Genomic DNA, 65,654 nt, shown 5'->3' on the forward strand with positions numbered 1-65,654 from the left:
CATGTATGATATTCAGTCTTGATTGTACTTTCCAATTGTTCGGGATTTTAAATTCTTACAATGTCATTTTTGTACGCCATAATCCGCCGTGGTACAGTGCATTATACGTCATGGTTGACCATGGTGCAAAGACCAACATATGATAAGCACTTACAATCTTAACAACACGGCCTCAATCGTACCATATCTCGGACATGGATGTATTGTATAAGTTGCCGCGAGTTGTGAAACGGGACTTGTCCTGATGGGTCAAGAAAGCATGAGAAATGATCATCCTGCCGCGGTCATATTCGCTTTGCGGACATGGCTGTGACGAATGTTTGCATTTCTCTTTATCACGAGTTAAAAGCAACAGACGACGAATGGCTTAGGAATATCTCGATAGTCGCCCACTTCGCAAACAGTTTATTGGGAAAGCATCTCGATATCGTCGCAGGTCTCAGCATTTGGTCGCGCTATTTTACGAATACTATCTGATTACTAGAGCTTTCATTGAGGATATAAACAAAGATAAAGATGGGAGCATGTACGAAATTTTCGAAATTCATGTTGTTTCTCTTCAATATTATATTCTGGGTAAGTGAATTATTTAAGAAGTTTTTACATGTGCTTCAAATCTGCCTCCTGTCTATAGGCTGCCGGAGGAGCGATGCTGGGGCTCGGTATCTATTTTGTAGTGCAGGACAATGCGGAAGCAGTGGTTGAAGTAGCAGGTGTTACCTTTTATTATGCAGGTATACTTTTTGAATTGGTTTATCGGATGATATTATGTAGACCAGGGGTCACCAACCTTTTTGCAACCGAGGACTACTTTTGCGTAATGATTGAAGCGGCGGGCTACTATTTACTCCCGCCGTTTACCCATACCACACTGAATTTCCGCTTTGATATTCATAGCACTGGGCAGGACTGGACATCATGTCATCTGTTTCTATAGCAGTCAGTGGGAAGCCTGACATTGTATGATATCAACTAGTGCGCTGTACTCTGGTATTTAACTTGACACTGCAATTCTGAGTGAGTGTTCCAGATGTGCAATAATTAAGCGTGTTTTGCGTTTGTTTTTGATGAAGTTCATGTCCGAAAAGGCTGATTCACAACGATAAGTTGAACCATAGACGCTTGCAACCTTCATAGCTGCTGCGCATACACCACTGTACTTTTCCGTATCAACAATGCACCAAACGTTTGCTGCAGAGTGAGGTGGGGGTCATTTTGCAGTGTTACAATTTCAACCTTCTACTGTTCAGCATCCAGAAATGACAAGATTTCATGATACCGGACAGCAGCAACGATTACAGAAAGTTAGAAACATGGTATAATAAACTGCGTTGAGTGTAACAGAAACAAGCTGTGCCAAAAGATGCAATACGTAATGGCTATACAGATATTGAAAATCTGCTAGTACTTCACGGCTATCTGACTCCGAATAGTAATATTGTCACTACTTTGGCATTGTCCTGGTCGTAGAGCTATCGTAACGGAACCCCCCACCATTTCAAGAAGACCGTAGACGGCATTCCGTCATGTCACCTGAATAGGCAAGCGCCGTATCTTGAATTTCTGGTGATTCTATCACATACATCTATATATTACTAATTGTAATTGAAGATATTTTCAAGTGTTTATATATGTAAGCTACATGATAGCGTGTTTTAAACAAGAATAGCTGAATCAATCAATCAATATATTTCAAAGCTCACTGGTAATAGTCTGACGAAGATTGGTAAATGCTGCTATTTCACCTATTTTTAGAATGGGCTCGCGCGGGCTACTCATCTAGTCTTCGCGGGCTACCTGGTGCCCGCGGGCACCGGGTTGGTGACCCCTGATGTAGACAATGAAGTTATATTCAATTATATTAACAAGGTTGTTACCTCATGATATCAATCGGGTCTGTCATGTTTCTGATGGGATTCCTTGGGTGCTGCGGCGCGATTAAAGAAAACAGGTGTCTTCTGGGTTCGGTGAGTTACGAGTAATTTACCACTAGCTTTGATGGTTTCACAATTTGGTATTATTGTTCGAAGTTTCGTTATAAATACGTCCTATCCAACGGGAAGTGGACCGCAGTGACAGAGTAACACTATACCGGTACACTTCCGAAGTAACCTACTCAATGTGCTATAGTTGTTCAGTGCTTTCGGCACATGGAATTGAAATCAATTTCATAAGTGAAATAATAATGATCAATTTTCACTTTATCTCTTATCATGATCAGGGAATGCTATCTCGAAATTGCACCTATTGGCTGCAGTCAGCATTACTCTATGACTCTTTGTTATTCACAGAGATGCATTATTGTCATCTAGAGAATTATCACCGACTGGAAACAGAAATCTCTGGCACGCTGTTCCCAAATAACTTTTTGTAGCTTTTTACCATGGAGTAGACTACAATTTCTACCTTACTTGAAGTCGTTTCTCTTGACTTCGAAATCGCTACCCCCACTGTACTTCAGTAGAATAATACAGTATAACATTTGCTTAGCCTAGTATCGGTGATTGCATTGACTCGCCTATGAGTAAATCGTCTACCTGCCCAGACTACAGTATAGGCTTACAGTGTAAAATATATAGTTGGCCATAACATTCATATTTCTCAACAAAAAGTCATTCAGATTTGATTGTAATTTATAATTACATATGGGGTTTACCACACGTCCTCCTTTAGGAGGATTGGTCCTCCTCTTTCAAGAAATCGGAAAGATCCTCCGAGGACGCCCAGATGTCCTCCTTTTTGGCAATTCGTCTTCCTTTACAGCTTCGAGGGCCAGGCGCTTGTACAGTACTCGAACAACTAAAAAATGCCATAAATAACGCGAAATCTGGATTTCGACGGCAGTGACGGCAAGGTTGACTAAAAAAAAGAGTAACGCCAACTGATTTTACGTGGGAACGGGTCTTTCGGGAGTCGAGTTTTTTTAGTCAACCCAATAAGATTTCGCGCAAATTTTTTTAAATTACTAGTTTTCTCGTCCGCTATTATATCATTGGAACTTATAAAAATTGTCTTTTTAGGATCCCAAAATATGTTAACCCTAGATTAGGGTTACCATATTTTAGTGGCCCAAATTCCGGGTGCTCTCTAGCGCCCACCGGCGGATTTCAAAATGAGGTATGAGCACATTGTCGATCAGTATGACGTCACACCAGCAAAGCTTTGTCTATTGACTAGAGGTGGTCACGATCCAGTTCAGGAGTATGTGGTTGTGTGTTATAAGTTGTAACCAGCCCCGAAGCCACACTTTTTCAGCCCCCTCCCGCCCAAATCAACACTGACCTTGGGCCCACCGTAGGGTAATCGTTGTAACTTCCGAGAGCTTACTATATGCATCTGGTCGTTGAATGATTTGATTGAATCATGTCAATAATGTTGGTTCTTCCATATATTACCATATAATTGTGATCCTCTCTCCGCCCACATGATCAGGGCTAGCGGTAAAGCAGTTGGAGGATGGTGACTTCGGAAATGCAAGGAGCGTAATTGTACATCGCTGAGTCATGTTCATGTCACATCAATAGGATTATTTATCAGCATAGTGCCGATGCGCACAGCACCACCAAGCTATATAAACACCGCACATTCGATGGTTTCCGACTCCGTTTCCAATTTGAAAATGTTCCGTGGCTCAGCTCAACATTTGATGGGCTGATTACTAATTAAAGATCGGCACATTTGTCCATACTTACTCACGGCCTATTTTGGAAGCTGATTACGTTCAACATCTTCACGAACTCCAGAATAAAGGCAAACTACCCCCAGCAGGTTTAGAACCACTATCCTTGAATAAAGCATCCAAACGGCGTCAACCGAATCTATGAATACCGTTATCTTGTAATTTCGATTACAATTAGACTTATTTTGTAAATGAATTTTATTTTCATTTATTTTTCATCGCAGTTTTTGCCAGGGTGGTAGTCCCCACATTAAAAACAATACATATGATACTAAATCGCGCGCAGCGTTCTTTAGGCCTTCAAAATTCCGAACATTTAGGTATATTTTAAAAATTCCTCCCGGACGCAGTTTTAACTGTGAAATCCTGGACATGTCCGGGAAATTCTGGACGTATGGCAACCCGACCCTAGATATCGTTTGATTACTGAAATTATCATTTCATTCAGTACGTATTGTTGCTGCTCGTCATTCTCATTCTTCAACTGGTTGTCGGCATATGGGGATTTGTAAACAGAGATTCGGTGAGTGAAATAGTCCTTGACATAGAATTATGCTTATATTAGGAGCCCAGTGGTATTGGCGAAGAAGTTTTGACTATTAACTAAGCTGAGGCTCTTTCATTGTTCGTGAAAATCCTCGGTTAAGTCAATATAAAGCTTGTCCGCATGCGACTTGCGTAGATAGCAGGATTATTATTATTAATATTATTATATGGCCAATACTTTAGAGCAGGGGTGGGCAAACTACGGCCCGCGGGCCGCATGCGGCCCGCCACATCGTTCTGTGCGGCCCGCGAGAGTCTAAAGAAACTTTTTCAAAATATTGATAAAATCCGTACTAAAAATCGAATAAATGCAGGGACTTCAATAAACTTTTTCTTAGTTTATTTCACCATGATAATTTGAAGACAGTGGTTCTAAACCTCGGGTGCGCCCCCTCCACTGAAAAAATTTTTCGCGCTTCGCGTGATTCTCGTTCACGTCATGGTTGTTGCTGTGTATTTAGTCTAAATTTCATATTGAAAAATTCCTGATCCACATTCGTAACCTTCCGTGCCATCTAACTATCTGTTAGGTTTGCTAGCACCCTATAGTTGCGTTTTGTGATATGACGATAAGGGTGGCGCGAAATTTTTCACCATCATAAGGGGGGCGTGTCTCAAAAAGTTTGAGAGCCACTATTTTAAGGTAAATACTTCCTTACTTTATGTTTAATTTCTGGCGCGACAGCCCGATCTCAAGGCCCACGCGGTTTGAAAGGTTTCAACTATATACGAAACATCACAGAAATCCTTAACGAGATTGATGTAACTCGGATAACTTCAGTTTTAATTATTTCAGTGATGTGCTTATACAAACGATTTACGCGTGTCTTAGGTAGATTCGTTCTCTGTATGTGTAGAATTGGGGTATTTATATTTTATCCACACATCGTAGATGGGTGTTTGATGCTAACATGGTTATGATGCTGTGAGTATTGTGTGTCCTGGAACTGAACCAAAAGTGGAATTAGTAAATCTATGAACAGATCGCTGCTCATAGATTTAAATTCCAATCCTGTTCTAAGAATCGGGACAACCGATTTTCATCTATATAGTTTTGACAAATTGGTTATTGAAGTCGACCAGCCAATGAAATCTCGCCATGTTTCTGACGTGTGTACGATATCATCAAAGCAATGTTTGTTTTGTTTTAAATAGGAACACATATAATCTCCATGTCCTCACTCTATAATCTCAATTTTATATAATGCGGCCCGCGAATGAATTTAGATGTTGAATGCGGCCCGCGAGCTCAAAAGTTTGCCCACCCCTGCTTTAGAGTGATATTGATGCATTCATGCAGGCTTGCATCGCTATGATCCGGAAGGATTTGCGGCGTCGACCGAAGAGCTAACTGAATTAAATATTTGATAGCATTCGGTGCTAAGAAGGTTTTCTGACCGTGTCCGCCAATCCAGGAATATTGACATCTTGTCAACAAATCAGACTGTAAATACTATATAAATAGATCTCAAACCAACTAACGTCGCAAATCGAATAATAATAACAAATGCATCAGAACACCATGTAACAAAAATTTAGTTGAGCCAATATTTTGATATTTCCCATACCATATTCCTTAGTAAAACATGTTTCTGGCAGTTATTTGCCTCAAGTGCCGTATAAAAATGTCATTTTAAGCTGCCGCACCATGTTTTTCAAGCTTTATTGAAATTCCTATTAACTGTGACGTCACATCGATCCATCATTCAATGCATAATAGCTGGTTGTTAGCAACAATCATCTTATCAGTCTCAGTTAGTCAGTATTGGCTGCAGCAAACAAGCTCAAATTCCTTTTCGTTTTGTTCTGACTGTGGATCTAGTGAGTGTAATCTCCTCATTAATGTCAACATCACAAATGTAATCTGCCTGCTGAACGATTTTGATATATCTGTGGTCTGTACATCAGTCTGAAACAAGTTAAGCATAAAATATAGATAGAAGTAAAGTTTATAAGCTTATTGACTTTACTTTGGCATGAAGATTGGGGACAATGATAAAAACAGGGCATTTCATGTAATCTGCGAAACATACGGATGAAATATGGACGGATGTCTAATGGGAGATCGACATTCAATGACATTTGTTATTAAAGAAGTTGAAGGGAAATTAGAAACCTTATAGAAGACTGTTATTTCTGTGTGGGTGACATTCCAAGGTTCAGAATAACTAAAAAATGACTTGACATTGCATATCCTTCTATGCCATCTACTCTTAAGCACCTGTTCCGTATTGCAGTAAGTTTTCACTGCCAAAACTATCAGGCAAAAAAAGATAAAGATGCAGTAAATGACTCCGATGACGACTTCAACATCTCCCATATATATATAAATCTAAAACGACACATTCGTAACCAACACGAACTTAATGATTTAGTCGGGAATCACTAAATTAAATGCGAAAATTCTGACTCCAAGGTCGAATCTATAGGGAACGATGTCCTTCGTCGAGAAAAGGGCATGAACGATTTTCACGGTATTCCGTAATACCAGCAGATTTCTCAGTTTATAGACCCAAATCATGCAAACAAAACCACTTCGGATAATTTTTGAAGTGTTTCCATCCTTTTATAATCTATGGTGGCCACTATTTGTGCATATTCCTTCGTTTTGTTAGTGGATTTGTACGTCCAATTAGGAATTATGCGTACTATTACAGGGCAATTTTGAGTGAAACGAGCAATCACAAAAAGTGACATTTCTCAAAGGCTAGGGACACTTCAAAAGAAATTTTTGTATTTTAGTGATTGGTTTGGAATAGCAAAACACAATACATAAAAAATTTTACTCAAATAAAATTTTGCAAAATTTTGGAACATGGTGTTATTTTTGGTCCATAATAAGAGAGGATTTCTCAGTTCACAGACGCAAGTCACGCAAACAAAACCACTTCTAACGAGTTTTAAAGCGTTGATTTGTTACTTGATGCATGAATAAGCTATATTTGTTCATATTAACCTTTTCATTAGCGTTTTCTTACCTCCAAGGCGCCGAACCTGGGTATGCAAGGTATGCCGGGCATACCTAGACATTTTTTAGGTATGCGGCATACCTAGAATTCCGTTTGGCATGTATCGGCATAATCGTCCATTGTGCTTCTTAGAACAAATCGCAATGAATTTCCGTTTACGACATTACCTGCTGTCGCTTATGTGATCGAGGTAACCCGTTGCGCGCGGCCAATTAACGAGAAGCGTGTTGGCAATTAGCGAGATTCGTCTGTGCAACGCGACGCGATCACCCGCTGAGATGGTCGCGAAATTAGGTCATTCATTGCCGTGCGCTCGGCAATCTTCACTGGTCTGATTGATCGCGTCTCCAGCAAGCGTAATTATTCTGGCTTGAAAAATCGCGTCTATAATAGGCCCGGTGCGCACTATACCATCGCTGGCCTGCTCAATCGCATCTGCATTGACTTGGTGCGTACGATATCATCGCCGGCCTACACAATCGCATCTGCAATAGGCCGGGTACGAAAGATATTATCGCTGGCCAGCTATCGCGTCTAGGGTAGGCTTACCATACGTCCTCTTTTAAGAGGATTTGTCCTCTTTTTTGACTTTTTTGAAAGTGTCCTCGGAGGACGCCCTTTTGTCCTCTTTTTTGAGATTTTGTCCTCTTTTTTGAAAATTTAGGTCAGATTTAGAGGAAATTGCGAGTGATATGCCGCAAATTAGCGCAGAAGTGAAGCTCCGGTGGGTATTTCGGACGGAAAAGCGGTGATTTTAGGTCTGAGCGAAAAGAAGACCTTTTTTTTAGTCATCCACCTGGCAATGTGGAGAGAAAAACGTTATTTTGAGCTCTGAGCGGAAGTGATGACCTTTTTTTTTTTTTAGTCAACCGATCACGAAGTGGGAAAAATTTACCGGTTTTTGAGAATTCTTCTCCAGTTTTGCATGTCTGAAATTTCTGAAAAAGTGTCCTCTTTTTACATTTCCAAAATATGGTAAGCCTAGTCTAGGGCCTAGCAATGCTAGCATGCTTCTCTCGATGGCTTGGAGACAATGCCGTTAAGTGTATGCTTTGATTAGCGATTGTGATTAAAGAGTGACATCGCGACACTGAATGACATCGAATGTCCGCAGACATATGCGATTGTGCAGGCACGCATGCGTAATTGAATCCCGCTAGCACTTAACATAACCATCAGAACGCTTGAGTTATAAAAGACGAGAAAGGTTTGAACCACCTGAAATCGGTGCCATGGTAGAACAGATTCCATAACAATTCGTTACTCGGACATTTATACTTGCGAAAATCGTCGCCAAGGTTACGTAATGCGCGTCTATTTTGGCGTATTTAATTAATCGCGAGATTTAATGAACTCGCTAATTGACAGCGCTTCCGGACTCGTTGACAAGCTTATCATACGAGTTAGCGGGGGAGATAGCGTAGTGGTAACGATAAGTGCCTACTAAGCCGGTGGGCCGGGTTCGATTCCCATCGGAGGTCCATCTGGGCTCCTCGTCCCCCGCTGTCGCCGTTCATACGGAGACAAAAAAAGCCCAGAAAAAAAAAGACCCGAAGAAAGAAAGCACTCATAAGGAATGGAAAGAACTAGTAGAAAGGACCGCGGCTTCAAAAAAGATCAACATCGAAAGGAACTGTGACATCGGGCACTCTAGGCCGAGGTGGATGTCTGAGTAAATGATCGCTACTGATGCGTGTCGTTCGGCATCGTCCTATCTGTTCATTACATCGCATTGTGTCTTATCGCATTGTACATTGTGTGTAACTTGTTCAGATGAAAATTATAACCCAATGACTGTTAAGTTCGTCAACACGTGGAGATTGTATAATCGGCATTTACGCTTGCATTTTACCTCAATGAATCGATGATATATTAACCCTAATTATCAATTCTGTCACATTATGACGTCATTCCTTTGTGACGTCATGCAACCCTCATACCTAAGGAAAATTAGCGCCCGGCGCCTATGTCCAAATAATTATTGTGATTAATATGGAGCAATTATGAGTAAAATTCATCGTCATCTAGATTATTATACATCATAATAGATACTTGCCGGAAATAATTACAGTTTATGATTATTTTTCGACTGACCGTAGCATTATTTGCATACAGATTGAACAAGACATCAGAAACACGCTGAACAAATCGGTACCACTGGAATATGAGAATGATGCGAAGATTCAAAGCGTAATATCGCTGCAAACTTCGGTAATTGTTACGAATCTCAGGTCTAATTTACCCGTATACTCTCAAATCACATATCTATCCTATTTGAAAGAGAACACAGACTGATTCCGAACTACTTTTGTTTCATTCAGTTCAAATGCTGCGGCTTAGTGGACGGATGCTCGGACTGGGAAGATGGTAAGACGCGCGGGTGTGGCTGTGGCGCAGATACGAGCGATACTTGCGTGTCGCCAGTAACCCCTGAAGGATGCTCGAATGCCGATGATCCGGGGCAGAAGATTTACTCCCAGGTTTGCTAATGGACTTGAGACTCTGAGTCATGTTCCTGAAAACGTGAATTTTACTCTTCGAAGGACTGCTACGATGCGATCCATAACGCCGTTTTGAGCAACGTAGGCTTGGTCGCAGGAATAGCCATTGGGATTGCGGTATTGGAGGTTAGTGTTCACGGTTCAGTCAACATATTATAATGTTCCCACAACGAAGTTCACCCAAAACTCGCATGTTCGTAAAGTATGATTGCAAGATTGAAGATGAACTAGACTTCAGTTAATCAGAGCCTCATATGCGCTTGTCTGCGACTGTCGATTCTACCCTGAAGTGTTATTGACCCGCGAACAGGCCCCGTGAAAGTCCCCGGATGAGAGGCCAACCACGGCGACGACTATAGCTACATTGCCTGAGTAATTAGATTGAATTTGAATCATCGAATCTCACGGGAAGCACAATATAATTCAGTGTATGGGATATGACTACGTCCGACTCGTTGTTTTTTTGTGGTAGGCTATTCATGGTGTTTGTCGACTACTAGTCATTTACACCAAGCCAATTATCTTCATTTTTATTCCGTAGCTGCCACTGGTAGCACTGCCCACCTCTAGGCATTTTATAAGACACCGCTTACGCGGATGAGATGGCGAGGAGGAGCCTACATAAACCTCACACACTGAGGTAGGAATTCTGGAGTCGACCTCAGCCGGACTCGAACCCGCAATCCATTGGTGTTACAGCTGTGGATTATACCACTAGGCCAGTGGTTCTCAACCTTTTTGTCTTCGCGGACCCAGGGTTGTAATGACTCGAGTCATGACTCGACTCGAGTCCGAGTCGAAACACGATTTTCTGATGACTCGACTTGACTCGAGTCATTTTCTCAAAATACGGAAATGACTCGATTCGACTCGAGTCAATCCGTGTATTGACTCGACTTGGACTCGAGTCATTGCGCATGACTCGAACCAAGTCATATGACTCGAGAATCAGACGGCCAAGACCGACATTTCATTGTAATTTCGAAGAGGAGTAAAGTAACCACGCACTTGGGATTTCGTCTATTGGTACTAATACTTGAAAATGCGACCAGAAACTGCTTAAATTGAGGAAAATTAGCATATTATAAATGCGAAGTATTCGATATCACCAAACAGGGTTATAAAAAGTAGGTTTAACAAGACTTTTACTGGAAACTGAGCAGTCAACACAATGACTTGTACTCGAGTCATAATACCATGACTCAGACTCGAACCTCTGCTCGATGACTTGGACTCGGACTTGACTCGGTGGTGAAGTGAAAATGACTCGAATTGACTCGAGTCAAAACTATATAAGTGAAATTGACTTGTGACTCGGAGCCTTGTGACTTGGTTACAACCCTGCGCGGACCCCTTTTTGACCGTCACGGACCCCCGCGGAACCCCCACGAAAATTTTGATCCAATTTAGCTCATTATCGTGCAATCGTCATCTGTCTTGTGCAAGTGATAACTGTAGGCTTGGTGATAAACAACAATAAAATAACTTTTTCTGAAAATATGATCATACTATTCATGTTGAAATTGGGTTGACTTCCATTATTTCAAAGCGAATTCTGCAACTGCATTTCTTGAAATACGTGGTCGTGTCTTGAAAATCTGTGCCTTCGATTTGATATGAACGAATACCGAGAATCAATCTCCACAAATATTGATGGTGGCGAATGTAATGATAACGAGTAACGCTTCCAAACACACATTTGGGTATGATCGCAACAAATATGGCAGCCAGATTATTGACAAACAATTTCTTTATTAAACATATATCGTCAAGCCAGGTCATTTCTGGCTAGCAGCAGTTAATATGGAAAATGGTTGTGGATATCACTGGAGAAAATGGATTCTGTAAACATTGCGAAGTCACCGTGATTGATCTTACTCATCTATTTCTTTCCACAATTCCCAACAAAACATCTATCTATATACAGCAAAATGTTTGTATCAGTAGGCTATATTGGCAATTACAACGAGTCTGCACAGTAGGATATTTCATCTCAGACGACCATTCTGCTGATGTAAGCTCTGGAGTTTTACTAGTAATGAAGCGAAATTGATTTTCCGAATGCAAAAAATACAAATTAGGTTATCAACTATTTGAGGCTTCGTGGACCCCCGGTTGAGAACCACTGCACTAGGCTATCTCGCCACTTAGACTCGTCCCTATGTACTACCTAACCCAGTTCAGCATCAACACTTGTCGATTGCTCACTCCCATAAGGCAGCCGATGAGCTCAAAACAACTTTGTTTTTCCAGATCTTCGGCATCATTTTCGCAATCACAATATGCAGGGACAGAAAGAAGCAATACGAATCCTATTAGATATAACAAAGGATGAATAGTTGTGAACGTAGTTTCGATGATTTAATTTCACAGACGTGTCCGTCGTAACGTAGCAAACGCACCGAAATATACAACACTGCATTGGTCATATTTTCAAAACGAGTCATCATTCCTTGTGTGCTAACGTCAGTGATAGACTTGTTGATCAGACGCTGTATTGACACAAAACGATGATATGAACTAATTTCGCGACAAACAGTTCAGCCGCCGTATCACGGGAGTCCGCACCTCGTCTTCGATTCCGTATCACACGAAAAAATGACAACACAGCGCAGCCAACTACATACCTTAATCCCGTGTTCGGGGCCCGGATAAATCACATCACAATGGTGTGCATTTCAACAACGATCTGACCTGTAGCGGTCAGAAAGGTATAGTTAAGAGTCGATAGATTCGTACGCATTGAAGAGGTAATCTAACAAATGAATTCACACTGTTCAAAATTTCTTTCGCCGACCAAATCGGATGTCGGGGCGCAACATATCGACATAAACCAAATCCTCATCACAGTGATAGCAGCATCACGTCCAATCCACGCCTGATTACAATCGATTTCAAGTTCATTTGGTCGCGATCCTTCTCTGGACAGTGGACCCTTCTCCGGGCCATGTGATTCTACCGATACAAGTATGCGCCGTACGCGGAAAACGCGTGAGCAAAATTATACCAGATTTGCCGATTTTCGCGCCGTAGCATCAACAAAAGAAGGAGTAGCACTTCCTCTCTTGCACGAAAGCGTAAATCATGAACGCTGCGTACATTACCAGGAAGACTACAGCGACACTCTTTCTGAGTCTGGAAAAGAAGCAAACCAATTGTGACTATCGACACGGGATTTTGACAAGCTACAGGTCTCGTATGTGATCAGGAAATGACATGAACGATCTGTATTGCCCAGACGTGGACAACAAGGAAATGTTCATATTTTCCAAACTAGATTAGAATCGGAATTACAGAGAGAGAGAGAGAGAATCTTTATGCGTATACATTACAGCTACAACTTTTTTCCGGATTAGAGCACAATTACAACTATAGCTACACGCTTATTTCCAAATTAGATTAGAATGAGAATTACTGAATTCCCTCAAGCTTGGACATCGAATCAAGTTCCGTTAATACCAAGTCACAGTTCATTCTTTATTATGAGCATGTGAATAGCAAATTTCCGTAAAGCTAGATTGACTCGTTTCGCACTACCAGTTCACCTGTAAGATTTACAGGAAAACCGGAAATTGGAGCATAGAAACATTTCACAAATTAGATTAGAATTATAATTAGAGCAAAGAAAGATTTCACAAATTGGACTAGAATTAGATTGCCGGCATTTCGCTCCTATGAGTCTGGTATTGCCTTCACGATCTAATTCAAATTTTTAACTTAAAAATGGCTTCCGTTCGCAGTCCGGTTACTTTTTCTTGTCTCGTAGTGATATATCTAAGTTTTTCGAGGCGATATATATATAATATATGACCAGCAAGGAAACTTGATGAAGATCCTGTTTGAGTTGTGAAAACATTAATTTCGTGTATAAAACACAACATCGCACCGAAATTACCTGTGAAACCCAACATTCGCGTTAATTATTAAAATTTAATCAGCTATACCCTCGTCACGCAGGCCAGTCGATCACACCCTTCTATAAGAAACACATTCAATCAATGTTTAGTAAAGACGGCTGGATATCGCATGCTCACAGCTGTACACAGCGTGCGAGAGCGGCGGATAATCCCGTAAACATATGGCGGCGATCGTTGCGTGAGGCTTGGGCTGAACAAAAATACCTGAGGGATTCGATTCTGAACCGAATATTAAAAGTCGAATCGGGTGTTCGAGTATCACTTATTACGAATATGATACCAGTTCTCTATCACAATGAAGATAATTTGTATTTTTTCGACCATGCCTATCTCTTCGCACTTTGTGATAATTAGAGCGATTTTTTTGACATGTCAAAAAAAGTCAAAATTTTGTCAAAATTGTAGCGGTAGGTCAAAAAATTATCAAAATTGATTACAAAGTGAACATTTTTTTGCAACCTGCATTTCGTTTGCATCGTAGATTTTACACTGTCGGTGAACCTATCATTTCACATTGTACAGCTTGTAGCCTACTTTCTAGGCCAAGGGTTGTAGACGGCCTATTGACTGCTCATTGTGAATCATAAACGGTCAAATCGAACAAATAGGTTGACATGGTGGTATGCTCAACGTACCGCAATATCATAACTGAAGCAAGACTGCGCGGGCATTGGTTCTTGTATCAAGAAGCGCGTGATGAAAAATTGTGATGTAGACAACATTGTCAGAATGAAGCGACACGGTGTGTCACCAGCACTTTACGCACAACTCAAGTGTTGCCAGCGAATAACTGCTGCTGTTGAACGTTCTTTCTCCATTCTCGGCAATCTAATTAGCAAGGACTGACACTTTCTAATACCCGAGAATGTAGGAAAGTACCTTTCGTTGCACTACAACAAATTTGAATTATTTCTACCATAATGCTGCGTGATGTGTAACTACCGGAATTCTTCATTGGTCCAGATTTCGTTAAAATAAAGTTTTTCTCATGTAAAAATATGTCAGTTTGTAAGTCGAAAAAGTTAGTTCAAGCCAAACTGCTTCGTAAGGACAGACAGCGCCAAACAGAAATGAAGATAAGCAGTACAATTTCAACATTATGTGCGAAAACACCTAATTTACATACACGAGGGCAAAAGTTTGTAAAAATTAAGTTTTTTACTGTCAAAATTTTGAGGTCAAAATCTTCCGTTTTTTAGGTCAAAAATCGCCCTAGTCATAATGCTGTGTTGATCATGACTTCACGGTTATGTCACGCGTAGCTCTGTATACGACGTGCTTCATATGCTGCGATACCACCAGCCGAGTTCTGAAGGCTTCCATAGTGTAAAATACTATCGAAACCAAAATTTTCGTTGATAAATCAACTGTTAGTGACAAGACCGTATTATTTCAACACTGTCAAAACTCATCTACCACTCTAAGACTCGAATCAATAAAATTAACACTCTACTAAGATCCGAGTGCTCAAATCAATGTGCTCGGTCAGCCCTACTCACGGCGGATAACGTTATTCACAAACCTGAACTTCACAGCTGTGAATATCAACATCGCGACAAGAAGCACGATCAGAAGAATAACGTCAAACTTGACGTGGGGCACGAGCCTGACCGTCAGCGGCAGTATTTCCAACAAACACTGCAAAGGAAACAAGTATAACACGCGCAGCAGCAAGGTATCAACCGAGACTTACCGTTTGCATAGGCGTCATAAGCTTGATCGGACTTGAGGTGATTATGCTGCCGAGAAAGAAAGGCAAACCCAGGCCCAAATTGATGTCGAAAACGTTGGAACCGAGGGCGTTCGACACGGCCATGTCGCCGAAACCGTCTTGAGCGACCATCACCGAGCTCATCGCGTCCTGCGCAATACGCGGATAGAATATAAGCTTGGGGATTCGACGCCAAGCGAATGTGAATAGTATTGACATCGAATTCGCGGTTCGTAGTTACTACCGTTCATGTGAACACAAATATAACGCCAATCCTACGTCACATTTAAAGTAAAGTCTCTTGTGTAGTTAGCGATGTACGGTATTTGATTGTACTAACATTTTTTGAGATATCAGGCCGACTTTTTGGTTGCAGTGCAGAATGTGCAGTATATACAGTTATACACATTGAATATTTTGCACTGCACACGCATATACAGCCTTGAGATACCACTGGGCCTTCTTAGAAGAGTCAACTCAAGGTTATCGTCAATCACTTCCACATGGTGAAGTCAGTCGGGTCATAGCGACTATAACGACAGGATGCTAAGCGAGCAATCGCTAAAGAAATACCGTTATTCAGTAATATTTTGACGACATTTTTTCAGTCTAAAAACTGACATAAACGAACTTAATTTTGTCTCAATTTTGTCCTATAAAAACTCACGTAGTTAAATTGCACATTATTGCGCACGTAGTTAAAATTGTAGCAAGCCTACTTTTCTACATGGAAGGTACAACCCAAGAACCTCCTCTGTCGATCGGGCAATACACTCAAACTATATAGTCACCGGCACACTGGTCCCCATAGCAACAACCACCAGACCCATCGTATAAGAGTCGATTCGGAACAGGCATCCCAGTTTTTCCACCAACAATATCATTATCCAACTGAGAAACGCGATCCAGGCAATGCAGAGGAAAAACGACACGAGATACCATTTTCTGTAAAACAAACGGCTCCCGGTCGGTTCAAGCGACACTGGTTGGTTACCCGAAGACGCGAAGCCTACCTTCTCTGTGGCGTGTCGCATTTCGGCACCGTCCACGTGAAAATGCACGCCCATGGAAAAGACAGCATATATATAATGTACTTGAGGACGTACTTCAGTCCTGGCAAGCATTCGCTGGAAACCGGCCTGTGGCAAGAGGTATTTTTATGAAGCACGCCGCATGAATATGCATGTTGTGTATGCATGTTGTATATGCATTATACGTGTGTTGACGCGCGAGGTGTCCAATTAATCAACCAACCCTTCCACTTGAAAAGCCAACCGCGCAAAAATGCCTGGTAAGTAGTTAATATTTTATAGTTAGGCCGAGGGTATTGAGCAATGGTGGTCAAAGAGCCAACGCTTCCACTCAAGTAGAAGTAGAACTGACGTTGTGAATTTCTACTCTGATTACAAGTATAAAAGCAACAATTTCGAATACATGTCAAAACTACTCCATTTCGTAGTAGAACATTGAAGGTTTGAAAACTACTCAAAATAGTTTTTAAAACCAGCACAGTTCTTTACTTTTAGCAGTTCAACGGCTGCGGCTACTTTCGAGTTTGCTGTGCAACTAACCCTTGCCAGACTACTCCCCTGCTTACGTATATGGCAAATTCTGAACGTGAAGTCGGAAAGAGTCCGACGCACGCAAGTTTTCTGCTGCGATTGCGGGTGTTCACAAGCTCGCGTTTCACTTTGTCATTTCCTATAGCTTATAGGACGAGGCAATAAACCCGCCAGCGCGACTCACCTCGCCGGTTGCTCGCTTTTCACCGCAGGAAGACATTTGAAGACGATCACGACGGACTCTCCATTGTCGGCTGATTGCTGGCGGGGTAGCAAGGCATAGAATTATTATATATGAACGGCTAGCAAATACGGAATTCCCACATACCAGCATATAGCCAGCGTATGGACAGTGGACACTGCACATACATAAGCGTGCAACTACAACTTTGAAACTTTCAAGTAGGATAAATTTGGAAAAGTGATTGAAAAAAATCAAAGGAACAAAAGTAAACGTTTAACTTCATGTTCACAATAACTGGTCTGTGGTTCACGTCAAAACGCGCCAGCGGCACACCGGTCAAGAACCATTGATCCATAACGTATGATGATATTTCTTGGGAAGGGAGAGGCGAATACGTTAATCGATAACATGACGCCACCACAATAGCCAAGTCCAATATTGTGGGGGAGGCAGCTTTCACCTCCCCCTCCCGTCAAATTATAGATTACTAACCTACGGATAGATACGCAAGTCCCGTCGTTACGCTCCGGCAAGCAGTAACACTTATTGCTGCGCAATCTAAATGCAGCATAATTGGTGGTGTTATAACTTGCGACCCGAGGGGTGAAATTTAATGAAACTGGTCTTAATCGAGAGCTACTGTCGCACTGATTCTGAGAATACAAATTAAAATCTTGTCAGGGAAATGGAAACACGTCAAAACATCCCTCAAAGTCTGAAAATTGGCATTGTTCTGAACAATCGCTGGACGAAATTGGCATTGTTACGTTCATCGTGTTGCGGCGGTGCCATTGTTGGAACAATGCCGATTTTCAGATTTTGAGGGCTGTTTTGAGGTGGTTTCATATCCCCGACAAGATTTTAATTTGTATTTTCGGAATCAGTGCGGCAGTAGCTCTCGATTAAGACCAGTTTCATAACATTTAAGCCCTCGGGTCGCAAGCTTTAACTCCACCAATTATGCTGCTTTTAGATTGCTCAGCAACAAGGGTAACTGCTTGCCGGAGCGTAACGACGGTACTTGCGTATATCTATCCGTAGGTTAGTAATCTATAGTCAAATTTGCTTCTGTATCCATGTCATATTCCCCAGAATACCTATAGAAGGCACTCTGAATGTGGTTTCCATGAACGCTACGAGGGTTAAAGGGGCACAATGTTGAAACTACAATTATAAAACCTTTTTTATATAATTTTTCCTCATGTTCGACTGATATCCTTGTTTTCAGTCCTCACCACATGTCACGATAAAAAACGGACGATAAGATAATAATATGTTTTTGTTCATGAGCAGACTCTTGGAGTTACATAGCTTCAATATGGAGTTGGATAGTGTATGCACTATGCATATTGAAATAATCCGAAAATTTTCGGCCGACACTTGTCAAGGGGAATCGTCAGCGACTATATAAAATTATTATTAAGAAAACATAGTGCGTGAACTAAACAACAAACGGATGTTAGCCGACAATATTCGAGTCCATTTCGATATGAATAGACCTTTGCATACTCATCCCAAACCTTAACGCAACCACCCATACAAACTTAGGGTTACGGGCCAATAAAACGCCACAGACCTACACCATTAGCTCACACCTGCAATTGGACTTCCGCACCTTCGCGAAACGTAACATCCATCTTTCTTTTCTCATCACCGGCCTCGAACAGCGCCGACCGCCTTTTATTCTCCTCATTGCACAGACACCGAGCCACAGACGACGACCCGCCGTTCTCAACTCCGGACCCGTTATTCGGAGAATTCGCCCGCCCTGTTACCACCAGGTTACCTTCCAACACGGATGAACAAGACGAGCACCGGACGATCGGGGCTGGCAGCCTGAGGTCGCTACCGTGGGTGCAATATCTACACGGTTGGTTGGAGATGTGTATGACGCAACAAGTGCAATTGGACGGAGCGTTTCTGGCGTCGTGCGAAACGCAAGTACAAGGCGTCGGTGGATTTGGTCTGAAAGATTCAGGTAAAACGCACCGGTGGAATCTTTGAAATATTTGGCTGTTACTGCGATGGATATTTCGCTTGGTTCTTATGACAATTTAACCTACAAAAGTTTTGCAAACTCATCCAAACTTCTTTCTACTTTTTAAGCCAAAAGTGTAAAAAGTAAATGAATAGTTTCAAGTGGAAGTGGAAGTAGTTCTAAAACATAGTAGTGCAAGTACGCAAACCTTACTTGCGTCCTTCGAAAAAGCACGAGTAATTCGTTACTATGGGCGCGGCGGTGATAAACGGATACTCAACAACACTGCTAACTTACGACTCGGCGCTTTTGCGAGGTGACGGCGATGACACGGGTTCGGACTTCTTCGAACCCTCGCCTTTCGGTTCCGACCTTTGCGGACTCGGGACTATCGGTTCGGCTTTATGCGAACTCTGCGCTGCCGGTTCGACGTTTTTCGGTATCTGTATCGCGGGTTCGGCCTTTGTTGGGCCCACTGCTATCGGTTCGGATTTTTGCGGCGCCTGGCCATTCGGTTCTGCCTTTTTCGGACTCTAAATGAAGCATGCAAGGACACTTGGACAGTCGTCGAGCATGTCCACATTCAAATCGAAAGACAAGCAATTTCTACTGAATCAATACTAGTCAGCCCTCAAGATTACCGGTCCACAATCTGACATATCGACCTCGCCTATGTACCGACACATCCAGCTTTCATTTTTGTCGCTTCTTTTTATGTTATCCTTTCTTAAACACAGTGTGCATGCCTTTCATTTACATGCTGAATGGAGTGCAGGCCATGGTGGGTGTCTGATTACAAGACTACTCCAAGTCGTTTCGGCACCGACATATCTTTCATTATATCGCAATCTTGTGGTGTATTGATTTGATAAAAAATTCATTAAAACGATGATGATGATATTGTATTCTGATCTGTTGATAGCCTAATCGTTTATGTCCGATCACGCGACGTAATGGATGAACGATTACCTAAGTGTGAAAGATTCGCACTTTTCACTTCCATTTCACTCCCAGCTTCAAGTTATCCACAACTACGCAATTATTGACTCAGCCGACGGAGATTTCGTCAACTCCTACTTTCAAATATCCAAAACAACCAATTCGCGCACATCTCCCAAGTTACAAAGCTTAATACATAATTATTCAGGATGCTACCTCGCCCGGTACAATGCGTGTTGGATTACTGCGTCGCGTATGCTGCAATCAGGGCTGTGGAGTAGAATTTCGTGATATTTTCTCTTGGAGCCAGAGTCGCAGGAAATATTTCAACAGAATTTGGAGTCAGAGTTTGGGAAGCATATACTGACTGGAGTTTATGAAAATTCTCCCGCTCCGACTACAACTATACTGTAAGATCGAACTAATGTTCTCACGCGTTACTAAAAATGTGTCGTTGCATATGTTATAAAGTTTTTCACGCAGGAGGATCTTCACAAAATTAATTTCATTCTGCGAATATAATTGTTTTATTTGTGAGAAACATACCTGTCTAGATCTAATTTCTATGAACATGCTTTTAATAGAATACTGCAAAGGCAAAATCATTACCATTACAAATCGTTAATTCAAATGAAGTAGGTTGACTTCGTAATATTAATATCGATAAAATGTAATAAAGGCATGATTTTCAGAGTAGATTTACATGAATGTTGAAGTCAGAGTTGTCAGAAGAAGATATTAGGAGTCGATAGGGTTGCATTTGAAACAAGGCCCTTGTTTAAAACATGTTTTTCATTGTTTTTTTCTTTTCTTTCCAAGCCATGACGTCACGAATAATCAATTGCGACGCCATAGTGGATTGGCATTGACAATTGAAAATATAGGGTAAATGTAGCTCCTTTGACGAAACCTCTACGTACCATAGATGTTGAACCGACTATTTTGAGGGTTCCAACCATCCCATATCGTATACGCCGGCGAAATCGGTTGGTAATTGTCCGTAGGCTCATGCAACATGTGTTTTGGAAAGTATTTACACAATTAGGGCACAATATTTTTTTAAAGGCCTTTGATTAAAACACTGTTTAAAACATGTTTTTAACAACCATTTGTTTTAAATGCTGCCCTAGAAGTCGAGTGTTCAAGGTTTCGGGAATCGGAGTCGGTGGTAAATGGAACCGACTGCACATGTAGCCCTGACTGTAATGCGTGTTAAGATTAGTAGATGGTGTATACCTGAAATGCGTCTTTCGGAGGCGGAGGGGATGGCGGCGTTGGAGGCATCACCGTAATAATCCCGTTCGGAGGGTTGATCGGGGTTCCGGGGCGTGCAGTGCTGCTGCCAGACTCCTTTTGACATTGCGGCTTACCGATACGTGTCGGTGATAAACTCGAATCGGACGCCCATTTTTTCGGTGTAGTCGCCGGGCTCGGAGAATCCGGTCTCCTCAACACCGGAGTGCTGGGGGTCGGAGTGGGCGATCGACTTGCGACGCGTTCTGCTGCCGGCGGCTTCCGGATTTCTTCCGGTGCGATTCTAGCATCAAAATTGCTGAAAATATAACATCGCAAATTTCGGGGACAAATCAACTCATCTGCGTATTGGGGTGGGAAATGTGATTAACAAAGCGCAATGGTAACTCTGCTTCGTAAATCCTTATAAATAAACATTATTCGTGCTATCCATTTCGGTAAAACTACGAAGTCGTGACATTCTAGTCCAGAGCTCTTCAACCAGTGTGCACGCTGCACCCCAGGGGGCATGAAATCCGCATGTGGTTCACCAGCACGAATGGGTACACTGAAAGCAGCGGTTTGTATGTAAATGGCTTGTGACCGGAGACTCGGGGGGCTGTTGAGGTGTATTTTTACTTCTTTTTTAGCAGAGTCAAATGACAATTTGGCAGCAACGTGGGTGTGGTGACCTTCAAGTGTGCACGAGTCAGAGCTGCAAATTCAAATTGTGCACCACTTCAATAAAGGTTGAAGAACCGTGTCTAGTCGATGCATCTTATTGGCTTCAATTGTTAGTTGGAATCCGTCGTCTGACCAAGAAAATAGAATAGAGGTATAGGCCACATGAATTATTGCGAAATACACCGGGTTCAATCCGAGATAAATGGCATGTATACGCCGAGGTATTTCTAGTCATTAGGCCAACTCTTATACGCTTGCTCAAGTCTTCAGAAAGTCTGCATCACGATGAAAATATGCGGACCGCGATAGCATAAAACAACCGCCATCTCCCCAGCAAGGTCTTAGGTCAGCACTCGACACTGCCTACTTACCAGCACGACCATTTCTTCATATACTCCATCAGCGCTGCGTTGAATTTCATGATCACAATGTAAAACACATACAGCAGCAACAGGCACAGCGACTCCCACAGATGAAATTGCCCATCAAGAGAGAACAGAATGAAAGCGATGATCGACAACCCGTAAAACACAGAGTCGCGAACGAACGGACGCCAGTCCAGGCAAAGTTCCTAAATCGTATATCAAATAAGAATGGATAACTTACGAAATTCAATCCAACCTTGACCTACTTTTCCCGCCAGCAAAGCTGTCAAAGCTATGATGATCAAAAGATTGAAAACCGCCGAACTAAGAGAGAAAAATCGATACAAGAATGCGATGAAGCGAACAGGCATATCTAGTCAGCTATACCCGACTATCGTTCCGACCCCCACGTCGCTCCCGGCGCCCGCGCCAGCAATGGAAATGAACAGCTCCGGCGCCGATGACCCAGCCGCCATAAAAGTTGCCCCTGCCACGTCTTCGCTCAAATTCATCTTCTCCGATATGGCCTCCAACGAAGCGATGAAGAAGTCGTCGCAAATGATCGCCAAGCCTTGGCGAAAGAGCCGGGCGTTAGCAGACCTTTGGTCAGTATTAAAGTACTTCTACTCTCACGTAGTTGTGGCCAATAGTTGCACTATTACTAATGTGGTTGTGTCTTAGACTTCTTCCATTTCATACCTGTACATAGTGTACAATTTCAGGCAAAACTACTTACTTTTGTAAAGTAATTTTGGGATAGGTTTTCATTACTCCCATGATTGAAATTGCAATATGAACTAGACCAGTGGTTCCCAACGTGGGCGATATCGCCCCCCAGGGGGCGATTTGGCGATCTAGGGGGGCGAAAATGACGAAGGGGGCGATAGGGGGGCGAAAATGGACAAAGGGGGCGACGGGGGGCGAAAATAGCGAAGGGGGCGATAGGGGGGCGATGACGCGTCAAAACGGCTGACCTTTTTTTTTTTTTTTTTTTTTTTTTTTTTTTAGTCATCCACCTAGCAATTCGGAGAGAAAAAAACGTTATTTTCAGCTCTGAGCGGAGAAAGATGACCTTTTTTTTTTTTTTTTTTTTAGTCAACCCGCCGGTGATTACAGTCTGTATGGCCAATTATCGGTGCACAAAATTTGGGGGGCGATGATCGGTGTTGACCTTGAAAAGGGGGCGATGGGTCGAAAAAGGTTGGGAACCACTGAACTAGACGGTCATAACTGAAGACGTTCTCGAAATGTTCATGTACAGTCGACTCCGCTTAATTCGGACACCTTAGTTCCGCTCACTTTTGGACGGATAAAAGTGTTTGGCCGAATTATGCGCATGATCAATAGTTCATTTTATGATCATGCGTAAAGGCGTACAACAACACCGTGCTGCAGTGTAATAGATGAATTGGAGCTGCGATGTACTGTAGTAATTGGCACTGATCGCATAAAACGCACAACAGTTTCGTTGTACTATACGGTGTTTCGATATCAAATTCCAATAATTATGCAACATGCGAGCAATTCTACTGCGGAAACTACTTACTCCATTTCTTCTCATGCCTATTCATTATCTACAACCAATTAAATTAGTTTATACTTGTCTCGACAGTTGCTACTTCTACTTATAATTGGGTACAAATTTACGGCGTGACTACTACTCCTACTTCTACTTCTTCTTCTACTTGAGTACCGACGCTGATTATCCTTTGTCCGTCTCTGGGTACTAACTGATTTGTACGCGTAATCGCACTCGAAACACGGTAAATTCTCACCGATAAATAGAAATAGAATGAGAAGGAGGAATAGTGCAATCCATAGAGCCGCAAAGCCTCCTTCGCGTTCCATGGAGCAATGGTCGGAATGGGGCGCTTCATGTGCCGTTGAGTTTTCCGGTGCGGTTGCGTTACTGAAAATATATATATTATTTGATACATACTAATAGCATACACTCACAGGCACGGAATATAGAATATGTCCACACACAAAAAAATCTGGTAGATTTACAAAGAAATTTCTGTAAATTTTACAACGAATTACCGGTCGCAGCCAATAGTAGCGTGTAGCTTGTCATTTTACATTTTGATATGTAATATTACATTAATTTAGCTGCTAAGTCAAGTTACCAGAATTTCTTCGCAAGGTTACTGACAGTTACTCGCTACGGCATTTTACCAAGCTAATGGCAAAATTGATTAGCTTCCAAGCCCCAGCAACCAGTGGATACGTGGAAGTGCATGTCACTGTGATATCATTCTCGTTGCGATTTGACCTGATTCAACCTCGTTCGCGAGACAGGATTAGGTCACACGGAACTGGTTGACCCTAGTACCATTTTCGGTATAGTGCATAGTTGGGTGCAAGAAGCAGCTGACAATAGTTACACCATAGCCATTATATTATAAGGCTATGGCTACACGGTCGGTCTCGGCGGTTAGATTTGTTGTAACAGATAGGGCTAATGAGTTACAAAAATCAGTTTAGGATATATAATCTTATTCCTGAAACTAGAAATATCAGCACAGCAGGCTCAGTTGACCATTTCTTAATGGCGGACACGGCGACCTATAATAGGTTACCTTAGGTTGCGCGTTGCGAGTTTTTCTGAGATTCGTAGTAAACAACCAACAATCAACTGTGACATCACAAATAGCGTCCGGTTAGGTAAGTAAGTAGGGAACCACACGTGAAGCAATAAATATCAATATATACGAAATTAGATGCAAAAGAAAGGGACTATAGGTGTTGATAGATGTTTCTGTATGAAAAACCATCCTGGATTGAACATTATAACGTGGACAGTAAATATTATTGGTGGCATATGTGAGCGGATGAATATCACTTATTTCAAAGTCGTCTGCGTGTCGAGCCGAGTAGCCGACTGGTCGGCCATTAATATTGAGCTTTGGGCATGCAAAGGCTGACGGTGCGAAGCTTGTGACTTGTGATTGAAGAAAGTAGAGACTTTCGTTGAAGATTCCCAGGACTGATGAATGGGATGCGCATCGTAAAAGGTACAGTAGCCTACTGTATAGTATTAGTTACCGTGAATATCTACGACTGTGCACACCACCCGGATGACTTTGGTTTCATGATTTAAATATTTCAGTCGCCCCATTCTCAGTTCTATTTTGGGATATTAGTTGACTTGTATAATGACCTGCGACACCACATACTCTGCCGCGGAGTAGTTAAAACTGTTAGTTTGTTATTGACATTTATTGGGTCATAGCTTAGATATGTTTTCGTCCACTGCTCGATATGTTTGGCTAACATGCCGCATCAAATGAGGCACCTTTTCTTTCAATACATTGATCAGTTAAGTAATGAATCTCTGCTATATCATGTCAAATGAGGAGTCGTCAACTCACAATGTACCAGTACCGGTACTTCAAAACTTGTTATATTTTTGTTAGACTATTTGTCTTAGTCTTTATAAGTCATGTCTAGGTTAGCAACTTGGCTTAGTATAGCGACTTATGCATGAATTATTTTTAGTGGAACTGCAAGATACTAGTCACACAGAAGGAATGAAGACGAGAAAAAGAAACAATTGGAAGTTTATCCGGCGTTGGAATTAATTCACCTTTTCTTGGGACCACTCGTGCTATATTTGCATGCCTCCTAAACAAGAATTATACCTCCAGCAGCAATACTTTTTCATCGTGAATCATGAATGAATATACAGTTGTCCTAATGTCGTCTTGAGAGCGTGAAGAAACTTTTGCGGTATTTTGGCATCGCGTTGCTTTGGGATAGGTATGGATGTAGGCTGAGACGTGAATTTACAAGCTGGCATGTAATCTGATTTACAAGGACAGCATGTAGGGTTGTAGGTAGGTATAAGGCGGTAAAATTACAGTCTCGGTGGTAAATGTACAGAAGAAAATGTAGATTGAATATACCAGAGGTGACTGTAACATTACAGTCTGGCATGTAAAGTAGGATTACCGGACGGGTGTAAGTTAAATTTACATTGAGCGACGGTAATGTTATATTACTGCCAAGTGGCTGGCCACCCTGCTTCCAGACCTTTCGCGGTAAATCGAGGTAATTTTTTTTTTCAGTGCACGCTGATTATTTCGTTTTGTCCGTTATTGTGTGCCATCCGAATACTTAGTAAGCATAGATTCAAAGTTCCGCAAACTGCAATTCTGTTGATGACGTTGCGTTTCCTGTGTTCAACTGTCCAGTTCAATATTGATCATATAACAGGCATAAATTCGGTCAGATTTCCCGACATCGAAAAAAAATTATGGTCTTGTCGGGCGAATTCCAAAATTCTACCGACAAATATATCAAAAGATATAAACGAAAAAACGATTAGCGATTGAAGCCACATCACGCCACTGGAACTTTGTGATATCTGGCAATAGCGGATACTTGAAAAATTATTGCAAAAATCGCAGACGACCTCGCCTCATGCAGGACAAATGAACCGAACACATTGATCGACGACGCAGCTACACAGTTGGTACAAGTCGAGGAACACGGTGGATTACATATGCATCAAGGCATCTCGCATATTCTTAAATTCGGTCGGGATATTCCATAAGACACGAAACCGAGCATCATCATCGATTAGGTATAATGATTATAATATACATACGATATAAAATCAATGTGCAGATTCTAGCCTGGGCGTGCGTAAGGGTACTATCGAACAAGGTTTATAGGTGGATACGATATGTCTCATCCGCGAGTCACCATTATCATCAATAAAATAGGATCATTTCATATATTCACACCGCTACAATGCAATCAAGGACGCGTCTACACGGGATGATCCTCTGAATCTCTTCGCCGTATTTGTTTTGACGCGTGTCGTTATTAATTTTTAATCATGCCTCGTAATGGCTTGTTCGCCATTCCGCCGCTGCGAGGGTCGCCCATAGTTTGATGACGTAGCTTTCACCAGGTTTCATTAATTCCGAGAATATCACACAGCATGTTAATCCGTTTACCATGTACGGCGTATCCAGTATCGGCAGGCGCGGGCGATAAAAACACTCTCCGGAAGAAGGAGCAAAACAACTAACCAGAACTAGAACTACAAAATTATTCTAAGTGCTTTACTCATTAGAAATTCACAAAGCAGTCGGGGTACAAAGTTTAAAAATTCCCGCTATCTTCGACAAACCGCGACAATTCATTTTGCGCACATAATAAATACGTCCACGGTATAACGCGATAACATCGCGTATAGATGGTACGGATAGTTTTCATTTCAAGACATCAATTTTGCATATCTGTTTAGAACTGCGGTTTAGGCGTCAGGTTTGCGTCAGTACGGCGGCCGCGGTGTTATCGTTTTAATAGAAATGCTACGTACAGCTGGAAAGGGAGCTCTGGCAGATAGTATATACAAAATACATATGTACATTATACACCCGAGATCAGTGAATTTAATAGCCTATTTGCAAATCAGAATATTGTGCTGAATTTGGATCTTCAAATCGAAATTCACAAACAAATCGTGCAATCGTTTGATATCGTCTTATTTTTGAAGTTGAATTTCGAATACACGCTGATCTCCGATTTAGAACGCACATGAATACGCTACGTACGCATTATATTGCAGTAGAATCTCCACCGCATAGACGCAATAATGCGCGGTCGGCTAATTTCAATCTACTTCGCCCTCGTTGTTATCCAACCACGCAGCACTACGGTACGGCATTAGGGCGAAAAACATGCATCGTGTTATCGACCCGCACTTGATATGCCTGATAACGAGTGATGTAAGGAGTGGTAAATATTTTCTCCAGATTTCAATTTTGGATGAATGGGTCTCAGTAGCTATGCAATCCACATTTGGTCATCAGTCTGCTGTAGAAAACCTTGGGATTCAAATCTATGAGAAATTTCGCCTGTCGATTAGTTAGCGACACACACCGTGCGGTCACAAAAATGTACAGTGGGTATAATGGTATTGATCATTGTACGTTCCAAGAGCAGGAAATGATTGATCGGTTTACTTACGTTTGATTAGAATATAATCGCTTGTCGCAAATCTCAACGGCATTTTGGTATATTATATCCGTCTCTGTAGGCTGCTCCAGTGTCGTGTCTTCGATGTTAATTTTCTTGTCCACACGCTCGCGGGAATCGATCGGATTGTCCGTATCATTCTGATCTCTGTTACTCTCACGAAATTCATCCACCTCTATGTCGTTACTGCTCACGACGGATATCGTTTTTATTTGTATGCTATCTTCCGACACGTCGGCCCCTAGGTATTCATCGCCGTCGATCATAACGTTACGTCGACTTCTAACCAATACCCCGGTTTTCTTGGCTTGCGCGAGTTCGTCACCGAACAAATTGTTCATCAGAGGTCGGCGTTCAAGTTTGCCGTCATTATTTACATCGTATGAATCGATTCTGCGACTCGAATCGTATATTGCATATTTCGAGTTAATTGATTCTAATGATCCCTTGCGCGGGCTGTACTTATGCGCCTTATTTTGCTGAACTAGCGCAGGCCTACCAGGGACGATCCACACCAGAAGGCTAATTGCTGTTGCAATTACAAGCACCATGGTAAACACGGTTATTACGCGTCGCGTCCGTTCTGTTTCAGCATTGATTCCACTGGATTTCGTTGAGAAGTAACGCTGTAGGACTGTTTGTCCGCTAAACAATCTCCGCCGGAAATGCCCCATTGCAAGTTTCTTCCGCTAATGCATTAATCCGCAAGAGTTTAACCGATCCAAAACACTTTCTCACTTCGTGTATTATGCGCTATGCGTCTACTTTAATATTTCATAGACTATTACATCGTATCAACCATGAGACCTCATCCCAAACCTTCTACAACACGACTTCTGAAAATCGCAAAGCATTCACTCAGCTGTAGCGCTAGACGCAATCAAGCTACGGTGATTAGTGCAGAAGAGTTGATACGACGTCGCTTTCTACGCTCCTGATACTGGCATTAGAACAGCCAGTGGCCATAATCAAGAGATCGAGAAATTATCCCACTATGCTAATGCGAACACCGCGCTGCCTCGAACATATGCTTGAAGAACGGCGGGCGATTATCGTTCCTCGAAACCGTATAATCTCAGATTCGTCTACGATTTTGGGATCCAACTGCGTAATCAATAATAGCACCATGCAATAGACGCGTATGAGAAAAGTCATTATCATGCCACAGTCGTGTAACACTCTGTTACAGTGACGGATATAATTCCTTGTGCTATCACACTCAGACTACTGAACCCATTCAAGCTTTAACCTCCGTCTCCAGTACGAAAAAAATAACGACTGCTAATCATCAATTTCATCATCCAACTGATGTGTTCATTGCGCAGTGTACAGTCGCTTACCTTGATGTCAACAACAAGATTCTGAACAATGAATATAGGGTTTGGGAAGACGCGAGGTACTAAGCGAGAAGTGTCGTGACCTGACCTCGCACTATTGCGGGCAATCTTTATAAGTGTGAAGTTATGACGTAATAAAGACTCTTTATTTCACAGTTTCACATTTCCTATCACAATAGGTAACCAATTCGCAATACCTGCGGTCTACGTACATTAAATCGGTCGCTCTCGCAGCTTGCCTCTCGACGATATGCCCAAATCTCACCCTGAATTTAAGCATCGTCATTTGCTCAAGAAATTAGCTCAGAACAGCCATTACCTGGAGAAGCTGACTAGGCTTCGGCAAAGGGAAGTCGCCAGAGCTATGAATCTTGAGCAGGAAATCGATCGGTGTCAGAAAAGCTTGAAGCATGTCGTAACTGATCTACAGCACTGGAGGACAGTGATTATAAAAGTGGATGAAGAGCTGCATCAGTTCCAAAAAGAGCTGGCATGTCTCAACTCGAGCGGTAGAGCCAAGAAAAACTTGTTATTTCCTATATAAATTAGAGTATAAGGTATATATCAGTGCGGTGAACATTTCGTTTCTAAAAGCTGATCGTGATCACAAGATGCATGTCAAATTGTTAATTCATGACATTTTGTATTAATGCTGAGAACTGCAAAATTGATCCACATTATTGTTCGTAATCTTGCTATGTCGCTGATGATTCCAAATCGGATTCGTATTGTAAGCAAATCCGATAGGTGTGCTGAACAAAGAAATATATTTTCTTATCAACTTGTGTTTAAAAGTGCTGAGGCTGCTTCCTAGGGCGTCATTACTGCTTTCAGTACATCGAACAAGCAAAATCCTGTACATCAATTGATGATTTCGTACCCATTAACAATCAGAAGGTGTGAAGAGCATATTTACGCCGATATGGGATATGTTTTCTTCGCGACTGTTTTAACTATCCTGTTGCGCAACAATATTATTATTATTATCGATGCTGAATGCGACATGGAAGAATCCAGTGCTAATGTAAGTCACGGTAGTGCGATTCAGTATGCAGTATAAAATAATAGGACAACAAAGGCTAGCGATAACATAATATATATTTTCACTGTTCCTATAGTCGAGACAAAATCGCACTCAAACATATTTAACATATGCAATCTATTAATTTTTATCAACATTTGGATAAGTTCCAATAATTTAACTTTTAAAGTACAACAACTGTATAGATAGGCGCACTAATCGACGGTATCACCGGAAATTACGCAGCAATACACTATAGCAATGGATGGAGTGTCTCACCTCGGTAATGAGCTATTAACGATATTATTTATATAGTTAACCTAGGTAGTATTATAATTATGTGTAAACTGTTAAGTAAAGGGACTAATATTGTAGCTTTAAAAAGCACGAAGAATACAGGAATGTAATGGGCCCATAACATTTCAAGAAATTCGGAATTACTCATGGAACAAAATGAAATACTGCCTGTCATGAATTAAGAAAATTATCATTTTCAAACAGGCGCTGATAACAATGGCACAAGAGTATAAATTTCATTTCGACGGCGTACGTTATTTCTGTAGTGTAGCTGTAGCACATGTGTTATGGCAGTAAGGAGAACATATAAACGTGTTAAGATACATTGTAATATCTCGATAAGTAAATCATTAGTCCAATGCACGACTACGGGTATCGTGAAACCAGAGTAACGGGTGTGTTATCGGGAGGAGATACTGTTATTCCAGTACGATATGCTTCATCACAGACCCATGGTCGCTGGCAGCCTGGCTGTGGGTTGGGAATGACGTCAAACTTCCGGAAGAGCGCCAAGAAGAAGATGAACACTTCCATTTCAGCTAAGCGCCGTCCAATGCAAGAGCGAGGACCTTGAAATAGTAGTCGTAAACTTAAATGTATTAACCTTGATGGATCAGTAACCACGATATTGTGACTTTTGTAACTACATGTAGATGATGAGGGTAGATGGCTGCCAAACACACAGACGCCATATTTGTGTGACGTCAGATTCGACTAAATTTCATCTACTCTCCCTTCATATCCCTAACACAATATCTAGCAAGCTGCGAGCATACTGTTAGTTGTCATTCTGTTGTTAAAACTGGTCAGTAACAAAGTGCCAGCGCCGCAGCCGGGGAGTCGACAGGCAATAATGGTCCCTCAAAATCTTTGACTCGCACATTGTGATATCATTCGTTTTATTGCGTCATAATGAATATACGTGACGTTTCATCATGATTGCAAAATTTTCGAACCCCTCGAATTATCATTCTACACGACTGCAGTATACTCAGGGGACGGTATATACGCTCATACCGTGGATCCACCGTTGGGCTATCGTAATCATGATTTGTAATCGCAATTGTAACCGATTACAACCATTGCGGCATTTCCACGTAGTCGTAATCGATGATTTTGAATATAAAATCGATTACATTGAAAATACCGATCACCACAAAATTCATTTTACAAGGCAATAAGCAAACTGAATAAGGAACAGTGTGATTTATCAAGTAGGAACCGCACTGCTCGTCATTATTAAAGCACAACAAGTGTTAGCTATGCTGAAGTTGCGTGATGGATATAGCGTGACGTATTAAGCTAATAACACTTTTCAATTTCAAAAAATGTGTACTGTCGTGATGCAGTCTCATATGAATCGCTTTATTGTCTCCGAATAAGTGTTCAAGGCTGGAGTTCAAGGAAGAAAAATAAACGTAATGGTGAATACTCGTGATTGTAAATAATCACAATCGTGATCGACTATATTTTGGGATGTTGCTGTAATCGTAACAGAAATCGATTACATTGATGCAGTAATCGCCCCATATCTGCTGTTAATATATAACGTTAACGACGTCTTCTCCCGTTTGTGAAATTTCGATAAATTACTAACCAATTCCGAACGGCATCAAATATTTCGTGGACTTAACTTTCCCATCTTCGTCAAGAAATCGTTCAGGATCGAACTCCTCCGGTTTTTCCCAATATCTGGAATCGTAATGCACAGCGTGCACGTTCACCAATATTGTGCTGCCCTTCAATTACAGACGAACATGAATTTAAATGCATACCGTCCTGAATATATGGTAGACGTACTGTCGGTATTTCGTATTTGTTGAATTTGACATTTTCGTGTACAGCATGAGGTACGAGCAAAGGAGCGACGCTTCTGCACCTCATCACTTCCTTTATGACAGCGTGACAGTATGGCATTTGATCTCTCAGCGCGTAACCAACCTGCACTTTCGGTCGGACCAGGACTCGATCGATTTCGTCATGGAGCTGAAGTGAATATGGTCGGGAAGAAACTAGTAGCCGATAAACAGGAATTCTGTTATAACACAAATCTTACGATCTCTATCTTTCACCGTATCGTATATACACACATGACACATTATGTATACAATCACTATAGTAAGCAGTATGATCAGGCCATTGTTGCGGGCCATTCTAAGGCTTGCCAACCAGCATACCTTCTTCCGAATATTAGGCCGGTTCGCAAGGACAAGGCAGCTGAATATTAACGTCAATTCCGTCGTTTCCAGACCCCCGCCGAATAAATCTCTCACCATACAAGCAATCATTTCGTCTGAAAGAATAGATATCACGCAAAATTACTATGATATTTGACCTATGTAGGCCAGTTGTTCTCAAACCGGGCAACTTTTCTAGCTTCTAGGGATTTTGACTTTGGTTGAGAGCAGCGGTTATTAACCTAGGCCCCAGCGCCTCCCAGGTCGCGATAAGTATCAGAATCAGTTTATTACTATTTTCATCATTTCAAAGTACCACCAAACTGCGATACAATGAAAAATATAGGAAGTTCTCGAATCGACTGGCGATTTGAATGCTGAAGGGGGGGAAACGCTCAGGGGGTAATATAGGGGACGCTGGACTCAATGGACGGTATGGCGTGACGCACAATCTCACATGAACGTTATATAATATGGGTTGCTTTGTTTGGAACACTCGGTGCAGTGCTAAATTCAATACGAGTCAACAGAGATCTGTACCACACTGGGCCGTAACAGCACTTCGTCAGCCCCCCCCCCCAAACGTTGATCTTGGGCCCCCCTATAGGGTGATAAACCGAACGTTGGGGGGCTTCGCCCCCAAGACACCCCTCAGGCTTTACGATGTTTACCGTTACTTATCTTCTACATTGGGTGTCCATTAGGGGAGTAGCCTAGGCTTATCTCGCCTAAACGCGCGATCCGCGAGAAATTTCTAAAATTCATGACTGAATCGGTCAACATGATCGGGAATGGCATATAGGTTGCTATCAATTTTTATCATCTCTCTGCTCACGTAATCTGATTTACCGGGAGAGCTGAGTGAGGTGTGTTTGAAAAGGTGTAGGACTCCTGAAAAATAATTAAACATCTCCGGGTCTATACCCGTTGGCAGGAACGAAACGGCACTTCGTCAGCCCCCCCACCCGCACCTAGGGAACCTAGGCAATTTTTGAAAAGGGGCACTGTAGGAAAAAAAAGTTACGAACAACTTGGTTTAGTATATAGGATTGTGAATCAAAAAGGTGTACCTCGACTCACCAAATTTTTCATTTTTTATATGAGAACGGTAAATTCCTTATTTTCAAATACCAGGGTTGTAATGACTCGAGTCTAGATTTTTTGGTGACTCGACTTGACTCGAGTCATTTTCTCAAAATACGGAAAATGACTCGACTCGACTTGACTCGAGTCAAATCTATGAAAGTGAAATTGACTTGGTTACAACCCTGCCAAATACTTATGTTTTTGCCTGATTTCTACCTAGAATTATGTTTAAATGTTATTTGAAATCGTCCCTAATCGTTCCCTATTCTAAACTTTTGTAGTCACTGCAACCATTTGGCATTGGCATATCGGGTGACGATTTGAAAAAAGAGAACATTACCAATAGGCCTACTTACGCATGGGCAAATTTGATCTTGGTCACAACCGACCAAGACGCCCATTCCCCATGCCCATCCACCACGTACTTCTGCGAGTTTGGTCGCTTTAATTTCCGGGACACCACTGTTCATTTCATGACATCTGCAGCTTAGTGAATTGATTCGTTGTGACCAAAGTACAAATACGAACTCAGAACTGTGCCAATTCTAGTATTCCTATCTAGATCTCAGTCAAATCCAGAAAGCATAGCCAAGATATACCGACAATGAGCATCACCCACTCTCACTGCCGTTTACCCGTGTACAAATCTTTATTGCCACTTTTCTTTTGCTCGATTAACAATTCGTCTATGAAATCTTTTGGGTTATCACGATCCAATATATCTTCGTGTTCCTTAATTCTCTTGCGAATGAGTCTCATGTGCTACCAGAGAACAAACAATTTTTAAATCGGATACAACGTTTCTACTCCCTATTACTTCATCTAATCCTTTTCGGACAGACATTGCCGATTGGCGGAGGTTTGGAAGATGAAGTAGCGATGGGCTGATCATGGCCGCCTGGAAATTATGAATTCATGATAAATGTAATCAGGTTCAAATGGGCATTGGGAATACTACGTTAAAAGCTGGTGCTCCTAAATAAAAGAAGTTATTCCATCCATCCACCGCTGTCAGGAATTCTGTGTCCGCCATGTCAGGAAATCGCTGTCCGAACGCAACCCGTGCTATTATATTTGCTGACGCAAATTTAATTTTCATCTGTCATAAATCTTCATTTGACATACGTGGGAAGAGTCGATAGTATTAAATCTAACCTTCGCTTCGTTGTCAAATTTGACCTTGCCGTCTCCAAGTGATTCCACCAGTTGGAGAGCTTCTTCCTATATATGTGTAGTTCGCACATGGGAGATCTCGTAGATTCCATCAGTAGATATCAAACATCAAAACTCACAAGAACAGGGGCTTCCATTACTGACTTTCCGAAGCCTAACCGTCCGAGAACTGCGTGAGCAAAGTTCCTCATCGTCATGTAGTCCCGTGAGTAGTCACTTCCTGATATCCCTGAATGCGACACGGCTGTGGCTGTTCAGTGTTCACTCTACATCCGACTCGAGACATTTTCAACATACCGATTACGACTCTGGAAACTTTAAATGCACCGACTACGACTCCAGCTACGACTCTGTTAATATTTTCGTCACAGAGCTCCGACTCCCACTCCAACTACGAGTCGAACATTCCCGTAAATCTACTCTAAAATTTATACGTTTATCATATTAAGTTGTTATTTTTACGAAGTGAATCGACCTTTTAGAATGTAAAAGTATTATGCTAGCGGGCATAAATTAAGTTTGTGTAGGTCCACTCACGTGAATATACTTCTGTAAACGCAACGGCAATTTTCAGTGACATTTGGCTCGGTTTAAAAGTGGTTAATTCGGTGTCAAATCCCGATTCCAGCTTATATGTGTTTCCCACCCTGACTTTAACCCTAAGGGGCGCTTCCAATTTTTCTGTGATTCTGACTCCATCAAGACAAAATGTAACGAAACTCCGACTTCGACTCCGCGTCCCTGGGTGACGGCATCTCCGATTAAATCAAAGTTTGTGGGCATTCAATTCTCTGGGAGACCACTACTGCTACGAAGTCAATTTGCTTCTGTAGCGAATGATTCCAATCTTGACGAATTTTAGGGCCGCGAGCACAAAAAAACAGTTGCATGAATCCGCTAAAAAGAATTTGCCCAAATTAACGAAAACTAGTTGCGGGTCATGGTCATGGCAAGTTATTTAGAAAATTACCGTGCGAGCCTCAGAACCTTTCCGTGCGGGTCATGGGATGGACGCCCTTGGTATCTTGTGATAACTTAGAGAGACGAGTATTTTACTAATTGCAGTAGCTGATGTGGACTTATATGGCATGTCTCTTACGATGCGTCACCCACTAGGCGCAACAAAACATCTTCATGTAGTGATACCTGATTGTTGCAGTCCTTCGGTGAAGAGAATATTGTGTGGTCGATTACTAAAAGTAGTTCCATACTTGACGATCGCCTTTTGGATATTTTCATACGAATTCAAAACCACCGTGTAATTAAACCCGACCTTGAATCCTATGACATCACCGTATTGATGGGCCCATTTCTAGGAATTTGAAATGACATGGGTTAGTAGAAAAATTGCATTTCTGATACTAATTTGGATATGCATTACATTCTTCGATATGTGGGCACTTACTCTGAATGTCTGTTCTGGTCTATTTCCGATAGAAAGAGCAACGCCTAGAATAGGCAATCCGGTTGGCCCAGGAGGGAAGTTCTTCGGTTTCTTCGGGAGATAAACAAAAACGAAATACACAGACACGACAAACGTTATCATGAGACTAATATGAGTAAATATCGAGTCTACTACCGCATCTGTGGGGGCCATAACACTGTTTAAAATACAAAATACAAGAATAGTTATGTGGTCAGTTCTGCAGGACGCATCAAATATTTGCCACCTATAATTACTAAAGAAATGGGGCGAAGAAGGAGGCCGCGTTGACAAAGTGCAACAGTTCAGAAATGCGTGCCAGAAATTCCACAAAGGTTTTTGCCACAGTGATATATTGCTGCAGCTAGAGTGCAATGGTACATTTCTTGAAAAACATTAACCTACAGTCCGAATACACGGTGGCTGGCTTTCTGAAGGATATAACTGCTGAGAAAGATATCGTCACACTTTTATCTTCGATTTGAGCCGATATCATGTTTAGAGCGCAATGAACTTCAAGGAATGGCTTACTATTCTTTATTCGTGCCCGATATAGTCGAGGGCAGACTTTTTATGCAAAATGATACACTTTTCAAGTCATTTTATAAACTTTATGCGACCATTGAAAATTATAACGTCATTTTCCTATAGCACTCTGAATCAAGGCCGGGGAGTCGCACAAATTTCCATGCGACTCCACTCTCCAGCACTGCCTTAAGATTACAAATCGCGACTCCGAGATTCCAACGTTTTAAAATTTCAACTCCAAATATGCTCCCGTCTCCACAAAATTTATGTTCGCTACTCCGACTCCGACTCGCGACTCCTTTAGTTTTGAAGTAGGTAGTGACTCCGTGTACTACTCCTGACTCTCACATGAACGCAATCTTGACTCCGAGTCTGACTCCGACTTCGATTACAAATTATACTTGGAAATTACGATCCAATCGGGAGCCCGTGACAGCCAACCCCTCATATATTATGCTGTCAACGACTGCGACTCTTACTCACGGCTTCCATCTATCTAAAGTTGTGACTGTGACTACAAAAAGGTGAGAAGTTCGATTCTGGATCTGTGAATTGTCACTGTACAATAAGAGTGAACCCCCATGATTGCCATTGACCAACAGAGGTTCACGCTCCACATGTACATTGTACACAGGCAGGTACATCATCCGTTTCGTATCGAATCGCCCTATATCATTACGTAATGTTTCTTTTATTATGAGCATAGCGATTTCGGTCAACCTTCCTTTACCTGTCACAGCCTGACATTGTTGGGTAGAGGACTTTTCCGCAACGTCCTTGTCGGTACTAAACATTTCAACGCTGCGGCATATCAGAAATCTCAGCCAACGGAGGCATCGAATAGTATTGCCCCGTATTTTATACATGCATAACGAAGTTCTGTATGTCTTATTCTGAACCCTCTCATCGAGGACTAAACTCACCGGGTTGATATCTTGAAACCATAGGCACACGGTGAATGAAAAGAAATCAAATATTGCTGCTGTATTTACCATGCGGTATACCCATCTATCCAGTATATGCACCATGCCAGGAAATCCGGTCAATTATGCGGTTTGACAAAACAATAGCTATGTATTTCGCATGACGTTACTGATAATTATCCGAGCAAATTACAGACGGATTAGACAGTTTTTCTCAACCTTTTTAGCATTCGCACCCTTTGATATATCATGAAATTTTCTCGTATACCCCTCCCCCACATGCAAACACGCTCTGGAATGACTGGCGGAGGGAAATAAAAATATATGATATGATACATATATATTATATATATATATTATATATGATATATGATTAATCTCACTGTGTTTGACTTAGACTACGTGATGAATGTATGCATTACAAACAATTTGGCAAGCAGTGTTGGGATGAATTTGGTAACTGCCCCATAAACTGACCTGAGTTCACTTGTAACGGCGATGTTTACAATCCAGAAAGCGTGCACTGCACGTGCATCGAACCAGTAATTTATATTTTACGTCCATCACAATCGGGTATACAGACATCTCATTGAGTAGCTCGCATCGTGGCAATTAGTGTTGGAAAACTAGGAAATTCTGAGCTCTAATTTTCCAAATTAGATTTAGAATTACTGAATTCACAAAAACTTGGATATTTTAGGTATGTCACAAATTTTATTCTGGCAAGCATCGCAAGCCGTAAGCCGACTTCCGTGATAGTCTTTAGAATCGGATCCAAGATGTGCTATTGTGCAATGTGCAATTGTGCATGCCTGGGTATTGGAATTAATTTCTGCGCATAATTGTTATTCGAAAAAGGCATTGCGGACGTTACTCGGGAAATACAGCAATGCAGCCGAAAATGACGTCAGAATCAGCAGCTATTACCGCAATTTGGGCCATTCAATGCGACGTCAGAACCCATTCATTTGGTGAACGGGATGAATTACGGATTATAGATGCGGCAATTCTCGAATATAACTTGTAAGAATCGTCTATTTCGTATTAATGATTGTCAGCTTGATAGATGTGTACTACCGAATTGTCGCGCAATGTCAGTTATCAATGGGTATTTATAACCCGTTTCGCGCACGACGCATTGTGCACCGCGCGCCTCTGATTCTGAATTACATAAATGTAGCATAATTACCAAAAGATTGATGCAACGACAAATTCTCTGTATTCCTATTGACAAAGTCCGCGGTATGCACACGTATTGCTTTAGCTGTCACTACACTTGAATGATGACACCAAGCCACGACTAAATTTGACTGCAAGGCTCGACATTGCTGATTGCAATACGGGTATCAAAACATCACATCGGTAGTTAAATGATGTACAACTGTACAAATTACAAACGCACACCGTGTGGATAAGATCAACGGCCTGTAGTAAATGAGTTGTCGTGCAACTATAGAGACCTGTCTCTATAGTGCAGCGGTCGGGAACCTATGACTCGCGAGCCATATAGGGCTCTCTTGGGTATAAGATATGGCTCTTTGACAAATTTTCAATTTTGTACCTAATTTATCAATATTGCAGCAACTTGTTAGTAAATTTTCATGACGGCCCGAATAATTATTCTCGTGGCAGCATCAACATGTCTTTGAGACTTCAAGACAGTGGGGTAACTAGGGTTAGCGTTTCGGACCTCCTATTCAAAATCCTCAAATTTAAGCTGCTGTCGCGGCGGCGACTAACACCACCGGCGAATTCGATCTACCCGCCATCGCGCGCCTCGAAATTTTGGATTGCACGATACCTTGACATGGCGACGCTTGTTCGACAATGCAGTTTTCAAATACAAATTGTCTTCCTGATCAACGCCGATAAATAAAAATTTTTGGAAGTGACATTAACAATGACAAATTCAAATTAAAAGCAACGCCATAGCTATTCAATTCCTTGATTAGTAACGTAAGTAGCCGTAAAATGCATGTGTGTAGTCTTAGGTTGCTCCGAATACTTTAGAAGTCGATCAATATTTCAATTTTCGGAATCAGCGCGACAATTTCATTTGAATAATATCAGTGAAGATAAATTCTAAGGTATTTACGATGAGTTGCGCTATCACAGGTGAGGCTTGGCCTGTATGTGCCTCATCTGTGCCCTAACTCTCTTTTCGCGCTTTATTTTCAAACAATAAATATGAAAATTCCGTGATTTTGGGAATAGATATGTTTAAAATCAAATCATTCATAAACATCGATTGAAAATAATCATTGAAGGTTTCACAATTTTCCCTCGCTCATCCCTGGCGACATGTGAGGCACTGCCTCACTTACCTCCACTAACCCCCACGTCACTGACGTATTACACCGTGCAGTAGGTATGTACACTGCGCATCCCATATATTAGTACTACCAATACCTCACGAAATTTCAATTGTGACGTAACAGTTGATTGACATGTATGGCTCTTTGGGAGCTACAATCGGAAATATTGGGTCAATATGGCTCTTCGGTCGAAAAGGGTTCCCGACCCCTGTATAGCGCAGCTACGAAGGCAATAAGGGTCCGGTGCGATTTCGGGTTGTTCAAAAATAACTTTTTTTTTTAATTTCACTCGCTTGGTGATAAAATTGTCAGGTTGCCTAAAAAATGCTACACACCAAATTTGGGTCAATTCCGACCAGTAAAGGCCGTGCAATCTTAAATTGAAATTTAGAGACTTCGATATGACCAAATATCGTGTTCCAGGCATGCGTGAAGGGAAAGTCATGCTTTTTACACACGTTTACATCTTGATAAAGGCCTGTGATCGAGTGTGGATGATGAAATTGCTAATACATGAAAAATGAATACGACACTGATAAGCTGGAACTACATTGAAAGACCTCCGTGAAAACGATAGTGATATACATCGCATATGAGTACTTTTGGCCAGGGCCGTAACAGCACTTCGTCAGCCCCCCCCCAAAACTTTGGTCTTGGGCCCCCATAGGGTTATAGACCCAACTTCTGGGGGGCTTCGCCCCCCAGACCCCCCTCTGCCGATACACTCTTCACCGCTATTCGTCATTATCATTGGGAGTTTGTTTAGTGAACCAGCTTTTGTCGCCTAAGCGCGCGAAGCGCGGAAAATTTCGAGAATTAATGATTTCATCGGTAAGTATGATCGGGAATTGCATATATTGTTATCAATTTTTATCTTCTATCTGCTCACGTAATCAGATTGGCCGGTAGAGCTGAGTCAGGTGTGTTTGAAAAGGTAGGACCACTCCATAATAATTAAACATCTTCGGGCGTATACCCGTTGGCAGGAACGAAACAGCACCTCGTCAGGCCCCCAAAAACGTGGGTCTTGGACTCCCATAGGGTGATAAAACGACCCAACGATCACGTTGTTCGTGTTTGTCACGAAATTATATGTACTGTATTATGAGCCAGCGCGAAGCGCGAAAATTTTCGATAATTTATGATAAAATCGGTCAATCAGATCGGCGATTCCATATATATTATGCTATCAATTTATTGTCCTCTATACTCACGTAATTAGATTTACCGGTAGATCTGAGTGAAGTGTCTTGAAAACAAGAGGGCCCGTAAATAATGATTAAACATCTTCGGGCGGGCGGACCCGATGATATGAATTCGTTACATGATGTTATTTCGTGACTTCCAGTCTGCTATATCAAAAAATAGAGAATCGCCCAAACGTAGGCTTCTAAACTAAGAGACGCACACGATTTGAAATTGGTACTTCTTCACTGGCATAAAATTTTTCCCAGCGGGATGGTATTTGTCTTGTGAGGTTCAGATTGCGAAGACAGGAACATTCGGCGCCAGTCATTTAGACTCCTATGGACAATTAAACCTATATGTATTTTGTATACATAACGAAGTCTTCGGTCTGCATAAGGGCATAGACATTTTCGGCCAAGCTTTTCTCGCTGCCGATCGTTCTGGCACACTTCTTGGAGTCGCATGTTATATGGCCTAAAACTTGATTGTATGTCTTGGTGGGTCGTGGCGCGGTAATGGCCCAATACCCAATAATAAAGATAAATGGCTACTTGAATTCGCGCGCAGCGCGAAAATTTTTTTTAAAAAATTGCATAAATTTTCAAAAAATACTCTATGATTTATGCTAATTCACGAAATAATTTTGGGCCCCCTTCGAGCTCGGCCCCCCCCCCAATTGGGGGGTTTGGGGTGCGGCAGTTACGGTGCTGCTTTCGGCACTGGAAATGAATTGCCAAGCAGATAAAATACAGTAAAATATATTTTCAAGGCTAGAGGCGATATCTTTTACCGCACCAGTGTGAATTTCACGTAATCAGAGCAAATGAGCTTGTGGATAACAGCACTCCGCAATAAAGCGGATTGTTGTATTACTAGGTCAAGTGAAGACAATTGTATGGAAAGACAATGACCAATAATCTGGTGACTATATTTTCATCCGATCAAGACACACACAATGCGATAAGACACCGTGCGATGTAATGAGCACATAGGAGGATGCCGAACGATGCGCGATTGCGGTCTCTTAAAACTGACATCCACCTCGGCCTAGTGCCCAATGTCACAGTTCATTTTCAATGTTGATCTTTTTGCCGTGGCTCGTTATAGCTCTTCCATTCCTTGCGAGTGCTTTCTTTCATCAGGTGTTTTTTCACTACCAAATCTCGAGGATGATATGAAGTGGTTCAGAAGAATTATTGATATGAGGAAGATATGTCATCACTATTATCAATCAACTGATACCATGACATACCTCAAGCATCCCATTGTTGGTTGGCGCGAGTTCACTACGGTACGTATAAATGGCCTATGATGATGCAGATCCGCCAAAGTTCGAAAATAATGCCTCAGCATTCGTAATTCTCCTTGTGGAGGTATCTAGGAGTCGCGAAAAGCAAATATCATAACGCATTGCGAAGAAAACTGCCAAAACGACGTCAAATCTACATCTGTACGTCAAAAGATACTTTCGGGTATCGATATTAACCTTGGAAATATGTTTTGCTGTATTTTACCTGTGCGTCAGTTCATTTTCTCTTCATGGTGCCAGATTTCAACCTCAAAAGTATTTTATTTGCTCATATATATCATCATCGTTTTAACAAGACTACTTCAATTTCGTTGACTCATTCCCTGCAAATCAGTGTCAAATTAATTTTTCATTAATTAGCAATCTCATTATCTCAACTCTATCACAGCCCAGTATCAAGATGTAAACCCGTGAAAAAAGCATCACTTTCCCTTCAGGCATGCCTGGAACACGATATTTGGTCATATCGAAGTGTCGAAATTCTTTACCGTAAATACTATAAATTCAAAAATGGTCGAAATTTCAATTTAAGATTGCACGGCCTTTAATGGTCGAAATTGACCCAAATTTGGCGTGTAGCGTTCTTTTAGGCAACCTGACAATTTTATCACTAAGCTAGTGAAATTTTGAAAAGAAAAGTTATTTTTGAACAACCCTAGTGTGGTTGTTACATCACAAAACCCTGTATACTCATTCAAAATGAAGATTCGATGCCTATGATTGCTGCAGCAGCAGCAGCAGCATGGGGCCTATCAACTCTGTCACAACTATGTCGACTGTATGACGATTACGTCGGCTATGCTAGCTATGTCAATTTATGTTGGATATCGCACGGCTATGTGACATTATTGTCACATACTTCAAGATTTGTTCGACCATGTCAGCATTGATTGTTCTATGTATTTCATTGTTCAAGAATAAATTGGTGACAATGACACAATATGCTGATATCGTAATGAGGCTTATTACGAATGCTTCAAATGTACGATAAATCATTATCGCATTGTTCTATGACAGCGCATAATGTAGCCTACCATACCAAACAAAATTTTAAAACAATACTGTAGTCCAGAGGTTCTCAACACGCGGCACGCGGGCCGCATCATGCGGTCCGCTACATCTTCGATTATGAAAGCAATTACTGCTCATATGGTATTCTTACAGATTAATTATCGCTTACTTATAGCTCTCTCGTCGCACCGTGTCTGTTTTGTTTATTGATAACTCATTCTGGTTTCTTGATATGCTCGAATTGAAATTCGTACTGTTTTAATAATCGGTATTCGTCTGATTGACACTGGTTTAAGAGAATCCCGCAGGGTAGTAAACTGTTAAAGAGTGTTGCGCTCGCAACCACTGACTTGAAAAGATCGCGACAAGGAAAGGTAACACGGCGAAAACTTGAGTTTTCAGCTCAGTGCGGAACAACAAATTAGCTTTCGCAGATAAATGGAAACCCGATATGTCCTATTCGTCGAAGAACAGTTGTCGTAACGAAACAAGGAATTTAAAGCGACATCATTGACAGTTTCATCTAGAGTTCAAAATACATATGCTAGGGTTACCATATTTTGGAATCGGGAATGGAGAACACTATTGCTTGAGGCTTGATCGAAACTGAAAACAGCCGATTTTGCAATATTTACTGGAAATTTTGTCGATTTGACGAAAAAGATTTAAAAAATGGTCATCACTTTCATTCGACTCCCAGTTTACCCCCTTTTCACTTGAATTTAATGGTGTTGACTAAAAAAAGCTCCTCACTTTCGTTCGACTCCCGAATGACCCGCTCGAACTTCGATATTACCTATTTCCCGTCATTTATGCCGATTTTCAGTTGAACCTGTCCATTATCCTAGCTATAAAAGCTGTAAAGGGTGACGAATTGCCATAAAGGATGACATTTAGGCGTCCTCGGAGGACATTTCGAAAAACCAGAAAAGAAGGACAAATTCTCCTAAAGGAGGACGTGTGGTAACCCTCCAGTGTTTCCAGAACTTTTTTGAGCTACCGCCCCCTGGACAACGAGTAAAGTATCAGCGCCCCCTACCACATTAAATATTAAAACATAAGTTGTTTGCAGTTATTACAATTAATAAGAAAACGGATGAAGCTGCGGTTTATGTCACCATCCTCATTATATTGGGTTTGACAGCAATCGAATATTTCGGCGCCCGGCTATGTCAAGTCGTTCTTTCATGTGAGTCAGAAGCTTCGTCACGGCACTGAAAGCACGTTCTACCAAATATGAGCGGGAATGGGTAACCCGACTCCAGGGAGACTATTTCTATTTGATCCAATTGTGTATCCAGTAAGATTAATAGTGAGATATATTAAAGTCTGGTGTGAACGCAAAATTGTTCTACAATGTAATTGGCTCTTCAATCATTCGTGCTCGAAAACTTGACAGAATGGATTGATCAGGGATGCCTAGATATCCCTAGGATTAATTATCCAGTAGGGAACTTTTAATTGCAATCTATCGTGAAATGAAATTACAATATCCTTGTGCAGTTTTTGGGATGATTGCTGAATGCTTCCATCACTCTTAGCTAAAAGAGAACGTATTATCACCCAAAGGGCAGGCAAGGGGGGTACGCGAAAACAGAACCCAACTCAGAATTGCATCGCGGTCATAAATCCTACGAGCACACCTTCCCATGTTCCTGCGTGCACGCATAAATTGCAATAAAATGTTGTAATCGATTTATACCGCGGTAGAAGTCTGGGGTCGGTTCTGATTTCCTGTTCTATGGGCGTATATTCACACCCGTATATCGGAGTGGTGCCTGGGTGCAAATGCACATTCTTTTCCCGAAGGGTGTAAGTCAAAATCTGATATGAGAGCGGGATCGCTATCAAGCTCAGGGAAGCTTGGCAATCGGAAAGTTCACGCCTCGGTGAATATCGCTGAACTACCACGGGCTTATTGCTGAATCGAAACTCATAAAATTTGGAGAATATGCTCGCCTAGTATAAGCGACATCTTTTCTCGCATCCCGAACGCCATGTCCAATGCCAAGGTCGCAGCTGTGTGAGAATTCCATGATCGCTTGCAACAGAGAGTACATTCGGGGAAGGCAGTTTCTATTAAACGCCATGGCACCTCGCTGTGCAGCAATAATTGTTCATATGCATCACAATTCCCAACACACAATGAACCACGCTTTCTGGTGATTATGCCGGTCGCTGAATCAGTCCATTGATGGGCAGGATCGACATTGTCAAGTAACGTTGGACTTTTCCGATGCAACTGCTTGAATTGAATGATTCATGAATCGACCGTAAATCGACTTGGCTGAGTCGAATTTGCATTTATACTACGTATTTTGCTGTTTCATTCATCAATCGTTTTAACAATATGCTGCAGTTGCATTTTAAACCTACACCGCCCCCATTTGCTCTCAGCGCCCCCTACCGCCGAATTTATGGCCAACGCCCCCCCAATCGCCCATTTCATGGTCAGCACCCCTTCACGCTCGTCAACCCCCTAGGGGGCGCTGGCGCCCACTTTGGGAACCATTGCTGCCTAACATATGAACATCTTCTTCATGAAAAAACGTTGCTATAGTTATGTGTGAAATCCAGCAATCGATATGTTGAGGCATTGTTAAAATTGCCGACAACGTTAGAGGTATAGTTCAAAATTGGTCGGAATAATGCTAAAGCCAAGAAGTCAGACTGAGAAGACGGGATTTGCGAAAACTTTAGCAGACTGTGAGAATCTGCTGTTACCGGGATTTAGCAACAAGGACAACATCACCAGACAAATCGTGAAGCTACAGTTGTCTGATTCAACCCCATGTCCAAATGAGTAACACTAATTCATGTCTGTCGATATGTTATCGCAGTTTCTGAAACAAGCTGCTGCGTAGGCTCCTTTAGCCTAGCATCCGGCGAATCCACCGACTCCTCGGACATTGCATAACTCATAATATGGGTGCATTTTCTCAGAGTGGACATATTCACAGAGTAAATGCTGGCATGGCAAACGTTGGGAGGAGAAATATGTTCTGCAATGACGAGCTTTTATCGAAGACCACCCAAAAACATCAACTTGATGAAACTGATTTCTGTACTTATTGATGGCGCTCCTGCCATGGTGGGGAAGGAGAAAAATCGGCTTGATTTACTTACGCCACTGGAAGAAAACATATTCACACAAATAGCAGCAACTGCAAACTTGATGCTAAATACGGGGAATTTAATAGTATCCTATGATCACTTGGTAATAATGTTCTGCGGCCCGCAGCACTTCTTGATGTTAAAATGCGGCCCATTAAACATGAAAGTTGAGAACCCCTGCTGAAGTAGAACTACTACAAGAATTCCGAGTAATAAAATGATGCATTCAAGATAGAACCATCCAAAATTAATTTAGAAAAAAATCAAAGTAAATAAAATGTAGATTTTACGGACAAACAATTATATAACTTGAAACAACTATATAATAAGCCTATTGATGTTGTCATGATAATGTTGGTATCGACGTGGTTTATGGGACGCGATCACAAATTTCGACAAACGCGCTATTATTATTATTAGGCCTACTGATACAAGATAGATCCTCCGGACAACGTCACGAATTTAGAAAATTGTTATCATGCAGGATCGTAGATTCTCAAGCAAGCGCTGAAAATAATGAGACAAGAGTAGAAATTGCATTTCAAAAAGAATCTCAGCGAACGGTTTTCCATCATCAATTAGAATAGATTATGGTCGTATAACGAAAGCATATAACATGTTGAACGACACCTATTCTAATACCTACATATCTACACATCTACACTTCTACAGTATACATCATAACTCCAATCCCATCCTACGTGTGTCGTGAAACCAGAGTCACCGGTGTGACATCAGGAGGGGATACTGATAGTCCAGTTTGAGATACTTCATCACAAACCCATGGTCGCTGGCAGCCTGGCTGTGGGGTGGGAATGACGTCAAACTTCTGGAAGAGCGTCATGAAGAATATGAACACTTCCATTTCAGCCAAGCGCCGTCCGATGCAATGGCGAGGCCCTATAAAATATATGGTCGTCATAGACTCGACTATATTAATCTTGATAGATCAATGGAAATCGCTCTCAAAGAGATTGTGATGTTTGTAACTAGCCTATGTGGTCGACGATGGGTAGGCCTAGAAAGCGCTGTTGTCCTGATTTTGTGTGCCAACACAGGGCCGCCGTTTTGACGTCACAATTAATGGCGATTTTTTTCATATTGTGAACACAATATCTGGCTAGCATACAGTCATTTGTTACTCTCTTGTTAAAATTAAAGTTACTCAGTAACAAAGCACCAGAGCAGTAGTCAGGGAGGCGAAATGCGACAATGCTCCCTCCAAATTTTTGACTTGAACATTGCGACTTCATTCGATTTTACTCAGTCACAAGAGATATTCGTGACGTTTACACATTAATACAGAAGTATTGAAATCCCAAAATTTTCATCATGCATGGCTATACTTAGGGTTGCATTTAAAACAAAAATCAATTAAAAGCAAACATATTTAAAAACAAGGCCCTCGTTTAAAACATGTTTTCTTTTAAGCAATGACGTCATGAATATTCAATTGTGACGTCATCGTGTATTGTCATTGCCAAGTGAAAATATAGGGTAAATATAGTTCCTTTGACGGAATATATGTACTATAACTGTTGAACCAACTATTTTGAGGGTTCCAACCATCCCATATTGATATACGTTGGCTAAATCGGGTGTCGGTCGTAGACTCATACAACATGTTTTTGGGAAGTATTTACATAATTCTGTTTTATTTTTAAAAGGCCTTTGTTTAAAAGACTGTTTAAAACATGTTTTAAACAAAGTGTTTCAAAAAACCATTTGGCGATACAGGGTTTATGTTATTTTACCGATTATTATATTCCGATCTTGATTCTACTGTTATGGAGAGAAGGATATCACGTTTAAATTCAACAACCATTTGTTTTAAATACAACCCTAACTACACTCTAGCGGGATGTTCATATACTGTACTTTGAACCAGATATGGAATAGTCGTAATTTGTAATCGAATTCGATTACGGTGTTTACAGCATTTTTGAGCAATCGTAGTAGGAATCCATTACATTCGGAAAAATCCGAAGTAAGCTTATAAACCAATTGCTTTGTAAATGACATTTTCTCAATTTCCTAGTTTTACAAGGGCCTTAAACATAAACTGAACTAGGAATAGTGCGACGTATGGAGTAGGCACGTCGAATTTGTGCACCGCACTGGTCGTCATTCTTACATCACAAGTATTTGCTATGCTCATTGCGCATCAATTGCGTCCCCGTGATTTAACGTCTCAAATTTTTACGATATGCCGATATGATTGAAAAAAAAAAAACACCGCTCTATATCATGTTTCTAGTCACTAACAGGTACCGATAGCTCGTGAAATGAGGATGGCAAGGACGTGCATCTCGTGAATCATGCATCTCGGCACTATCGCAACTGGCCAAATTGATACTGTTGATACTTGACAGGTAAACGCAGTCTGAGCATCGCTATTGAAAATTTTGTATCCGACAAATATCTCGAATCGTTAGATCTCAGCGGCTGCTGATATGAATCTTTTATATAACCAAGCAGTTCATTGGCGTTTTTCGTACCGGTGTCTGCTAGGCATTATTTCATTACATTTTAGCGGTTTGAGCTTTCAATAAAATTACTCATACCCTCTTTCCATTGCCAATACAATTTCTGATAAAACCTATATTAAAATCAAAAGGTCATTGACGTGTATAGGCTAATCGCGAGTAGCCCGTCGAAAGTATTTGAGTTGAATAAAAATGGTCAGAAAATATTCCACTGATTGTTTATTTGAAAACTAATTGTGGGCTCTAAATAGTGTATAGGCCTAATTCCGCTAATGCATCTCGTACCCCATGATTTGGTTCTTCGTACCCCCAAAGGGTCCACGGACCCCTGACTAGGAAACCATGCTATAGTGTTTCTTACCTGTTTCTTTCTTACGCTCGTATGCCCCTAGAGCTTTCATAAATATTTGTCGTACTCCTGTCCATTGTCAGGCCGCGACCAAACGCTGATCTTTGGTATCATAGGGGTTTCTACACAACATGTGATACGGGCCATTTCATTACAACCCTTTAGGCACACGACACAACATGCAGTACATGACTCTGTCTGTATCCAATATAGCCTGGGCGCTTGCTTTGGTGATTCGTACCCACGAGGGATCAACGAACCACTGGTTAAGAACCCATACCCTATATTCCTATTATGTGGATCATAAGTATAAGTGTTACTTTACTAGATTAGATAAATTACTTACCAATTCCGAAATTCATGAGATATTTAGTGGATTTAACTTTGCCGCTTTCGTCGATAAATCGCTCCGGATCGAACACCTCCGGGTTGTCCCAATATTTGGGATTATTATGCACAGCGTGTACGTTCACTATTATTGTACTTCCCTGCAGTTACAAAAGAACATTAATTCAATTTTCCGTCCTTCTGATTATATAGTATAGCCTAAGCTTACTGTTGGTATTTCGTAATTGCTGAATTTGACATTTTCGTGTACCGCGTGAGGTATGAGCAGAGGAGCGGGAGTTCTGAACCTCATTATTTCCTTTATGACAGCGTGACAATATGGCATCTTCTCTCTCAGCGCGTAACGAACTTTTCCATTCGGACCCAGTACTTCGTCGATTTCGTCATGGAGCTGAAATGAGCAGACTAGAATACGGAGATTTTTATATGCTGCGGTAACGTACTTATCCCTAGATGTGTTCAGTAATGAAGCACTACCTTTTCATAGTATCCAAGTAGGATTTGCCTATAATTGCACTACTCAGTCAAGTCGTTATGTTTTGCAACCCGCAGACATTAGGGTTGCTCAAAAAAAAAAATTTCCTAAAATTATACTGGTTATTCGATAAAATTGTTAGGTTGGGTAAAAAAAAGCTGCACATTAAACATGGTTTAATTCGAACCAGCAGAAGGAAACTATCGAAGTTAATTCATTTAATTTTTTTTTTATTTTAAAAATATTTTTTGAAATTTTACTGGTAACCGCATCAAATTGTTGTTTCCATTGGACATAGCCCCTGCATCACGGTAACTGAATATTTTTTTAGTAAATCGTACCAATTTGCAACTTCAATAGTCATTTTGCGTTAGTCGCGATCGCGAAGATGCACCTTGAGTACTTTTATTCCTTCCACTTTAAGTAACAATGCTGATTACTTTGACCCCTATGCTTATCTGAAGCTAAATATATGACAGTATTATTGTTACATTGCGACGTAATATAATCGGTATCTTTCGTCCAATCAACTATATCGGCATATACATTAGATATATACAACCACAAGCAAGCAGTATGTTCAACTGATCATGACAATGTGGGGGTCAACTCGAAGGTTTCTCTGACCAACATACCTTCTTCCGAATGTTAGGTCGGTTCGCAAGTACCAGGCAACTGAAAATTAACGTTAATTCCGTTGATTCCAGACCACCGCCGAAGAAATCTCTCACCATACAGGCCAGCATTTCGTCTAAAAGAAGAGGTGTCGTGTAAAATTGCAAATATTACTTTGACGTTTGACGTAGACAGGAAGTCGGTTGGGCAAGTAAAGATAGACCGATGATTCCAATTCAATATCGACCTGGAAAGCAAGGTAGGCTATATATTTCCTGACTTTTATAACTCTATGGCAGGGGTATAAATCGTAATAGCTTTCACATATTACTGGTCTTTAACGAGTTACAGGCTATACTTCCTTCCACCGGTTCAAATATACTTAAAGATTAATATCACCCTTCTCGCATTGTCGTTCACCTGTGTACAGATCTTTAGTGCCACTTTTCTTCTGCTCTATTAGAAATTCGTCTATGAAATCCCTTGGGCTCTCGGGATCTAATATATCTTTGTGTTCTTTAATTCTCTTGCGAATGAATGCCATGTGCTATCAGATACAGAAATAACAAACTTGGATATCGGATATACAATATTACTAAACTCCTTTCCTACGTCATCTAATCCTCTTCGCACAGACAGTGCCGATTGGCGGAGGTTTGGAAGATGAAGGAGCGATGGGCTGATCATGGCCGCCTGAGAATTACGAATTCATGATAAATTAAAGAATGGTTCAGACCGGATATGGGAATACTACGTTAAAAGCTGGTGCTCCTAAGTGAAAGAAATTATTCCATCCATCCACCGCTGCCAAGAATTCTTTGTCTTTCATGTCAGGAAATCGCTGTCCGATCGCAACCCGTGCTATTATATTTGCTGACGCAAATTTAATCATCATCTGTGAAGAATGGAGTAAGTATGTGTTAAAAATGCACACAAGTAGGACGGGACGACTGTTAGGAATGGTGCGAAACCCTAAAAGGTTCGGATTCGTGCAAATACGAGCTTTTGTATGAGGTTCGCTGTGAACATGAACGTAAAATTGGTATCGTCACGATAAAATTTAAACATGAAATCGCCTTTTGCAATTCTATCTTAAGATATTGAATTTGATATGTATGTATAGTAGTCTAATGTAAAGTAAGTTTGGTATATTATACCATTAGTAAGATGTCACTGAGCGGCGAGATAGTGCAATGGTAAGATCAGGGATGGTGCGAGACCCTGAAAAGTTCAGGTTCGTGTGAGCGCGAACCCCTTTGAAAGGTTCTTTGTGAACGCGAACGTGAACCCTGTGACGTCGTATTGCTAATATCCAACCCTACATGTCAGTGAAGTGATAATGTAAGCAATATCTAGCGAAGACTCAGGCCACATTATGCCACAATGCTGATGTACACGTTGACTTTCTAAACGCCACCAAGTGCTATAGTGATCCCATAAAATCAATATCTTCCGTTGCTTTGCCAACAATTTCGATGAGGATTTCCGAGGGAATATAAGCTTCCGCCTTAACGGTCTCGGCCAGACCGGACAATGTATTCGACGTATGACTATTTCTACATTGATATTGAGCAGAGTGTATAAATGACTTTTTATACTTTATACCGATAATACCCCCATAAACAAGTAATACAGTAGCCAATACCCCAATTGCATGGATTCGGTTTTTATGATATAACAAACATCAAATAAAGATGGATTCCGTACGCCTGCTACATTTTTTTTTATATGAGACAACGATGTATTCTTTATATGAATTTCATTAATTGTTTGAATAAGCATTATTCGCTGACTATACCAACATGCATTGTAATTCGTTCTTAATGTTACGTGATTGCGGGTCAAGCTCACAGCAGTGAGTCACTAAATATATTCACAAACAGAAAGCTGAATATTTCGAACAAACTTTTGTATCAAAGCAAGTAAGATTGTTGAGATTGGTAAGGTGCATGCTCGTTCAGTGTTGATTTTTTTCATGCTCCCAGCGCCATGCATAGAGTGGGCTGAAGTTGAAATGCAAAGAGTTTCAACTAAATGATGTTGTAATGAAAAATTGTAATATATGAAAAAGGTTCACAGTGCAGAACCTACCAAGGTTCGTTTGTGAACGGGAACCTCTTAATTTCGGAGGTTCACACACAGAACGCGAACGTGAATCTCACGCTCACACCATCCCTTAAGATCCACAGCTGGAATGGCAATGGGTTGGAAGTTTTAGTCCAACCTAGTTTTATGGCTATCTAGGCTCTTATAACAATAACATATCATTTATGGCGGTGTGATTAGAGTGTAATATTTTACACGACCTTATAAAATCTCGTTGGAAATTAATTTTCCGTAGATCCGAGGCAGTTTTCGGAATGTTTCGGCTTCTTTTTCGGTCCCAGTATTTTTACGCTGCTTAGAGAATGTTCGGACCACTGCACCCTAACATCATCGGCGGTTGTATCTGGCAGGAAGATGGGCTCATGATTTCGCTCTAGCGTGGCCAAACACATAGCAGTGATGGAAGTAGGGTTGTGTTTAAAACAAAAATCAACAAACTTTTTCTAAGCCATGACGTCACGCGTATTCAATTGTGATGTCATTGTAGATTGATTTTCACAATTGAAAAGGGTAAATATAGGCTTCCAACCCCTGTTATATATGGACCAAAAATATCTTTAACCAGAACTACATTGTCTTGCAGCCTTTTTACGGTCTGCGATCATCATCATCAGAACATTCATTCCGTACCAATGATCTATATCTACGTATTATAGCTGTCGAACCGACCATTTCGAGCGTTCGAACCATCCCATATCATATACGTCGGTTACATCAGGTGGTAATCTCGTCGGCCGTAGGCTCATACAACATGTTTTTGGAAAGTATTTACACAATCATGGCATAATTATACAACTTCAAAAAAAATTGAAAAGGCCTTTTTAAAACACGTTTTAAACAAAGTGTTTTAAACAACCATTTGGCGATACAAGATTTATGTTATTTTACCTATTTTTATATTCCGATCTTGCTTCTACTGTTATGGAGAGAAGGATAGGACGTTGAAATTCAATCAATTCCAATCAGAAATGCCAAGAATATATTGTAAATTGTAACATAATGACATTGAAGAAAAATGATCACAGTGTGTAGACCAGGGGTGGGCAAACTACGGCCCGCGTGCCGCATGCGGCCCGCGAGAGTCTAAAGAAACTTCTAAAAAAAATATTGATAAAATTCGTACTAAAAAATCGAATTAATGCAGGGACTTGATTAAACTTTTTCTTAGTATAATTCATCATGATAATTTTAAGGCAGTGGTTCTCAAACCGGGGTCGCACCCCCTTGGGGACGTGAAAGCATCTGACGGGTGGCGCGAAGCTGAGTTCAACTGAAAAATCTTTTTGCGCTTCGCGCGATTTACATCCCATTCATAATTATTGATCTGTATTCAGTCTAAATTTCATATTTAAATATCTCTCATCCACACTCCACAGTCGTAACCTTCCATGCCATCAAACTATATCCTTTACGTTTGCTAGCATCCTGGTTGCGTTTTGTGATATGACGATAAGGGGCGCGAAATCTTTCACCATCACAAGGGGGGGGGCGTGTCTTAAAAAGTTTGAGAACTACTGCTCTGAGGTAAATACTTCTTATATTGTTTTTTTATGTTTTACTTTCTGGCGCGACAGCCCGATCTCAAGGCCCACACAGCTTGCAAGGTTTCAATTGCTAAACATCACAAAAATCCTAAACGAGATTAACATAATTGGGATCAGGAGTATGATTTCAGATTGCCTCATCCCGTTTTAATTATTTCAGTGATGTGCTTATAAAAACGATTCGCTCGTGTCTTAGGTAGATTCGTTCACTGTATGAGTAGTGTTGGGGTATTTATATTTGATCTACACATAGTAGAAGCGTGTTTGAAGCTAACATGGTTATGATGCTGTCAGCATTGTGTGTTCTGGGACTGAACCAAAACTGGAATAAGTAAATCTATGAACAGAATCGGAACAACCGACATTAATCTCTATATTTTTGACAAATTGGTTATTGAGGTCGACCAGTCTATGAAATCTCGCCACTGTTTCTGACAGCAATGTTTGGTTTGTTTTAAATAAGCATATATATTATCTCCATGTTCTCACTATATAATCAAATACCGATATTGTGTTTTGGTTTATAATCCCAATTTTACATAGTGCGGCCCGCGAATGGATTCAGATGTTGAATGCGGCCCGCGAGCTCAAAAGTTTGCCCACCCCTGGTGTAGACCCTGCTAAGGTTCTGTTCATAACGCTACCGGCTACAGCGAAAGTGAATCGAATGTTCGCACCATCCCAAACTATTTTAAAAATCTAACCTTCGCTTCGTGTTCTAACGGGACTTTGCCATCTCCGAGTGATTCCACCAGTATGAGAGCTTCGTCCTATATAGAGTTCGTAAGAAGTCTGCTAAACTACACAAGTGGAAATCAAACATCGCAACTCACAAGAATAGGGTCTTCCATGGCTGACTTTCCGAAGCCTAACTTTCCGAGAACACCATGAGCAAAGTTCCTCTGCGTCATGTAGTCCTGTGAGTAGTCACTTCCTGATACCCCTGAAAGCATCACTTGGATAATTTCGGCTCTGACATGAAGCAGCTGAAGCTGACGACATATCCTATTATATCAAAGTTTGTGGGCCTCTAATTACAGCGGGCCAATTTGGATCTGAAAAAGCCAATTCACGTGTTCCCTCGTTCGCATGTAGGTAAATGCAGGTCTAGCTGTTTCTACTGCAGTCATGCATGCTGGTTGCTGATAAACTCATATTAGGGCCGTTTTACTTAGATGACAACAAAACAGACAGGACCGTGATATATGGCGAGTCACCGTCACAAACATCGACTTCCGTATATTGGAATGTAAGTAGAATAGTGATATCGAGCTCATTTGCTCCAATCGCTTACGCTGATTCCCGAGTTGAAATATGATCGCGATTTAGTAAGATATTATTATTTTTAATTCATGTCACAACTTACTGAGAAGTGTATTTTACTGTATATGACTACAGTAATTGGTGTGTCCCTTTCGATACGTTACTTAGTTATATAGGTGCAACAAAATATCTCTACGTAGAGAGATACCTGATTTTCGCAGTCCGTCTGCAAATAGTATATTGTTGGGACGATTACTAAATGTAGTTCCGTACTTGACGATCGCCTCCTGGATTTTTTCATACGAATTTAAAACCACCGTGTAGTTAAACCCGACCTTGAATCCTATCACGTCACCGTATTGATCGGTCCATTTCTGTGAAATTGAAAGCACATGAGTTGGTAGGAAAAATCTATCGATTCTGTTGTTAATTTCGATATGCATTGCAGACTTTGGGGACTTTGATAGGTGGACATGGACACTCACTCTGAATGTTTCTTCTGGTCTTTTTCCGATAGATAGAGCAACGCCTAGAATAGGCAATCCGGTTGGCCCTGGAGGAAATTTCTTTGGTTTCTTCGGGAGATACACAAAAACGAACCACAGAGACACGACAAAAGTTATGATTAGACCGATATTAGTCAATATCAAGTCTACTACCGAATTCATTGTCGCCATAACACTGTCTCAGATATAAGATATGAAAATACAGAATATTTATTTCATCGGGTCTGCAGGGTGTGCACCGTGCACTTTGTGCGTTGTGCGCTTTGCGCTTGTCTGGCTTAAAGATATACCTTAATATTAGATAGCCATGTTGTTATCCGCTTACGACATCTACTCAAGTATTGCAAAATGACCGCGGTAGGCACACTTTAAAAGTCCATTTTATAAACATTATGGGACTATTGAAAATTCATATTTGAATACTCCGGGGCCTATAAGGAATACTCTTACTACATACTACGTACGTCATGTAAAAATCATCGTGTCGGCATGTTCAACACATAGCAAATCAGGTTTAGGCCAATGACCGGAGACGGTAATTCTGCTACGACCTCCGCAAAATTAAAATTCGCAACCCCGACTCCGACTCACAACTCAGTAAGTTTTGAAGTATAGCGACTCCGAATCTTACTGCAAACCTCAACACTAACTCCGGCCCCCATTGCTATTTATACTTGGAAACTGCTACGTATATATTGCCGCGACTCGGTCTGTCGGATCTTCATCAATCGTATATACTCACGACTATCTCCTAGACTCGACGCGCACAAATTGAGAAGTGCGATTCATCTTGCTTCGACTCCTAAGTGGCCCAAAATGTCTCAACTCTCGTCTACGCATCCCTGCTTGGAACATGACTTGACCACCCCACATCCATTCACATCATTTCCCGTCGGTTCGTGTGAACCGTATGGTTCCAGCTATCCTTATTCAATGTTCACTTCGCTCTGTACGAATCGCAGTATACGATTGACAACTATCAAACTATACAGAGATAAGATTACGATAACCACTCGTCCACATAATTCGAATGACCCGTTATTATCTCCCGTTTATAGCTGTTTATGAGGATTGTCGCTTCGGTGAATGCCTATTGCTCAGCAGCGGCTCATGTTCGGCACGTACACATTCAGTACATGCTGTTCACGGTCTGTTTCATATCGACTCATTTATAATTTGCATCATTACGGGCGCGACTCCCTTCTCGCGCTCATACTAATTCGTGAACGATTTTCGTGATAATCTTTTTATCGGAGCACGGAATTGGACTATATTATAGTCTTTTCAATCGGAGGGCGAAATCTATATGTGTGCTGTTGTGTACGTCTGGAAATTAGAATTCATTCTTGCGCATGGCATATATTCGTTACTCGAATAAGGCATTGCGAAAGTCAATCGAGAAGTGCAGCAATACAGTCCGTCCATAACTCAATCACGATGATATTTTGCAAATAGTTTTCTTTAACTGAACTGTAAGGTCATTTCTCACTTTTCCTTGGCAAGCGCTTTATTCATAATCAATTTTCTACACACTTCTCGGTATCTGACCTAAGAAATAACGGAAAAAGTTGGCTTACAACCTCGAGATCGGAAGCGTATTCTTATCAGCGAATCGTGCCAGATATCCACTGTCCAACCGTGACAGCACTGAAAGGCAACTTGGTGATTATATCGCTTCTACAACTATTGAATCGCGCGAAAAGGATACACGTCACAAGGGTGCATTGCGCTGATGACTTGGGATGAGTTTCCGACTCGAAAATTGCGTGCCCTGAATGCAACCTCATAGGTAGAATGACTTTAAAAGTCTCCATAAGGACAATCTCAGTGCTCCATAATCGTTTGTCAGTATGACTACACTATACGGATACACTCATCGATTAAAAATTACCGGCCGGAAACAAGCTACGGCAGCACGAAACTGCTCACGCGTCATTCTCAAATTGTCACAGTTGTGACAGGCCGGTTGTGGGTGGTGCATAAAATCAACAACTCAAATAGGCTGCGGACTCGTGTCGAAGCGAATCCATGTTCAAGTCCCGGAGGTGTACTAATGGTCTTCGTCATCGGCAGGGCCACATGTGCTGTGTCTAACAAAATCATACAGAGTGAGAGTGTGTTCCTTAAATCAGCATATCAGGCGTAAAACAGCATCGTGGCCTGGTGTAAATGACCAATGAAATCGAAATAACGTGTGAACACTAACAGCAGCGGATCGGGGTGTGACAGTCATCTGGACGGGCAATGGTCTCAAACGCGTCCGATTTCCTTGTCGAAACAATTTTGCGTCATGCAGACGTGTTGCACACGTATATCAAATCAAGCGTTTCGCTAACGAAAGAGAGACTGACCTACAGATTTGTTGTTTAGTCCATGAAAGTAGATGTAAAAAATACCAAGGTGAAACACGAAATGTCGAATAATACAATCATCATCACTGGACAGTGGACATCACTGCTTTTCGCGTGTTAGGAGACGGGGACCTTGTCCGTCAAAGAAGCTCGCCTTGCATTTTCAATTGTAATTCTCAAGGAGTCATATAACAACGTCAATCAACTGAGAAGTTACCGTTGAAGATTGGGGTCGTCATAAGGGCACGAAAACGAAGTTCATTAGACATAGGATTCATCGTGTGAGCCATATTTTCTGATATGATGTTTTAGCGCCCCCACAAACCAAGCCTTATATAGTCGAGCTCCGTGTGCGATCAGGACGCGCCTCGACAAGACAATCACAAATCCAATGTCAACTAAATACCCAACATTTCGAGAAAATAGATTCTTGCATGTGATCTCGTTTGTAATTCGCGCGTTGCCAAACCAGTTAACCTGCATTGTCGAAAGTATCCATCATCACCAAACAAATCCCGGATATATGTCTCATAGAGGGGCTGAGGTTGGTTCAATCGCACAAATTATTAGGGATGGTGTGAATGTGAGGTTCACGTTCGCGTTCTGTGTGCGAACCTCGGAAATTTAGAGGTTCACGTTCACAAACGAACCTTGGTAGGTTCTGCACTGTGAACCTTTCTCATATATTACAATATCCACTTCATTACAACATCTTTGGTTGAAATTTATAGCATTTCAACTGCGGGCCACTCTATGCACGACGCTGGCAGCATAAAAAAATCAACACTGAACGAGCATGCACATTGACAATCTCAAAAATTTTACTTGCTTTGTTACAAAAGCTCGAAACACCCAGCTTCCCGTTCGTGAATATTTAGTGGCTCTCGGCTGTAAGCTTGACCCGCAATCACACTCACACAACATCAAGAGCGAAATACACTACGTGTATAGGTAGTCAGCGAATGATACTTATTCAACCAATCAATGAAATTGATATCGTTGTCTGATGTACAAAATCTAGCAGGTGATGCATGGGGTCAATCTTGATTTCATATGTTTAGTGTATCATAAAAACCAAATCCGTGCGATTGGGGTGTTGGCTACTGCTGTATAACTTGTTAATGGGGTAATATCGGTAGCAAGTATAGACACCCGTTTTACAATATGCTCGGTATCAACTTAACAATAATCAGAGGCCGAATACATTGTGCAGTCTGGCCTAGACCGTTACGGCGTCAGCTTATATTCCCATGCAAATCCTCATCGAAATTGTTGGCAAAGCGACGGAAGAGATTGATTCTATGGGATTCTAATATCATTTGATTGTCCCAGTTGATACATTTGGCGACGTTTAAAACGACAATATGTACTTCAGCATTGCGGCAATATGTTAGGGTTACCATACGTCCTCTTAAAGGAGGATTTGTCCTCTTTTTTGACTTTTTTGAAAGTGTCCTCGGAGGACGCCCTTTTGTCCTCTTTTTGAGATTTTGTCCTCTTTTTAGGAAATTTGTAATAAATATAATTATTACTTTGCAAGTGGACGTTAAATAAGGTGTGAAAGCAACCAAGATCTTATTATTATCTATATCGTCTGCTATCGGTTCAACGAATTACTCAACTAGGAAACTTAGGTCACATTTAGAGCAAAATGCGAGTGATATTCCGTAAATTAGCACAGAAGTGACGCTCCGGCGGGTATTTCGGAGCGAAAAACGGTGATTTGAGCTCTGAGCGAAAAGTTGACCTTTTAGTCAACCGATCACAAAGTGGGAAAAATTCACCGATTTTTGAGAATTCTTCTTCGGTTTTGCAAGTCTCAAATTTCTGAAAAAGTGTCCTCTTTTTAGATTCCCAAAATATGGTAAACCTACAACATGTGGCCCGAGTCGTCGCTAGGTATCGTGTTGTACATGTACATGTACATTGTACAATGTACATTAATATCGGCTATCACTTCACAGAAATGTGGGGCTGTACTGATGATGAATGAATGATATGACGTCACGTGACGTCATAATACTAATTTCTACCCTACATTTCAGTGAAGTGATAGCCTATATCAGTGGTTCCCAACCTTTTTCGACCCATCGCCCCCTTTTCAAGGTCAACACCGATCATCGCCCCCCAAATTTTGTGCACCGATAATTGGGCATACAGGCTGTAATCACCGGCGGGTTGACTAAAAAAAAAAAAAAAAAAAGGTCATCTTTCTCTGCTCAGAGCTGAAAATAACGTTTTTTCTCTCCGAATGGCTAGGTGGATGACTAAAAAAAAAAAAAGGTCAGGCGTTTTGACGCGTCATCGCCCCCCTATCGCCCCCTTCGCTATTTTCGCCCCCCGTCGCCCCCTTTGTCCATTTTCGCCCCCCTATCGCCCCCTTCGTAATTTTCGCCCCCCTAGATCGCCAAATCGCCCCCTGGGGGGCGATATCGCCCACGTTGGGAACCACTGGCCTATATGAATGTACACGATACTTGGCGATAACCAGTGTGCTAAAAATCAGTACGACATCTTTCAGCTAGAAGACGGCTAGTTTGCTAATGAGATAATAAATTTATTTTATCTCATGAAATTAAACCCATCGGATATTTATCAATTTGCAGACTTATGTCACGCGTTATATATATGTCACACCTCGTTACGTAGTACACACTTTCTGACCAACTCCTACAACTGTTGCTGCAACGCAGGGACGTTTGAATAACGATCCGCTGTTCATGTTCAGTAATCAGACGCTATAGCTAGCGTCAACACCGCATCGCTTCAGCCTGTCGCCTTACTCCCAGCTTACACTGATCGTCAAGTTAAAGTCACATCACAATGAAACGCGCTGTATACCATGCAAAAAGTGCCACGAATGTATGATTCTCTTGAAAAATCATACAGAAGATTAGAATGAATTTGCTTCGTGATAATCGTACTACGCGATAATTGCCAACTTAGATTTCTCTGAGAGCCATAGTCCACAAGCAAAAGAACCACATGCGGCTCGCGACTCGCTAATATAACCAACCTCCGGGTGCCCAAGCTATGTCTAATTGACCCTGTTGGAAGTAAACACTTAGATAATAATATGATAGATCAGTCGGATCAACACCTGTGACAATAGCATTGAAATCAACGATTCCAATGAGTTTCCCTAGAACATCACTGTGTGCGACATCAGCGTCAATATTTAATGAAGCTGTGTGGTGTAGTGTGTAAAGGCTGGTGGTTCTCAACCGGACTGGCATTTGGAATGCCCAAGGGTGCCGCGTGTTATTAAGTTTTTGCAATATTTCGTCCCATTACTTCTTTTTTAGCTTGAACTCGTTAGGTTATAGGTTCGACCTGTATGTATTTAAACCCCGGTAGCCGTTGCAGTTCGTGATTGGAAGGGCGTTGCGACACAGAATTCATCACGAGCCACCGGAACATATAATTATCGCAATCGAGAATATCAAGCAAATATCTCATGATAAAATGATAATATAAATGATGACGATAATGATATAATTCAACACTCATAAATCGACCCTATTAAATTTAATTTATCGTACCAGAACGTAACGTAAAAACGCATTTTAACGCAAGGAGAGATTACAAAACAGAAACAAAACGTGAGCGGAAGTTTTGTCACAGGAAGCGTTTGAAAAAACGACGCAACCTTTCCCATTTCAACGAAGTCAAATGATTTGGGAAACCGCATGACAAGGTCATCAACCCGAACCTAGATGACTACAGGTCAAATCACTATTTAGCTGTAGATTCTGGGGACTAAAAAAGGTCATGACTTTGTCCGGCACCCTCTGAACGGAAAAAGAGTTCGCGGCACCATAGCACTTTGAGCACCTAAAGTGCGAGATTTAGGAAGCTGAAAATGGTCATCAACCTGGACCTAGATGACTACAGGTGATATCACTCACCGCTTAGCCCTACATCCTGCTTACTATAGAAAAGGGTTATGCCTCTAACGCAGCACCATCTGTAACGGGAAATAGTTCGCGGCACTTTGAAACCGTGAGTGCGAGATTTGAGAAGCTGAAAAGGGATCATCAACCCCGACCTTTTACTAAGGGTCATATATCATTGTTTAGCTTTAGCTGCCGATGTTGTTGACTAAAAAGGGGGATACCTTCCGGTCCACCCTTAATCACCATCTCATTGCCACTCACAGTACATTTCCCATATTTGAATATCTCTAAGGTTTTGCAATATGTCGACGGCAACCTGCGCATTACCTCATTATCTCGTGCTACACTTGATCAGTCCAAACGACGCACTGGATATCGGAAGCGTGTTTCAGCAGCGAATCGCAGCAAACTAAACGGGCCTATTTTTACAATCGTATGCAGACTTGGATAGCTAGAAAATTTTCAGCTTTTCCGATTTAAATTAGAATCAGAATTAGAGCTACACATTTTTTTTTCCAAATTAGATTAGAATTAGAATTAGAGCAACACAGTTTTTTCAATTAGATTAGAATTAGAATCACTAAATTCGCAAAAACTTGGAAATTGAATGAAATTCTTAATTGGAAATGAATACAGCAAAAGTCAGTTCATATCACATCACAGTGCATTCCCATAACCATGAGAGAATGGTTAGAATCTGTACACCAAGCCTGGCTCGGTTTTTACTATACCAGTGGTCACCGCAATCACCGCGGACAATCCGATTTGAGATTTGGAAAATACGCAAAATAAAGCATTTTGAAATGCTAAAATTGATTTCAGTTTCAAATTATTGTTGTTGTTTCAAAATAAGCTATTCGACTGTCCCCAACAACACTATTCCACACTAGCTGAGACGGGTTCGGCGATGTCAACAGTATTCCATCGATGGATAGTCTGCTGATATCAATAAGCATGTAGCCTTGACGTGCGATGGCCCAGACACTGCCAAGGCAGAGACGCTTAAAAATCTTTAGGATGAGATGATATTTCAGCTAGTAACATGTTTGGCTAGCACTAATCAAGGGGTAGCCAGAAAAAGTATTTGGGGGGCGAAAAATTCGATTACGTAAATGAACCCCCCCCCCCCTTAAAGATAAGGAAAAATAGGTAGAAAACGATGGTCTTGGGCCCTTATTAGATGATTAACTCAGCATCAGGGGTGATCGTTATACATATATTCCACTCACAGACATAAAGTGATATGATAATATAAAGATTGTGTAACACTTCCGCGCGAACTGCGAAAATTTTTCATGGTTAATGAATGGAATTGGTTCAGTATATTGTTACTTGCGCATAAAGCAAATACGTTTTCCTTCCGGCAATCTTTTCGACATTCATGTACAGCCGCATTTCGATTACTTATGTAACCTACGGCCGAATTCCAGGACATAATAGTCGCAATGAACTAACTATGGACACAACATACACCTGTTGTTTGTTTGTTTGTTTTTGGGGTATTCATGGTGTTTGTCGACTACTATGGTCATTTACACCAGGCCGATATTCTTTGTATTTTCCGTAACTGCCGACTTATAGCACGGCCCACCTCTAGGCTTTTTGTAAGACAACGCTGACGCGGATGAGGTGACGAGGAGGAGCCTAGGTAAACCTCCAACACTTAGATATCGGAATCCGGAAGCCGACCTCGGTCGGACTCGAACCCGCACCCATTGGTGTTGCAGCCGCGGATTCTACCACTGCGCTATCTCGCCACCCAACATACACCTGTTAAACTGCAATGAGCTAACTGGACACCACATACACATGTTAAACTGGCCAAGTGTCCATGTCCATTTCCGGTGAACTCCGGACTAATCTACTCTACTAAACTACTTTTTCATATCGCCTTACTAGTGGTCATGTAATGAATAGTTACTGGTATGGTCCTGGTCGTGCGAAGATCGAAATATTTTTCAGATTTACGGATGAATTTCGTCAATAATATTAGTAGTTTCACTTATTACTATCCAGTATTCATCCTCTTACAGCCCATTTGATGCATGCTGTTATTTCTTATCCTCCCACCAGGATTGTCGGTATAGTGGTAAGATATTGGAATCTCTCAAACGTATCGGAAACAAATTTCTCTCGTTAGAATCACAGGATTCTAAGTTGGCATGGGATGCATCATTTTCCCCCGCTGTTCGCATCTGTACTCTGGGGCTCCGATTGCAAAGGGTGCTACTATATCAAAATCGAAAAATTAAGTCGCATTGAATCGCTCGTAGAGAGAAAAAAAGTTCAATATCAATTGAATATCTCAAAAATTCGGGAATCAATTCGTAAATTTGATTTTCATGTCGACGGCCGCAAACTCATACTAATTAAATTACGTGTCCATGGCCGCACAAATTCCATTCTACGACCGCAGGTTGCCCGCCCCCGAATTCGGCGATCGTTTCACGGACGAGCCCAAATCGCTAACAATAAGTGACGAACAATCTGTGTGAATTTCGGGCCTAGTCACGCGGAGCGTAAAATCTTTTTGAGTAAATGAAATAATTTGATC

At 41.4% G+C, this 65,654-nt stretch overlaps 4 protein-coding genes and 1 long non-coding RNA gene across 7 annotated transcripts; 2 read left to right on the forward strand and 3 right to left on the reverse strand.

Moving 5' to 3' along the window:
- The first annotated feature begins 362 nt into the window (after positions 1-362).
- LOC145446290 (tetraspanin-8-like) lies at positions 363-12,134 on the forward strand. The gene is made up of 8 exons (XM_080324544.1): positions 363-576; positions 635-734; positions 1,870-1,967; positions 4,128-4,202; positions 9,310-9,405; positions 9,516-9,674; positions 9,738-9,821; positions 11,949-12,134. The coding sequence occupies exons 1-8, from the start codon at positions 517-519 to the stop codon at positions 12,012-12,014; spliced, it is 738 nt and encodes a 245-aa protein (XP_080180670.1). The 5' UTR covers positions 363-516; the 3' UTR covers positions 12,015-12,134.
- LOC145446278 (sodium/potassium/calcium exchanger 4-like) lies at positions 12,028-30,527 on the reverse strand. Of its 2 annotated transcripts, none has more exons than XR_013917249.1 (14): positions 28,251-30,527; positions 24,044-24,177; positions 22,656-22,839; positions 22,535-22,592; positions 22,275-22,474; positions 21,223-21,538; positions 19,345-19,580; positions 18,685-19,034; positions 17,070-17,146; positions 16,337-16,462; positions 16,115-16,268; positions 15,306-15,473; positions 15,135-15,250; positions 12,028-12,830 (listed from the first exon to the last, which is right to left on the reverse strand). XR_013917249.1 is itself a non-coding variant. In XM_080324530.1 (14 exons), exons 1-14 carry the CDS (start codon positions 28,931-28,933, stop codon positions 12,731-12,733), a joined length of 2,922 nt encoding a protein of 973 aa, XP_080180656.1. In that variant the 5' UTR covers positions 28,934-30,527; the 3' UTR covers positions 12,028-12,730. The 2 variants fall into 2 exon arrangements, 1 of the variants encoding a protein (XP_080180656.1); XM_080324530.1 differs by having other exon boundaries at positions 18,665-19,034.
- LOC145446293 (uncharacterized) lies at positions 24,252-25,974 on the forward strand. The gene is made up of 2 exons (XR_013917252.1): positions 24,252-25,282; positions 25,767-25,974. It is a non-coding gene; the product is annotated as an uncharacterized LOC145446293 (long non-coding RNA).
- Positions 30,528-30,676: 149 nt separating the features above from the next.
- LOC145446282 (cytochrome P450 2C41-like) lies at positions 30,677-37,836 on the reverse strand. Of its 2 annotated transcripts, XM_080324534.1 has the most exons (11): positions 36,756-37,826; positions 36,497-36,662; positions 35,470-35,579; positions 35,333-35,398; positions 35,136-35,276; positions 34,995-35,075; positions 34,813-34,939; positions 33,092-33,207; positions 32,715-32,900; positions 32,512-32,653; positions 30,677-31,483 (listed from the first exon to the last, which is right to left on the reverse strand). In XM_080324534.1, the coding sequence occupies exons 1-11, from the start codon at positions 36,945-36,947 to the stop codon at positions 31,281-31,283; spliced, it is 1,530 nt and encodes a 509-aa protein (XP_080180660.1). In that variant the 5' UTR covers positions 36,948-37,826; the 3' UTR covers positions 30,677-31,280. The 2 variants fall into 2 exon arrangements, with proteins under 2 accessions (XP_080180660.1, XP_080180661.1); XM_080324535.1 differs by lacking the exon at positions 35,136-35,276 and having other exon boundaries at positions 36,756-37,836.
- Positions 37,837-47,097: 9,261 nt separating this feature from the next.
- Positions 47,098-57,080, reverse strand: LOC145446284 (cytochrome P450 2C5-like). The gene is made up of 11 exons (XM_080324536.1): positions 56,833-57,080; positions 56,556-56,721; positions 55,918-56,027; positions 55,789-55,854; positions 52,189-52,329; positions 52,047-52,127; positions 51,855-51,981; positions 51,455-51,570; positions 50,553-50,735; positions 50,343-50,484; positions 47,098-48,061 (listed from the first exon to the last, which is right to left on the reverse strand). Exons 1-11 carry the CDS (start codon positions 57,022-57,024, stop codon positions 47,859-47,861), a joined length of 1,527 nt encoding a protein of 508 aa, XP_080180662.1. The 5' UTR covers positions 57,025-57,080; the 3' UTR covers positions 47,098-47,858.
- Between the last annotated feature and the right edge of the window lie 8,574 nt (positions 57,081-65,654).

This window comes from Botryllus schlosseri, chromosome 9, assembly GCF_051294905.1.
Source record: "Botryllus schlosseri isolate E-star chromosome 9, Bs_hap1, whole genome shotgun sequence".
NCBI classification, from domain to species: Eukaryota; Metazoa; Chordata; class Ascidiacea; order Stolidobranchia; family Styelidae; genus Botryllus; species Botryllus schlosseri.

Coding starts and splice junctions, on each gene's coding strand:
- LOC145446290 (XM_080324544.1), top strand. CDS start 517: ATGGGAGCATGTACGAAATTTTCGAAATTCATGTTGTTTCTCTTCAAT. Junction 4,203..9,309: donor GATTTGTAAACAGAGATTCG/GTGAGTGAAATA, acceptor ATTTGCATACAG/ATTGAACAAGACATCAGAAA. Junction 9,406..9,515: donor TAATATCGCTGCAAACTTCG/GTAATTGTTACG, acceptor TGTTTCATTCAG/TTCAAATGCTGCGGCTTAGT.
- LOC145446278 (XM_080324530.1), bottom strand. CDS start 28,933: ATGGGGCATTTCCGGCGGAGATTGTTTAGCGGACAAACAGTCCTACAG. Junction 22,475..22,534: donor CAGCTTTGCTGGCGGGAAAA/GTAGGTCAAGGT, acceptor TATACGATTTAG/GAACTTTGCCTGGACTGGCG. Junction 15,251..15,305: donor TTATGACGCCTATGCAAACG/GTAAGTCTCGGT, acceptor TTTCCTTTGCAG/TGTTTGTTGGAAATACTGCC.
- LOC145446282 (XM_080324534.1), bottom strand. CDS start 36,947: ATGGCCCCCACAGATGCGGTAGTAGACTCGATATTTACTCATATTAGT. Junction 34,940..34,994: donor TCCGAAAAGGATTAGATGAA/GTAATAGGGAGT, acceptor GTTCTCTGGTAG/CACATGAGACTCATTCGCAA. Junction 32,654..32,714: donor ACAAATACGAAATACCGACA/GTACGTCTACCA, acceptor CTGTAATTGAAG/GGCAGCACAATATTGGTGAA.
- LOC145446284 (XM_080324536.1), bottom strand. CDS start 57,024: ATGGCGACAATGAATTCGGTAGTAGACTTGATATTGACTAATATCGGT. Junction 56,722..56,832: donor GACCAGAAGAAACATTCAGA/GTGAGTGTCCAT, acceptor TCAATTTCACAG/AAATGGACCGATCAATACGG. Junction 51,571..51,854: donor CACTAAAGATCTGTACACAG/GTGAACGACAAT, acceptor CTCTTCTTTTAG/ACGAAATGCTGGCCTGTATG.